At 32.1% G+C, this 72,089-nt stretch overlaps 4 protein-coding genes across 6 annotated transcripts in view; 2 read left to right on the top strand and 2 right to left on the bottom strand.

The window, feature by feature from the left end:
• The window catches only part of LOC139496127 (uncharacterized), a 15,324-nt gene extending 13,402 nt beyond the window's left edge, over positions 1 to 1,922 (top strand). For all 3 annotated transcript variants that reach the window (XM_071284591.1, XM_071284592.1, XM_071284593.1), the window contains exon 11: positions 696 to 1,922. In XM_071284591.1, coding sequence (XP_071140692.1) covers positions 696 to 1,639 — 944 coding nt within the window. In that variant the 3' untranslated portion in view covers positions 1,640 to 1,922. The remainder of the gene's footprint in view (positions 1 to 695) is intronic.
• A 4,508-nt stretch (positions 1,923 to 6,430) lies between these two features.
• On the top strand, positions 6,431 to 6,814 carry LOC139494520 (uncharacterized). The gene has a single exon (XM_071282680.1). It carries the CDS (start codon positions 6,431 to 6,433, stop codon positions 6,812 to 6,814), a length of 384 nt encoding a protein of 127 aa, XP_071138781.1.
• Positions 6,815 to 55,685: 48,871 nt separating this feature from the next.
• LOC139494519 (GTPase IMAP family member 9-like) lies at positions 55,686 to 56,462 on the bottom strand. The gene has a single exon (XM_071282679.1). The coding sequence runs from the start codon at positions 56,460 to 56,462 to the stop codon at positions 55,686 to 55,688; it is 777 nt and encodes a 258-aa protein (XP_071138780.1).
• A 5,976-nt stretch (positions 56,463 to 62,438) lies between these two features.
• Positions 62,439 to 69,973, bottom strand: LOC139494518 (GTPase IMAP family member 9-like). The gene is made up of 5 exons (XM_071282678.1): positions 69,961 to 69,973; positions 68,860 to 68,919; positions 65,166 to 65,225; positions 64,559 to 64,584; positions 62,439 to 63,257 (listed from the first exon to the last, which is right to left on the bottom strand). The coding sequence occupies exons 1-5, from the start codon at positions 69,971 to 69,973 to the stop codon at positions 62,439 to 62,441; spliced, it is 978 nt and encodes a 325-aa protein (XP_071138779.1).
• Between the last annotated feature and the right edge of the window lie 2,116 nt (positions 69,974 to 72,089).

Genomic DNA, 72,089 nt, shown 5'->3' with positions numbered 1-72,089 from the left:
GATAAACGATTAAACGATCGATAATTGAAAAAAAGATAGCACTGAACAATCGGAGGAAATCTATCACTGTTGTTTACACTTTTATGTGCTGTTGTAATTAAAGCACGTACAATTTTCGAAAAACGGAAATGGAAGGCCACTAATGGGTATTCAACACATGTAATGAGTAAAATCCCTACCGGAGGCGGGCTTCAGCTGGCCCCTAAACAAAAATGTGTTCTAGTTCAATGCGAATAGAAGTTTCACTAAACTACAATGCCAATATAACAATGACAAACTAGGGACAGTGGTACAGCAACATAACACAAGCACTAACTATACAATCCACTTATAACAAGGTTAAAACTGTGGAGGTGCACAAATAGAATGACGATTGGTAAAACAGATTTGCTAGTACCAGATACCCACTAAATTGAGACAATGTTGTAACATCACGACTGAAGAACACATTATCAATCGAAATGGGATAAACTCATCAAATGAATACAGAGCACAAACACAACTCACAAAAACATAACTGGCATGAATTACAGATCTGAGAGTACCCATAGTTACTGAAAGCTAGTTCAAAGCAAATGCAAGCTTTAAAACATGTGTATCTAAGACTAAATTATTATGTATTAGAAGTCAGTATAAATTAAAATTTATATCAAATCAATTCATTGTGCATCTGCTGTCAAAATTTATTTTTTCAGCTTCAAGGGAATTAGGACTCGAAATGCCAATCCAGATCCGTGTCAAGGATGAAGACATTGTTATAAGTACTGATATAGTGTTACAAACAAACGTAGGAAAGGTGTTGATCGCGTCGCAAAGGAACGCTCCTAAATGGGTGGAGACACATATATCGCCTTATACACTACAAAATGACAGTCAGAACGATAATAATTCTGCTGATTTAAATGGATATTCGAGTGTTGAACATCTACAAAGAACTGATGCTCCTAGTGTGACTAAGTCTAATGATTTTGGACCAATGAGGCAATCATACATTTCCAATCAGAATGCGGTTAAAACAACAGACCTGGAAAGGAAAGCATTCTTTGACGCCAATTTTGTTACACAAAATGATCCAGATATTGTCAAGTCCACTAAGCTACCCTTTTCTATGCCATCTAGATATGTATCCGAAAACTCTCTTTATCCGAATAGAACTAAATCCGAGGGACAAAACCATCCATTGGAGGAAAATCGTCCTTTGGGTCAAACCCAACCACGAAAAAATCAAAAGGATAACATTCCTAAACCTGGTACGGATTTATATGAAGACCGAACAAGCAGAGCAGAAAAAGTAAGGAATTATAAAGATTTTGACAATACTAGTGATTTACCTTATTCAGATTTAACCCCATCTTATCAAATGAATTTTGGAAAGCCGGATAATTCAAATCAAACGATACCTGATGAAAACAAGAGTAATGAACTGCCATATACTGACCTCGAGCCTTCACATAAGAAGAGCGGTCGAAAGGGTAATAATTTCGATGTGCTGAGAAAACAGAATAAAAAGAAAGGGAGTCACTTTGACGACGATTCAGAGTCAGAATACCGGCCTAAGCAATCTTCGTTGTTGCGTCAGCCATCTTTTCTTGTTACAGGCGGTGCTAAACAGTCTAATGCTAGTGACGTCTTGTTCTAATTTGTATAATGATTTATTCGTTGCAACGTTTACAATAATCAGTGCAATCATTTTATATTACTTTTCCGGCCTGTTTAAGTAACAGCCATATTTTACAATCATTATAATATTTCCCACCCCTGGTTTCAATAAAGTGAAAGACATGTAAGTTTCCCGTCGTCTAAATTTTGATAAATTGACATTGCTGCGTTGTTGGTGCATTATTTTACAAACATTGTCATATTTTATAGATTTTTATGTCGAACATATATTGATTGTTTACATTATATTCTTGAAATATTAAGCCGTTGTATGGCATTATAAGCCCAACATTGAACTTCGATTTAATCGTTCATTCTATAAGATTATAATGCAATAAACACGATAACACATAACCGTACAGTAATGAGTAAAGTCGTGAATTGCATGAGTAGATAGCTATATATATATATAGTGGTTAAAGAAATATTAATTTGGAAACCTAAAACATGCTGTGCATTGTTTAAATAAGTACTTACACTTTGAACTTTTCAATTGCAAATGATTTTCATTCAAGGAATATATTACTTTTGTCGTTTTCTATTTTCCCATGGCATCGTCAGTTTTTTTTCAACTTGTGAGTTTCGATAACACTTTTGTACCTTTTGACCTCTTTTTCTTAACTATATTTGGCTAAAGCTTTCAGATTTAAGAGATTTAAATGCTCGTCAGCTACGAATTGTATTTGATCGTTTTGACTGGACAGATTTGAGTTCCACTTGTAAGTCTTATAGGCAAAACGCGCGTTGATTATCATTGTATTTAAATCTGTCTATATAACAGTACAAAAGTCTATGCCATTTTTTTGTTGTCAACGGATATCATCTATAATGATGTGAACAAGATGCATAGATTCAGACACGATATCTAAATGTTAACTTAAGGACGTTTGATCAATAAACTTTGTTCAAAATCTTTTGAGTAATCAATTAAATAACGATTTTATTGATAACAAATATTGATTGATCGATTGTTGTGTAAAGCCACTATCAGCACTATTATGCTATTTCGTGACTGTCCGTTTGTTTTGATGGGTATGCCCAGAAATAACCAATAGACATAGGAAGGAAAAAACAGATATTAATCCTTTACTTAATTATGTGAAGCGCACCTACCATGTGCAGGACTCGAACTCTCAACCTCAGTTTTGACAAGGTCGTAATACATAAGTTCGACAACTTAGACTACTCGGCCACCGAGGACATAATAGCATATGAATACATTGTGAAATCAATATTTTGTTGACGTATTGCTTAATCGTAGTGTTATTTCGAATACAAATTACATCACGTTATTGAATAATAGTTTTTGTTTTAGACGTTTTAACCAATCACATCGCTTCAATGGTGTATGTATTTTATATTAAACTCACAATGCTGTAGATTCTGAAGCAATATAGTATATATTATGCATGTCTTTTGGTCAACTGTTGCATTTTGAAAAAAATCGGAACATAAACTAACAGAGTATTTTGAGTGAAATAAAAATAAAAAATCGGGTTTCAAAGCAACACACACACGTTTTTGGAAAATAATGTATTGTATTCATAACAATATCGATCACAGATATTGACAGCAACACTTATAAAGTTTAGGATTATCAATAAGAATAGTCGACTAAATGCTTTGGTCGTTATCGGTCTTGTCCTCGATCGTCTCGTTGTAGTGTGGTTATGGCATAGATTACCTTAGCTGTATTTGGCAAAACTTTTAGGAATTTTGGTTCTCAATGCTCTTCAACTTCGTAATTTATTTGGCCTTTTAAACTTTTTTAGATTCGAGCGTCACTGATGAGTCTTTTGTAGACGAAACGCGCGTCTGGCGTATATACTAAATTTAGTCCTGGTATCTATGATGAGTTTATTTACAACCACTGGGTCGATGCCACTGCTGGTGGAGATTTATTTCCCCGAGGGTATCACAAGCCCAGTAGTCAGCACTTTTTGTGCTGACATGAATTGTCATTGATATGGTTATATTTATAAATTTAATGTTTACAATTTTTGAATTTTTTGAAAAACTAAGGCTTTTCTACCTCTATTGGAGCCGGTTTGTATTTGTTTTGTATTGCAAGAGAATATTTGTGGAAAATCCGTTTACACTTTTGTTAAACAATGTAGCCTCAGAGGCATTGCCTCTTATAAATGTGTTTTTATGTGACTTTCGATTATTGACACTGTAATTTTTATTAGGATCATGTCGCATTTTTGTTTAGCACGGGGATATTTAAAAATGTGGAAACGTTTTTGTTGTTTTGCCGTTTCATAAAATCATAGTACTATATTGTGTGATAGAAGATAATTAAAAGAGACAAAAATCAAAGCTTTGAATTATGAGAACAATTATAGAATGAGTAGACCTTAGCAGTGCAATCGAATAATTATGATTTTAAACTACAGGCGTTTAGACCGAGTTAAACAATACAAACATATAACAAATACAGAGCAAAAACAGCAAAATATAATAATATCTAGTTAAAAGGTAAAAACACAAAAATACTGAACTCCGAGGAAAATTCAAAAAGGAAAATCAAAAATCAAAAGGCAAAATCAAAAGTCCAAGCACATCAAACGAATGGATAACAACTGTCATATTCCTGACTTGGTACAGGCATTTTCTAATGTAGAAAATGGTGGATTGAACCTGGTTTTATAGCTAGCTAAACCTCTCACTTGTATGACAGTCGCATCAAATTCCATTACATTGTCAACGATGCATGAACAAAACAAACATACTCAAAGAGTAAAAATGTCAAAAATAGGGGTACAACAGTCAATATTGTGTTATCATCTTAATATCACTACATAAACAACAAATGTAACAAAGTAGCACAAAAAGGCATACATCAAATTCAACATTATCATTTTGCTTTTCCTATACGGCTGAATTTATCTATGTAAAGTCTACCCATAAATGAAAGAAGGTTTTCATTACTGGTGTAAAATTGCGCGTTTGAAATTCGCACAGGTAGACATAAAAATAATTTTGTCGTATGACGGCATACATAACCATAGAAGGGTCAAACATAAACACCTAAAATTTTAATGAAAAGAAATAGAAAAACAAGTTATAATAAAAACGCGTAATGGACAGCTCTCTCACAAGCAAACAACCAATAACAGTTAACTATAAGAGTTTACACTACAAGCCCACGGACACATTTTACAGCTTAATTAGACAATTTACATTTGCTCGTACTAGAGTTGTGCTATACAAATTCGAAAACTGGTATTTGGTCACTACGATAAACATGTTTTGTGTCATAAATAGTTTAACGACGAAGTATCAATCTTTTATTTCCCCTCGTTTTGATAAAGTCTTCATTGAGGTTTAAAATTATTATTTGTCAGATAAATCTCCTATGAAATTTTGCCAGCAACATTAACCAGGATGTTTTCAAACCTTTGTATTAATAACATTAAACGGTTCACATTAAACATTATTGCTTATCAACTTGTGCACTTCAACAATAAAACTAAACGTCTTTTCTTTAATATTCGATTCCAAACAATTTGTAGCTTCAAATACATACACACATTGAACAGCGATTTATTTTTAATTCAGCGTCAAGTAAACTATAAAACAATACCGGAAGTATAATCTGTTTTAACCGGAAGCAGATACAACTGATTAACCAAATATAATTAAGACCTAGGGTCTTCTGATTTGAGGTCCTTGGCCAAAAAAAGAAAATAAGGTCAAGGTCGTATTCAAAATTTTGATTTTGGCTTATTTTCACTTGTTTTTATAAACAGTACAAGTTATCGACAACACATTTTTGAAAAATTGTCAATTGCGTCATGTAAACTATAAAACAATACCGAAAGTATAACTCAAGAAAGGAGACCAAAGTGACTGCAACAACTGGCGTGGTATAACTTTGCTGTCAGTACCAAGCAAGATACGACTGAGAGTACTTTTAAACAGAATAGATGATGCTATAGATGAAATTCTGAGGAAAGAGCAGGCAGGGTTTAGATCAGTTAGAGGATGTATCGACCATATTTTTACACTCAGAAATATAATAGAGTAAAGTATAGAGTGGCAAAACAAACTAGTCCTAAATTTCATTGACTTTCGTAGAGCCTTTGACAGTATTAAAAGAAGTTGCTTATGGGCCATCCTTAGGGCATATGGTGTACCTTTTAAAATAATCACCTTAATTCAAGCTTTTTACAACAATTATGAATGCTGTGTATTACATAACGGTCAACAGTCAGAATGGTTCCAAGTAACATCTGGTGTACGACAAGGGTGTGCAATTTCTCCTTTCTTATTCATTACAGCAATAGATTGGTGTATGAGAACAACATTGGTTAATGAAATCCCAGGCATCAGATGGACCATGAATTCTTTTCTTGAGGATTTAGATTTTGCAGATGATATCTGTCTACTTTCCAGCAACAGAAACAACCTGCAAAACAAAACCATTAGACTGAATGAAACAGCACAAAGTATAGGCCTGACTATTAATGAGAAGAAGACCAAGTTCATGAACATTAGCAGTAACACAATACATCCAGTGTACTTGGGACATAACATCATAGAAGAGGTTGAGGACTTTACATATCTTGGAAGCATGCTAAATAACACCAATGGAACAGCAAAAGATATAAGAGCCAGAATAAGCAAAGCAAGATATGCATTCTGCCAACTACAGCCCATATGGAAGAGAAGGTCAATCAGTCTGAAAACAAAGATTAGAATATACACCAGCAATGTGAAGTCAGTCCTTCTATATGGGGCAGAATGATGGAGAATTATCCAATCAGAAATGAACAAGCTTTCCTCATTCCATAACACCTGCTTGTGGAAGATCTGTAAGATATTCTGGCCCAATACTATTTCCAACAAAGACCTGTACCACAAAACCAATCAGTGTTGTATTGAGACAGATATTAAAAGGAAGAGATGGCGTTTGATTGGACACGTATTGAGGAAAGGAAATGAGGATATCACCAAGATTGCTTTGAGATGGACACCTGATGGTAGACGAAAAAGAGGGAGGCCAAAAGAGACCTGGTGCAGAATGATAGAATCAGAGATGAAAGACCTTGGGAAAACCTTGAAGGAGATCGAGAAGAAGGCAAAAGACAGGCAAATGTGGCGAGTACTGGTTGAGGCAATATGTGATGACAGGCACGAACAGCATGAGTGAGTGTGAGTGAGGAAGTATAATCTTTTTAATCGGAAGTAGAAAATTATCTCCCTCATTTATATCTTTTTGTATAGAAACCTTATTTTTTTGGAATCAGAGTACAATAAGCTGTCATTTAACGCCGAAATTAATATTTTAAAACCAAATTTAAATATTTTCATATCAAAATAGACCCTAATTGGTGGAAAGACCTTCAATTGTTCTTTGAACAATTGGTTTTTAATCTACATTATTTTTTTATTGAATCTTTGTGCTGATGGGAGAGAAATTCTGACAACAACAGTGCTTATTGATAATTTAAAAAAAACCTTAGGGTACACTTTGTCTAGGCTTAAAATATAGGGTAGTTGGGAATGGATGTTCATAATAATGAACATCAAGAATAAATGAAAAAATCAGCGTTTATCATGTTTATAGAAACTCATTCTCTTTTTATTATATATGAAAGAATGAGAAAACTGATAAATCATCATGACTTGTTAAAAAGCTTTCCATTTAATTATGTTAATTACTAGCTGGGAACAGTCATGACCGTATATTACCATGATCAATATATATATTTTATGTTCCTGTTACTATACACTTTTTATTAAATTGCTATATGTAACCCTTTCCTTGCCTATAATGACGCCTCAGTGTTGTAGTGCACGTTTTCATGTACAGTAAACATTGCATTAAAGTCATTGAAAAATCCTCTGCAATATGTTGTATACAAAAAAAAAATGCTCTTGAGAAAAGGATTATAATTCAGTCATTGACATTGTAAAAAAATACTTATACATGTATGTACTCATATTATGCAAATATTTAAAGTTATAGCCTTGGAGCAGATATTCACTATATATATGTATGTCTGTCTGGCCTGCAGAATTTTGAAAGCAAGTTAAGAATTTTACTTTATACATGTATTAACAGTCATGCGTATATCATACATGGTACTTTTCCATCTTTGAATATGATACAGCCGTAATACGGATGCTGCAGAAACGTTTTTACTCGTACGTTTTACGGATGTATTTTTACAGACGTTTTACGGACGGAACCGTTTCATCCGAATTACGAATACATTCGTAGTACGGATGTAATACGATCCGTAATACGGATGTTTTACGGAGGTTTATTACCACATCATTGAAACGTCTGTAGCTATTTTACCGGTGTAGTATTTTTACATCCCGGGTAAATACCACTTGCTCAAAGATGAACATTTATGTAATTAGTCTTAGATACATTTTTTAAAGTTGTTATTGGCTTTGAACTAGCTGTCTTGAACGGTGCATTCTATCAGATCTGTACGTGTTGTCTTTTCTGTTGTCAGGCTTGAAGAATGGATAAATATCATGCCAAGTCCAGTCTATAATTATGTTTAATGTTTTCTGTTTTGTATCGATCTGATGAGTTGAGCCCTTTCAACTGATTTTTTTATAGCTTGTTCTTATAATGTTCTGTTACACCACTGTCCAAAGTAAGATTTTTTTTGGGGGGGAGGGGGGGATTGAGCACTCATAAACATATTTTACCCCTTCACTTTCTTTATGTGATTGTTCCAAGTCAGGGGTCTGTTGTTGTTTGTTCATGTCTGTTATATTAGTTTTTCGAAAATTTTCTTTTTTTGTAATTAGGCAGTTTGTTTTCTCAATTGAACTGTTTAATATTTTCATGTCGGTCCCTTTTTAGCCGATTTAGCGAAAATGTGTGTTCTCGTTGGTGGAGGTAATACGGTTACTTCTGGTTGTTTCCAAATTCTTTATTCAGTCGGGTAGTTGTTTAGTTGTTACAATCATACCGCATCTCCTAATTTTTATACTGTAAACATATTATTAAAAGGCTTCTACACGACCATGCAGCACATTAACACTAGAATGAAGTAATTGATTCATTACTAAGTAATTCCTAGTTCATTCTTGATCTACTAAGATTTTAATGAAAACAGGGATGATTATAACCACACTTGAATATAAACACATCTGATAATTATAAACAAAGAATTGGACTGCTAATGCAATCAATAGCAGAGACACATATATCAGTGAGCGTTAAGCGTTATGCAAATACTATATGGTACACTCCATCTGTTTCGTGGAGTTTAAGACGATGTCAACTTTGACAATTTCCGTTTCTACTAATCTTTTAACGAAGAGACTTGGGCACCTGCCAAAATTATATGTTGAAAATGAAATCGGAAGTTATATAAAAAATTATGTAAATGGAACAAGTTTTTAAGGATACAATGATAGGAAAAAGATTTGGTCATACAGGTCCGGTGATGTTGAGCAGCTCGGATTTTCAATTGTTTAGATAAATTTTGATAAATAAGGCGGAGTTCAAATGCTCTAATGAGAAATTGAAAAGTAATTCGATTCCCGAGAAATCTGAGTAATTGATATGTGGCGACTTGGCATTGTTCAGTCAATTTTTTCTTAGTCAAAACGACTAAAACGATCTTTACAACAACTAAAGACTTAAATACCACTCGAAGTAAACATAAAATTTATCCCATGGGATTTTAAGCGATTCCAGTATATCAATCGCTGGACTAAACAATTCGTCCAGAGGTACCACAAAGTAAAATCGAAAACATACTGAACTCCAATGAAAATTCAAAACGGAGAGTCCATAATCAAATGGCAAAATCAAACGATAAAACCCATCAAACGAATTGACAACAACTGTCATATTCCTGGCTTAGGACAGGAATTTTAAAATGTAGAAAATTATGGATTGAACCTGGTTTAATAGCGTTAAACCTCTCACTTGTATGACAGACGCATCAATCCTTCTTGATAAATAGTCTTTATTATCTTCATAAATAATACACGATGGTCTTGTGGTAAACATTCTTGGTACCGACGTGGTGTATCATCTTACAAACCATTTCATGCAAGTTTCATTGTTATTCAAAGAAAATCATTATCTTAGATATCTGGAATGATCTTATGACATGACGCTCTCTTTTATTTACTTATCTTACCTACCTTCTTTTTATTAACCCGGTGCATATCTTTAAGTTGAGGTTTACTAAAAAGTCAATCGGGGATGACTTATCTAACACTTTCTTTTTTAATCAGGGGCGTCAAATAGGATCGCGAAAAACAACTAGCGAAATACCATGGTTTAAAATTTTACAGAATCAAAGAGCTTTTGGTTGATTCAGTCAATAATCAAACGGTATTTGAATAGAAAATCTGACCGAAACCCGGTTATGTTGGCTGCAATAGGAATTTATCACCACATAAGTCTGTATTTCATTTATTTATTGTGGTCGTTATTGATTGTAAATATTTAGCATTTGTCTACCGTGCAGAATAGAATAGGCTAAGATATTCACAAGGTTCAATATTATCCTATTTAACCAAACGCGTAACCTCATGCAAACGCTCTATCTTATTAAACTGCCCCCCCTAAAACTGTTACCATTTGCCTAAAGTTGATTCATTTTGTTTCTCGTCGTTAATATGCAGGACATATTTGCCATTTGATATCAAGGGAGGAATTGATTAATAACTTAGTGATGTATAATTCTTAATTTTCAGAACTGAAACAGTTGTCCATTTTTCATATATAAGATTATTATTCATTTTGATTTTTTAAGAGTGAATCTTTGCCTTTCATTCATCATGCTTCTCTTTGCAATCATGTGCAGTTAACATTCATAAAGTAATCCACATCAGGGATTACATTGTAGTAAAAGGTCTTTTAATATCAATATTGCGATGATGCTTATTGTTGAAGGCCGTACGAGGACCTGTGCGTTTTTTTTTTGTCAATTGTGGAGTGTTATCTTATTGGCAATCATACCACATCTTCATTCTTATATGATACCAGATAATCTGCTTAATACAAATTTAAGAATATCGTGTTTTAAATATTTATGTAATCAAGTAATTATACATGTATGGCTGCAAAAATTTCAATACCACTTTCGATGTTTTTCGTTCGATTAATTATGAAATCTAAAGTGCGCAATTAGTCATTTGACTTTGTTCTTGATACTTCAATTATTGTTAACGTTATGCTCAAAATGATGTATAGGTATCCAAGCAAATGTTAAGTAATAAAATAGCACACTTTTTTGATTTACTGATAATAGCAGCAGCTCCCCTAATTGCACCACTTAGTGACACACCTCCAGCAGCATAAAGATACTCATATAAAGCACCGCCCTCTTCCATTTTATTTCGCAGTGAATGCGGAGTAACTTTAAATCCACATTCAACAATCCATCTTGTCATTATGCTTGTATAATAAGTTTCGATTAAATCCGGATTCAAGTCATTGATGGTTTTTAAAATACATTCGACTGTTTTCTGTTCTTCTTCCAAAGCCTTATTGTTCAACCAAAAACATCTTTCTTTACCGATTTTTGTCACGATATTTAACTGAATCGGTCAATTCGTTTTTTAAAAATTCTTCGAACGTCAGGTCCTCTACCTCATCTTTTCTAACAAAAATAATAATGAAAAAATTATAGACCTGTTCTCCAAAGGTTTTTACAAACTCTTTCAATGCATAGTCTTCTTCCTGGGTTTGTCTTGAACTAGCAGACATCACAAACAAAAAACAATGTGGTCCAGGGAAAGACATGCATATCCCCCTTATAAGTTCCCTTTTCGCCTCTAACATTGACCTTGCGGTATCATGTAATCCTGGTGTATCGATAACAACGACTTTTTTATTCTCCCAATATCTTTCGTGACTCTGCGAATGCGTCGTAACTGATTTCTTTGAAGCCTTCGATTTAAAAGCAACTGTCCCTAGAATAGTATTCCCTGTTGCACTTTTTCCCACACCAGTTTTACCAATAAGAACAAGTCTCAGTTCTTCGTCAAACTGTGATATAAATTCCTAAAATAGAAGATATGTTTCTGTTATACTTTAAGTAAAGTGTTGACTTCAGTTCAAGAGTAAATAGATATAAGAAAAGGGGGCATGATAACCAATGAGACAACTCTCCATACAAATCACAATTTGTAAAAGTAAACCATCAAAAGTCAGAGTACTGTCTTCTACACAGAGTCTTGGCTCACAACGAACATCAATCATTAAAGGGCCCTCAAAATTACAAGAATAAAACCATTCAAACGGGAAACCCAACGGTCTAATCTTTATAAAAAACGAGTAACGATTCCTGACTTAGGACATATGCAAACAAATGCAGCAGGTTTAAACGTTGTAATAGGTACCATCTTTCATCCTTATCTGAAATAATAGTTTAATATTATAACATAGAAAAACACACTATAAACTATCAATCAAAATGGCTTAACTCAATCAAAAGCCATATTACCACAAATGAACATACACTGAACGAATACATATGATCTATGACACAATGTACAATACAAAATCAGGGACTAGATGGTCACCAATTTCAGAAACCATAACCTGTAACAAATGGCCGTCAAAGGGAATAATATACACAGGTAAATGTAAATAAATCACACCTTTCGAAGCTCATTTTAAATTCACATTTCAGTTGTATGTGTAAATAAACTGGAGGATCTTTGTTGTAACATCACTTAAAAGGACGATAAAAAGGCAAGGGTTACATATACATTTCCTAATCACAAACTGTAATCAATATTCTCATACCTTTAATTAATCAATATAAGTCATATAATATACAAAATACAACACTTTAAACTAAATAACAAAAGAAAACTAGTAAGCAAAACTGAGTTATTGTCAAAAATTATGACCGATGTGTCTATGATCATATCATTAATTTCATTATATGATCTCGACGTCAGATTGTCTATACGATTTTAGCAGTTTCAAGTCATAATGCACATACGTAGTAAACATGTTTTTCATTTAGTAATATTTGATAACAACTTAACAATGTTTTTGATAAATGTATTTATATTTATTTATTTTTTAAAACAAGTTGACAAAAGCGGACCCTATATTATTTTTCACTGTCTTCACATTAACATTACTCTCAAAAATGAATCAATGAACTAGTATGCAATGCAAATATGTATTAGGTATTTAAACACTAAATAGCAGTAGTAAAACAAAACAAAACAAAAATGGTTTTGATCTATTTGTGCTCGCTGTCTATTTGATCTGAAACTAACTTTTTCTTGAAACAATACTTTTTTTTCTCGAGTTATGCGAGTGTAAGAGCTGTATACTATCATCATAAAAATATACAGGTATTTACCTCCTCTGTCTGGTTGGTCTCTTCATCTACAGTAAATAACAGTAAATTAGCAAACATGAAATATTTCGAACAACATGCAGAACTTGTTTAACTTAAAAAAAAACAATGTCTTCCATCAAATAGTGTGTTTCCTTATATTATTTAATTGCTAAAAGTACAGCAAATTATAATTTCATTTCTTCAAATACTCCTGTTGGTGAGGAGAAACAAGCATCTAAGCACACATGCAATCAGATGTATTTTTTGTGTGTCGTTATTTTTTCATGTCAAAATAAAATCTTTTATGAGTGTTGCTGCATATCATGATATTTACCTGAAATCAGATATCTGATGAACATTTTCTTAAATTATAAAATCTTTTAATTGCTCAAATTTTGTAGACGTATAATGTAGAGAAACAAAACCAGAATTGCCACCGTAATTTAAAGGACCATTAAAAGTACATGATTTATCTATAACCTCATTGGTTGATATCTTTGGCGGAAGTACATCCTCATTCTTTCAATATCCAAGCTGTGGGAAGGACGTGCTCCACGTGTTGTCGGCAAAGTAGCTATATTCTTTAACTTTTACTTACATTTGCCTTGGTGGCAATATAGCCTTGGTGGCTTTAAGACCTTGGTGGTCATTTATATATGCCTTGGTGGCAATAGACCTAGGTGGTCATTTATTTATGCCTTGGTGGCAATAGACCTAGGTGGTCATTTATATATGCCTTGGTGGCAATAGACCTAGGTGGTCATTTTTATGATATTTTACATTTGCCTTGGTGGCAATATTGAATTGAAAATACTAGCCTTGGGGGCGTCAAGACCTTGGTGGTCATTTATATTTGTCTTGACGGATTTTTGATAGAACTAGATGGTAATGTTTGACCTTGGTGACAAAATGCTTTTGGATTTAGACCCGGGGGTAGTTATTATCAACCCATGTGGTCAGATATTTGTTATGCCGTGCGCAAAAAAATGACATGGATCTATAAATTATTAGACCTTTTCAATCTTTCTCCTTGGACAATTCTTTTTAATGATAAGTATAGAAAATATGGGGCAGATAAAATATGGATGATGAATAAGGATAGTATTGAACAAATTTCAATATATTTTAATAGATTTTTGGACGGACATCCTTCTAAATTGGGCTAAACTGAGGAATGCTTATTCATCATCCATATTTTATCTGACCCATATATTTAGTCCTCCAGTATCATATGATCCAATTAGTACATTTCTTTTGATTTTATCTGGTTTGTAATTCCATAGAAACTTAAAAAAAATATTTTCAATTTTCTTAAAATTTTCATAAGAGGGATTTGGCAATATTGTTAATGACTGAATGAGAATTGGCAATGCTTAAGACTTTATGACTGTTATTTTTCCTAGGTATGTAAGATCTTGGTAAATCCAAGTATTTAATAATGAGTTTATCTTTTCAATTTTCTCTTTGAAATTATAGGCAGTCTTGTCGACAGCAAATAGATCATAGTTTATGCCTAAGAGTTTAAATTTCCCTGTCTGATTCCAGTTTAATCTTTCTCCTTGGTGAAATATTTCTTTTGAATGCGCTTTTGACCCAATGCAAATGGCTTCAGTTTTTTCTAAGTTTGCTCGTAAACCAGGAACACTCAGAGAATTTTTCTAAAATATATAGAGATTGTTCTAACGATTTTTCATCATCATCCAAAGTTAAGGTTGAGTCATCTGCATACTGACTAAGCAAATATTCAGAGTTATCTATCTTAATACCATTAATATCTGGGTTATTTTTCATTGCTGCACTTATAAGTTCCAAAGCCAGTATAAACAGATAAGGGGATAAAGGATCCCCTTGACGAACCCCTCTTTCTATATTAAAGAAACTAGAGCAATGACCATTATTTATGATACAACTTTTGATATTAAAATATAAAGATTTTACCCAATTACAGAAATCAGGACCAAAACCTAAGACTTCAAGTGCTTTATTTATGAATGACCATTCAAGAGTATCAAATGCTTTTTCAAAGTCTAAAAGAAGTAGAAGTCCAGGTATATTTTCTTCTTCACTTCTTTCTATTAAGTCAAAAATAAGTCTTGTACATTCCCCGATGTATCTACCTTTAATAAATCCTAACTGTGTTTCACTAATAATATGTTTGAGCAAAGGTTTAATTCTATTTGCGATGGATGCGGAACATATTTTCATATCAACATTTAAAAGGGTGATAGGTCGCCAGTTTTTTAAATAAAACTTAGATTTCCCTTCTTTTGGGATGCATGTAACAATGCCTTGTCTTTGCGAAATTGATAAAGAGCCTTCTTCAAAGCTATAATTAAAGGAATTAAGTAAAAATAACTTAAGGTCATTCCAGAAAAATTTAAAAACTCAGCTGTATACCCATCTACCCCTGGTGATTTATTATTTTTCATGTTTTTTAAGGCATTCAGACATTCTTGAGTTGGTAATTTTCCCTCAGCTTCTAACATTTGTTCTTCCGATAAACAATTGAGAAAAGAGTTATTTTTATTGAAAAACATATTTTCATGTTCCATTTTACAAAATGCATTTTTAGATGAGTATAAATTTTGATAAAATTTTCTCTGTTCTTCCAATATTTTGAATTGATCAGAGATTTCCTCTCCATTTTCGTTAATAACTTTAGGAATAATTTTTTTCATTATAATGTCTTTTTTCTAAATTGCAAACGTAGTTTGTACATTTTTCCCCTTCTGCTTCCCATTTTGCTTTTGCTCTTGCAATTATTCCATTTTTTTTTCTCTTAATGTTTTTAGACTCTCCTCCATGTTTTGAATTTCAGTTTTTAGTTCCTGATCTGGGTGTAGGGCATATCTATTTTGTGAAATGTTTAATTGTTGTTCAAGTTCAGATTCTTCCCTTTGACTTTTGTTTTTAGATATGAAGTATAAGAGATAGTTTTCCCTCTTATTGTACATTTTAATAACTCCCAAAATATATGGGGGTTTACAGATAATTCTGTTTCTTCCCCAGTATTTGTATTTGATAGGTTATATTGATTAACAGTGTCTGATATACACTTTTTAATCTCAGCCACATAATAAGTATCATGTAGTAAGCTATTATTGAATTTCCAAGTACCCCTCCCCCTTTCTTGGTTATAAAATTTTAAACTGAGAGAAACAGGAGAATGGTCAGATCGATAGCTCATATCTATATCAGATTTATTTACTAATGATTCAAAATCAGTGGATATAAAAAAATAGTCTAAACGACTTTGTTTATGTTCTGGGCCTCCCCATGTATATCTTTTCTTGTCTGGGTTATTTGCTCTCCAAACATCTACCCAGTCTAAGGAGTTCTTTATTTCTATCAATTTAGTGTGTGCTTTGACATTATTTTTTGTTTTATAATTAAGTGTATCAATTTAATAATCTTGAACTACATTCCAGTCTCCTGCCATAATTATTGAAGAATTTTGAATATTTGAGATTACCTCCTGTACTTCTGAGAAAAAACCTGGATTATCATTATTTGGGCCATATATAAGTTAAAGCGAGATTACAGTGAAAGTTTTAAGGTTGGAATAGTTTCCCGTAAGATTTAAAAGTTGTATTTTAAAAGAAAAATTCGTAAGGGTTCCGCGGAACCCAGTGTCTCGCCTACTTTTGCTGTTAATCGCAGACTCAACAAAATGAGGAAAAACATCAATAAAAATTTCCCTCTCGATACTGTCTTTTGATTGAAAGAAGCTTCCAAGTTTGGTAAAAAATCCAGGATAGTTTATGAATGTAATAAATGTTTTATAAACTTTAACTGCAGACTGTATTTAATGTTAACTGGAAGAAAAACTAAGTCCATTGGTAAGTAAAATACGGAAAAAGTGATTTTTTTTTTTTACAAAATTTACTTCTGAATAATATCTTATGATCAGAAACAAGCTTCTGTCTAAGTTTGGTAGAAATCCAGGATAGTTTAAGAACATTATAAAATTTTTAAAAACTTTAACTCACACGGCGACATATAAAAAATCGAGGAGCAAGTGATGAGAACTTATTTTAATAAGATTGAGTTTAAGAAAGTTATTAAAATTTCAAAAACTTTAACCACAGGGTGAATGTAATGTTTCCTCGCAGAAAAACTTAGTCCATTTATAAGTAAAATACGGAAAAGTGGAAATTTATTTTTACAAAATATTCTTCTTGATACTATCTTATGATCATAAACAAGCTTCTGTCCAAGTTTGGTAGAAATTCAGTATAGTTTAAGAAAGTTATTAAAATTTCAAAAACTTTAACCACAGAGTGAATATTTGTGGACGCCGCCGACGACGACGACGACGACGCCAACGACGACGGAATGTAGGATCGCTTAGTCTCGCTTTTTCGACTAAAGTCGAAGGCTCGACAAAAATGTATCTTATAGCTATTAAGAATCACTTGCTGTATCTGTAAGATATTTTCAACATTTTTTTTTGTCTGAAGGGTTATCAGGTATTTTTTTTTCGAAAACCTAGTACACACTAACAAAACTAAGATTTCTTAGCTTTTTCATTTCAAAATTCCAAAATAGCTTGTTAGCTAAACCGTGAGGTCATTTTTAGGTAAGGTAAAGTACCCTCCTTTCGAAGTAGCCTGGTCCTACAGACAGAAAGATGTGTCATTTGTCGGACTAGTCTACTCTTAAAGTAGGGTAGTTTACATAACTTACAATGACTTTTCTGTTCAGCAAGCAAGATAACCAAAGTAATCCCTTTGTCTACACACTCATTGAAATTGGCTGTAATATTGCAAAAGTTCAAGCGATAGGGGCAAACTTACCGAGTAAAAAAAAATCAAAATGTCTATCTACCTTGCACATTTTAGAAAATTCAGATCAGATAACGAAACTGGGTCCAGCAACATTTATAAGCAATTTAAGATTTTGATCCTCACAGTTTCCATTCACCACAAATATTCTCGTTACAACGAATCATTTAAATACAAAAATACGAGTTGCAGCCTTTGGTTATCTATTTTAAAATAATTGTATACGGATAAAGATATGAAAGGCATCAGGGTCACCTGGGTGAGGAGTCCATGTCATCTGAAATAAATGCTAAGCACAGTGGCGGATCCAGAACTTTTCCTAAGGGCGGGCCCGCTGACTGCATATATCTAGATAGCGACAGATAACCATGACATTAAAAAACTCTCTTCTTTTCGATTTTTTTCGAACAAATTGACACATAAAATGAATTATATAGTATTGTGGAATTTTTAACTTGTGTTCAATTCATTGGTTACACCTTTTACTAGAATAACAATCCTGTCAAGTATGAGCTGGGTAAAATATTTCAGAAAAGAAGAAGGAAATGTGAAAGTTTCGGTGCGTCAGGTGCAACAGCATACGAACAGCTAACATGCCTCGTCAGGGTGGAAGCTAAAAAGTCCACGAAAATTTGATTTAAAACCTTTATTCGTTCCAACAAAGTTAATGATATTTTGTTGAGAATTTAACCGTCTACGACAACAAGATTTTTTTTTTTAGAATTTACAGCTCTTCTATAAATACATGCAAAGCAAACCTAGTTTAAATTGCTTGCTATGATTGTTTGGATGGTTGTAAACGACAGGTAAGTAGTATGTTTACTATATACTAGAATTTGTTTGGACAATAAACATTAACTTCAATTCCTGTCAGTTTGTATTTGTCCAATCAAATCCCAGTATGTATTGAAACTCCGCCTACCTATTGTTTGAAAATATCCTTGGAGCAAATATAGCAAGCAAGTCAATCACAGTTATTTTTTGCATGCTTTTAAAGAAGAGTTTTACTATATAATGCAAAGAAGCGTTTAAGTCTTTCGCCAAAAAATACTATCAATTTCTTTTTGTCCTATGTAAACTTCCGTACCAGTTCCTTCCATTCATGATCATTAAATTGAACTGTAAAATATTTCTTGGTACTTTCTTAATTCCTTTATAAATCTTATGTAAACATAATTATGACAATAACTTTTGTGAGCACAAGATTCACTGCACACTTTTAATCAAAGTTCTGCTTAATCAAACATTAAAATGTGAACTTAAGTTTTGAGACTTTTTTAATCGACACGATTGGGATTTTTGCATATGAGAACATGTTTTATCTATTAGTTGAAAATGCGGCTTTGAACTAACTTTCAGTACCTGTGAGCATTTGTTGTTCAATAATGTGTGTCTTTGTGTTATTATTTTTGTGATAAATTGTTGTGTTGCTACACCACTGTAACAATGAAGGAGGAAATGGGGAGGGGGGGTTGAGTAAGTGGGGAGGAGTATGCGGAGCGCTAACAAACATGTCTATGCAGCATGGGCTTTGATCATTGTTGAAGCATCAATGTAAGGGGCATTTAATATCTTAATAAAACTATTTTTATTTCAGATAGTATATATTGTTATCTGATATTGGACGAAAGAGGTTGCCCTGTTATGTAATTGTGTAATATAAGTAACGATCATTTGAAAACACATATTAAACAGCCAAATGGATGCACAAGAGCTAAAATAGGAGTCATAGATCCTATTGACAATAATTATCTGCCCAATTTTATTGATTTTGTAACATTTGTTTCAAATATGAGCAACTTCTTATCCAAAATCACCAGCACCGTATCAGGACCCACCAGCACAATGACAGGACCCACCAGCACAATGACAGGACCCACCAGCACAGTATCAGGACATGAATAATTTGAAAAAATGCTAAATTTTAATAAATTGCAATGTTTTTTTCACAAAATAGCGGTATAGAAAGCGGACTCTATGAGCATTTTTGTTTTATTTTTTCAGTTCGAGATTTTCTGAAAATGAGCATTTTTGTGTTACGCTTACTGAAACAGTTTAGAGGGTCAACTTTTTAATGCTTTACATATGAACCCATGAGAAACAAAATTGAAAAATCTCAACTGTTTTTTTTCAATTTTTTATGAGTGAAAACGTCAAAAATCATCATTTTCGTCTTTGTTTACATTTTTTCATTGATCACCAGCACCCGTCAGGACCGAATCACCAGCACAGAACATTCTCTCGCAGGACAACCATACCCACCGCGGTTATATCATATTTTTTATTACATCTATCAAAAATATCTACTTCTTCTGACAGTCCCCAGCAATTCAGAGCCCCTATAGTAACTGCCATAGTACTAGAATATTAACCTAAGTTGTATATATGCATTAAGACATGTATATGCAGTAAAATAAATCAATTGCTTTAATAAATAATAATTGTCAATAAAAGATATGAATACAAATGAAATCAATATATCAAATTCATAGGCATATTCAAGTTATGCCGCATGAAAACCAATAGTTTTTTTTATCCCTATTCCCTGACACTGACAAGTTCAACCTAAACACAACAAATCTTATGCATACAAAAATGTAATAGGTGAAAAAAATTATTTTTGAAATAAACAAACCCCCAAAGTTGAACCCCACAAAGGTGATTCCCTGTACTGCCATTCAATATTAAGGACAACAAAGTCATACTATGCTCTCCGGTTCTTTTCTTTTTAGCTTGAGAATTTTGAAAACTACAGTTGAAAAATAAGGGGAAAATGATTGAACAAACTAATAGAACACACCATCGGCATGGAATTGGAAGTAAATGCGTTCCCGGATTACCTTTATCCTTCATTGTAAAGAAGTTATTACTGAAATATTTCAAATGAGCCTACTGCCGGATTTGTCTATACATGTAAGTACATAATAATGTATAATGCATGGTTTGCAAAATAGAAATTGTTTGCAATAATTTATAAATTTTGCCAAATTGCGGTCAGATGCGGTCAACACAAAAAGTTGTTCTTACCGAGCGCCCATATTTATGAGTTTAGTACATGCCTATAACTATTGTAATAAGTCGTGATTTCATCTTAAACTATTTGGGGTTACAAAAAATTTCAGACGCATGGAGGTCGCCATCTTTGTTATTGTTTCTTGAACGCGGACCTCTATGAGAGCACTTGCATATTTCATTCGTACAAACAAATCATGTGATTAAAACATGATTTTTAAAAACGCGGACCTCGACGAGGACACCCCGGCAATACACAATTTAGAAATTTTATATTTAAAAATAATGCCAGACAAATAAGGTTAGAATAAATTCTTTTGAAATATTTAAGGATTACAATATAAGGACAAAGGTAATGACAATAAATGTAAATAACACAATTCAAACATCGATTAACTGAAAAAACAAACTTTTATTATGTACATTGTAAATTAATGTTGTTATCTATGAACGCTTGGTGACCAGCTTCAGGAACGGAGCATCACGTAGATAGATCAATTTAGTTTTCCTTCTAGATTCCTTCTAGATTCTGGTGACAAATCCCGTCGTTCTTTCAAAAGTTCACCTCGGCGAACGGAGAGACAGGCACGACACTATATCCTCAGCGAGGCGGCAATTTTATAGCTGCCTTAAGAATATCATCTCGGTCGGTCAGACTAGATAGCCTGAGCATGATACTGCGTCTGTCCTCATCATCAGACGGTAGACGGTGGACTGCAGTGAAGAGCATGTTGTCTGCGCGTTCTGTTGGGATGTTCAGAGTATTCTTCAGAAAGACTCTGGTGAATGTCTCTGTAACTTTTGGCAGTTCCCGATGGTTGGGATTTCCTTGAACACCTCTGATTACGACATTCCACTTACGCCCCCATATTTCCAACTTCAACCGTTCAGTTTGTTCCTTTTCTATCAAACTCTCTAGGTTTGGAATGTGTGTGTTGTGAATTGCATGTAGTTCAGAGTTCATGAATTCATTGTGATTTTCTATGTTATCTACCCTTCTTTCCGTCTCAGTATGTTTTGTCTTCAATATTTCAACTTCATTATTGATGTGCAAATGTAATTTTTCAAAACACTTTGCAATATCCTCAAAGTCTTTACATTTATACGACGGGGTTGTATCATTCTCTGATCAGAATATGGTGAGAACAAATTGCAATTTAAGTAATGTTTTGATTTCTAAAAATAGGAAAATAATGAATGGGAAAAATATGGATACAACACTAAATTATGTATGTCTGTGCTGAGAAAGACAGAATATGCCAATATGGCACGGTACTATTGGATATATATATAATTTCATTGACTTGTTGAAATATGTTACAAAAATCTGTTTGTCTTGGGAGATTAAATAATGGTTGCAATATTTTTGTTTTGTTTTATTTTAATAATAATAATAAATATAATGTTGAATGATTTTGTATACTAATACAAATGTATACTTAAATTTTATGTATGATGGTTAAATTTTTTAATTTAGATTTCTTTGTCTACAGTTCGGGGGACACTGATTCCCTAGTGGTTTTCCACGTGAATTGTAGGCAAAGGGATTTTTCCTTTTCAAAGTGTGACTAATGCTGTCTTAAGTACAAATAAACAATTTGTTATTGGTTAATATATTTTCAGCAGACGTGTGAAGAATCAAGTGGAAATGCAATTGTCAATATTCCTGATTAGGAAGTATAAGAGTGTGTTTGATTCAACAACAGTAAAGAAAGAGACAAGCCAGCATAGTTTACACTTGGAGGTGAAGTCCCTTTGCTTACAAGCTTTCTACGTGCTAAAGACGTTATCAAAATAATGACAATGTTCATTTTGATAGGAGTTCATTGCCTTAACTCAACCTTTAAGTCTGTATGTGGTCAAATTCATGAGAGTTTATTGAATTATGAACTATTTATAAAGAATAGTGTACATGTATCTTAAAATGTTTAGTAGTGTTTTAAAGTAATTAAGGAATAATATTTAATAAAAGTGTTGAAGATATTTTTGTTTTGAGTATTGGGAATACTATTTCTTAAGGGAAAGCCTTGCTAGTGGTGTAATTTGAGATTGGCCTGCAAATATGTTGTATGGACTATAGAGTTTTCTATGCCCATAACTTAACATGAACGGGATGCAAGATTATGTCAATCAATGAGAATATGTCTATAACCTCATTGGTTGATATCTTTGGCGGAAGTACATGTGATACATCCTCATTCTTTCAATATCCAAGTGGTGGTTAGTTTAAGGGCTATGTTTGGTCATGCAATACATATTGCCTGTTTGGGTTGATGAGGTTCTTGATAAGTTCTCTCCTCTCCCACCCATAAGTACCAAAATGTGGATATGTTTTTTATATTTATATTTTAATATTCGTATTACATGTATGCATTTTGGGTTGATGAGCACGAGACAACATTAGAAAAACATAAGCATTACAATGGGATAATGTTGACAAAACAAACCTTCGCTTTATCGATTTTCAAGGGAAAGGTCAATTAAGGCAAGTGTATTGGTATGTTTGTGTTTGCTTTTTCATTACAATGGTAAAAATAAGATTATATATCTTGGATGACAATAATGTTGATTATAATGCTTCATTTTATGAGCTCCAGAGTAGTTATATAACTGAGAAACAACTGCGCACTATATCCGGTGAGCTCTTCTGCATTGTGCATAGAAGTCCACATTTTGGTTTCTGAAACGTTTAGATATTATCTTGTATTCGGTTCTTTCCTCTAGAGTTTTCTATGCCCATAACTTAAAATGAACTGGATGCAAGATTATACCAATCACCGAGGATATGTGTAAATCATCATATTTTAAAAATGGGATCTTGCTATTGCCGAAAGGTACATTTTCCTGATTTTAACACTCTAACAAAATTTCAACAAGTTGAACATAATTATATACTGATGTCAATAATCATTTTAGAATTCAGATTTTAATACACTTACTATTCACAACGTTACCTCTCAAATCAACAGAAGGTTCATATACATCATTGTCAACTGTCTGAGAAATGACATCTCCTGCAATGAATAACACGACATCAAAAATAAGATTAGCTTATAGAGATCGTCCTTTGATGTGTTTTTTTATTGTTGCTATGCGAATAAATCCCTTGAGTACGACTTCAACTTATTTTTTTATTGTCACAACGGAAACACACCGTTAAAATGTAACACACACAGAAACGAATAATTTATAATTTCATTTCTTCGAATACTCCTGTTGGTGAGGAGAAACTAGCATCTAAGCACACATGCAATCAGACGTATTTTTTGTGTGTCGTTATTTTTTCATGTCAAAATCAAATCTTTTATGAGTGTTGCTGCATATCATGATATTTACCTGAAATCAGATATCTGATGAACATTTTCTTAAATTATAAAATCTTTTAATTGCTCAAATTTTGTAGACGTATAATGTAGAGAATCAAAACCAGAATTGCCACCGTAATATAAAGGACCATTAAAAGTACATGATTTATATAAATCATCATATTTTAAAAATGGGATCTTGCTATTGCCAAAAGGTACATTTTCCTGATTTTAACACTCTAACAAAATTTCAACAACATAATTATATACTGATGTCAATAATCATTTTAGAATTCAGATCTTAATACATTTACTATTCACAACGTTACCTCTCAAATCAACAGAAGGTTTATATACATCATTGTCAACTGTCTGAGAAATGACATCTCCTGCAATGAATAACACGACATCAAAAATAAGATTAGCTTATAGAGATCGTCCTTTGATGTGTTTTTTTATTGATGTATACTTTTATTTTAAATATATTATTATTATTCTAATGAAGGACTTATGTTATGAAAATGTCAAGTATGTGTTTGAGTGTCATGAGCTTGATAATTCTTTAACCCATAATCTGGAATATGCACAAACTATAAAGAGCTAGATCAGTAGCGCACGACACGCCCGAAGTTGTTGAAGCTCATCTTAATCTGTTAACTGAATGTATATGATCAACTTGAAATACTGTACAGTGGGAAATTTAGTGATAAAATATTACCTCCCCAGTGATCACTGCAAACTAGATCTGCTTGTTGTTTGTCCAATTTTAGCAAGAACTACATCATCATTATAGATTCAAGGAAAACGTTATGGTAAATAGTAGATTTCAGTACAAATATAAATATTTTGAAATAAAAACAAAACTTTATCTCAATGTTATCTGATGTCTCTTTAACCAAACTAGCTAAGGACATTTTTACCACATGGTAGATTGTGGTTTGTCATTATGTCGTTTAATCTTTTAATTACCAAACGTGACTTATTCCCGATTGTGACTGTTTTGCTGAATGTGAATTCGCATTACTATAAGACGTGTTTCTGTACTTGTTTATCCCTAATTCATGTATTTAGTTTACATGTTTAATGTTATATTTGTAATTCTCATCGGATTTTGTCAAATGTGTTGACGTCTTTTTATTATATTTAGGTGTTACGGATAGAAAAATTAATCACCGCCTTTATTAATTATATTAAATTTTGTACGATTATTTACGTTTGAAGATGGATTCATAACAAACTGGACATATATATATATATTACAGTTAATTGCTATTAATAAGTATTGCAATATGCATTTTGTTTAAATTAATTATCAGTATTTAGTTCTGATATAATCTTAAATCAATCCTAATTCTATCTCACTTTGATAGTTTTTCATATGTGACGTCATGCTGTTTCTAAATTTCATAAATTCAAATGTGGCATAACGTTTGTACCTTTTCGCCATCGTATGTGACGTCACATTTTTGTAATTACGTTGACGCCTGGACTGATTCGGGTGTATCTATTCTGTGTTAAACTTTAATAGCATTATGTATTCGGGTTTAGTATTCTGTAATTAGTTAATACTTCAGTTTCATTATGTATATCTCTTTCATATTCATTTGTTAAAATTTACTGTTTGCAATAGCATGAATTGTTCTATATAATAAGGATGTTCTTATCCCGGGCATAAATACAATGCCGTATTTGGCAAAACCTTTTCAACTTTTGATCTTCAGTGCTGTACAACTTTGTACCTTTTTCACTTTCGATCTTTTATATCTGGGCGTTATGTATTCGGGTTTAGTTTTCTGTAATTAGTTAATACTTCAGTTTCTTTATGTATATCTCTTTCATATTCATTTGATAAAATTTACTGTTTGCAATAGCATGAATTGTTCTATATAAAAGGAATGTTCTTATCCCGGGCATAATAACAATGCCGTATTTGACGAAACCTTTTCAACTTTTTATCTCCAGTGCTGTACAACTTTGTACTTTTTTCTCTTTCGATCTTTTATATCTGGGCGTCACTTGTAAGTCCTGTGTGGACAAGGCGCGTTTTTGGCGTATTGAATTTTAAACCTGATGCTTTTTGTTATCTATTAATCATGTTTTTCTTTGTCTAATATGTTCTCCTATTTATTTGTATTGTAGTCCTGTAATATTATGTTGTCATTTCAATGTTATATTTAACTTTGCCATTAAAGTGCGAGGTTTGGCATGCCACAAAACCAGGTTCAACCCACCACTTTTATTCCCCTTTAAAAATGTCCTGTACCAAGTCAGGAAGATGGCCATTGCTATATTATTGTTCGTTTCTGTGTGTGTTGCATTTTAACGTTTAGTCGTTTGTGTTTTCTCTTATTTTTGAGATATTGAGATCAGACGTGGCACGGTACTTGTCTATCCCTAATTCATGTATTTGGTTTTCATGTTATATTTGTTATTCTCGTGGTGTTTTGTCTGATGCTTGGTCCGTTTCTGTGTGTGTTACGTTTCGGGGTTATGTCGTTGTTCTCTTATATTTAATGCGTTTCCCTCGGTTTTAGTTTGTTACCCCGATTTTGTTTTTTGTCCCTGGATTTATGAGTTTTGAACAGCGGTATACTACTGTTGCCTTTATTTATCATTTGCTTTCCTAAGGAGCAAACAACGAGTTCAGCAAGCTATAGCTTCTTGTAGTAACGTTGGATTAAAATGTTGCTATGCGAATAAATCCCTTGAGTACGACTTCAACTTATTTTTTTATTGTCTGTATACCTTTCTATAACATGCTTATTATTCGTATATATATACAGCAAGATCAGAGAAAGACAGGGAAAAAGTTCCAAAGTAGTTTATTTATTTATCATTGATCATACAGTATTTATAACAGCGCATTATATAATATCAAAGATTACCATAAGCGCTTTACAACATATTCGTTCACATATATGTTAACAATAAAATATGAAAGCCCATGTTATGAGATTCTTTCACCAACATATTTGAAATAAATGGCAAATAAAACTATACTGTTAAAGGAGTAGGTCCAGTAAGACCCCTTTTTGGGCGCAAACTATAGCAGTTTTACAACACTGTTAAAATGTAAATTTTTAGTTATTTATTGGAAAGAAGAATGCTTCTGCTACATAAATATGGGCTGTTTTTGACAATACAATTCACATATACCTAGAACTCGCATCATTAAGTCATGCTACATTACGGAAATCTTCACAATGTTAACATTTTAGTAAAAAAGTGGCCGCATTTGTGTTCATTCTTTATATTTAAATATAAGTTGTCTTTGATGATAGTACATAACATATGTAAAGGTTGAGGATGAACACTGATGCGGCCACTTTCATTTTTGACCAAAAAATAAAGGCAACAGTAGTATACCGCTGTTCAAAACTCGTAAATCCATGGACAAAAAACAAAATCGGGGTAACAAACAACAACTGAGGGAAACGCGTTAAATATAAGAGGAGAACAACGACACAACATAAAAATTTAACACACACAGAAACGGACTAAGCATTAGACAAAATTCGATGAGAATAACAAATATAACATCAAAACCAAATACACGAATTGGGGATAGAAAAGTAACGTGACACGTCTTATAGTAATGTAAATTCACACTCAGACACAAGAGGAAACAAACGACACAACGGAAACACACCGTTAAAATGTAACACACACAGAAACGAATAATTTATAATTTCATTTCTTCGAATACTCCTGTTGGTGAGGAGAAACTAGCATCTAAGCACACATACAATCAGACGTATTTTTTGTGTGTCGTTATTTTTTCATGTCAAAATCAAATCTTTTATGAGTGTTGCTGCATATCATGATATTTACCTGAAATCAGATATCTGATGAACATTTTCTTAAATTATAAAATCTTTTAATTGCTCAAATTTTGTAGACGTATAATGTAGAGAATCAAAACCAGAATTGCCACCGTAATATAAAGGACCATTAAAAGTACATGATTTATCTAAATCATCATATCTTAAAAATGGGATCTTGCTATTGCCGAAAGGTACATTTTCCTGATTTTAACACTCTAACAAAATTTCAACAACATAATTATATACTGATGTCAATAATCATTTTAGAATTCAGATCTTAATACATTTACTATTCACAACATTACCTCTCAAATCAACAGAAGGTTCATATACATCATTGTCAACTGTCTGAGAAATGACATCTCCTGCAATGAATAACACGACATGAAAAATAAGATTAGCTTATAGAGATCGTCCTTTGATGTGTTTTTTTTTATTGATGTATACTTTTATTTTAAATATATTATTATTATTCTAATGAAGGACTTATGTTATGAAAATGTCAAGTATGTGTTTGAGTGTCATGAGCTTGATAATTCTTTAACCCATAATCTGGAATATGCACAAATTATAAAGAGCTAGATCAGTAGCGCACGCCACGCCCGAAGTTGTTGAAGCTAATGTTATGTAAAGGTTGAGGATGAACACTGATGCGGCAACTTTCATTTTTGACAAAAAATAAAGGCAACAGTAGTATACTGCTGTTCAAAACTCGTAAATCCATGGACAAAAAACAAAATCGGGGTAACAAACAACAACTGAGGGAAACGCATTAAATATAAGAGGAGAACAACGACACAACATACAAATTTAACACACACAGAAACGGACTAAGCATTAGACAAAATTCGATGAGAATAACAAATATAACATCAAAACCAAATACACGAATTGGGGATAGAAAAGTACCGTGACACGTCTTATAGTAATGTAAATTCACACTCAAACACAAGAGAAAACAAACGACACAACGGAAACACACCGTTAAAATGTAACACACACAGAAACGAATAATTTATAATTTCATTTCTTCGAATACTCCTGTTGGTGAGGAGAAAATAGCATCTAAGAACACATACAATCAGACGTATTTTTTGTGTGTCGTTATTTTTTCATGTCAAAATCAAATCTTTTATGAGTGTTGCTGCATATCATGATATTTACCTGAAATCAGATATCTGATGAACATTTTCTTAAATTATAAAATCTTTTAATTGCTCAAATTTTGTAGACGTATAATGTAGAGAATCAAAACCAGAATTGCCACCGTAATATAAAGGACCATTAAAAGTACATGATTTATCTAAATCATCATATCTTAAAAATGGGATCTTGCTATTGCCGAAAGGTACATTTTCCTGATTTTAACACTCTAACAAAATTTCAACAACATAATTATATACTGATGTCAATAATCATTTTAGAATTCAGATCTTAATACATTTACTATTCACAACGTTACCTCTCAAATCAACAGAAGGTTCATATACATCATTGTCAACTGTCTGAGAAATGACATCTCCTGCAATGAATAACACGACATCAAAAATAAGATTAGCTTATAGAGATCGTCCTTTGATGTGTTTTTTTTATTGATGTATACTTTTATTTTAAATATATTATTATTATTCTAATGAAGGACTTATGTTATGAAAATGTCAAGTATGTGTTTGAGTGTCATGAGCTTGATAATTCTTTAACCCATAATCTGGAATATGCACAAATTATAAAGAGCTAGATCAGTAGCGCACGACACGCCCGAAGTTGTTGAAGCTCATCTTAATCTGTTAACTGAATGTATATGATCAACTTGAAATACTGTATAGTGGGAAATTTAGTGATAAAATATTACCTCCCCCGTGATCACTGCAAACTAGATCTGCTTGTTGTTTGTCCAATTTTAGCAAGAACTACATCATCATTATAGATTCAAGGAAAACGTTATGTTAAATAGTAGATTTCAGTACAAATATAAATATTTTGAAATAAAAACAAAACTTTATCTCAATGTTATCATTTGCTTTCTTAAGGAGCAAACAACGAGTTCAGCAAGCTATAGCTTCTTGTAGTAACGTTGGATTAAAATGTTGCTATGCGAATAAATCCCTTGAGTACGACTTCAACTTATGTTTTTCATTGTCTGTATACCTCTCTCTTTAACATGCTTATTATTCGTATATATATACAGCAAGATCAGAGAAAGGCAGGGGAAAAGTTCCAAAGTAATTTATTTATTTATCATTTATCATACAGTATTTATAACAGCGCATTATATAATATCAAAGATTACCATAAGCGCTTTACAACATATTCATTCACATATATGTTAACAATAAAATATGAAAGCCCATGTTATGAGATTCTTTAACAAACATATTTGAAATAAATGGCAAATAAAACTATACTGTTAAAGGAGTAGGTCCAGTAAGACCCCGTTTTGGCCCCAAAATATAGCAGTTTTACAACACTGTTAAAATGTAAATTTTTAGTTATTTATTGGAAAGAAGAATGCTTCTGCTACATAAATATGGGCTGTTTTTGACAAAACAATTCACATATACCTAGAACTCGCATCATTAAGTCATGCTACATTACGGAAATCTTCACAATGTTAACATTTTAGTTAAATTTTAGACGATTTCCGTCTATAATGAAAGTGGCCGCATTTGTGTTCATTCTTTATATTTAAATATAAGTTGTCTTTGATGATAGTACATAACATATGTAAAGGTTGAAGATGAACACTGATGCGGCCACTTTCATTTTTGACAAAAAATAAAGGCAACAGTAGTATACCGCTGTTCAAAACTCGTAAATCCATGGACAAAAAACAAAATCGGGGTAACAAACAAAAACTGAGGGAAACGCATTAAATATAAGAGGAGAACAACGACACAACATAAAAATTTAACACACACTGAAACGGACTAAGCATTAGACAAAATTCGATGAGAATAACAAATGTAACAACAAAACCAAATACACGAATTTGGGATAGAAAAGTACCGTGCAAGTCTTATAGTAATGTAAATTCACACTCAAACACAAGAGAAAACAAACGACACAACGGAAACACACCGTTAAAATGTAACACACACAGAAACGAATAATTTATAATTTCATTTCTTCGAATACTCCTGTTGGTGAGGAGAAACTAGCATCTAAGCACACATACAATCACATGTATTTTTTGTGTGTCGTTATTTTTTCATGTCAAAATCAAATCTTCTATGAGTGTTGCTGCATATCATGATATTTACCTGAAATCAGATATCTGATGAACCTTTTCTTAAATTATAAAATCTTTTAATTGCTCAAATTTTGTAGACGTATAATGTAGAGAATCAAAACCAGAATTGCCACCGTAATATAAAGGACCATTAAAAGTACATGATTTATCTAAATCATCATATCTTAAAAATGGGATCTTGCTATTGCCGAAAGGTACATTTTCTTGATTTTAACACTCTAACAAAATTTCAACAACATAATTTTATACTGATGTCAATAATCATTTTAGAATTCAGATTTTAATACATTTACTATTCACAACGTTACCTCTCAAATCAACAGAAGGTTCATATACATCATTGTCAACTGTCTGAGAAATGACATCTCCTGCAATGAATAACACGACATAAAAAATAAGATCAGCTTATAGAGATCGTCCTTTGATGTGTTTTTTTATTGATGTATACTTTTATTTTAAATATATTATTATTATTCTAATGAAGGACTTATGTTATGAAAATGTCAAGTATGTGTTTGAGTGTCATGAGCTTGATAATTCTTTAACCCATAATCTGGAATATGCACAAATTATAAAGAGCTAGATCAGTAGCGCACGACACGCCCGAAGTTGTTGAAGCTCATCTTAATCAGTTAACTGAATGTATATGATCAACTTGAAATACTGTATAGTGGGAAATTTAGTGATCAAATATTACCTCCCCCGTGATCACTGCAAACTAGATCTGCTTGTTGTTTGTCCAATTTTAGCAAGAACTACATCATCATTATAGATTCAAGGAAAACGTTATGTTAAATAGTAGATTTCAGTACAAATATAAATATTTTGAAATAAAAACAAAACTTTATCTCAATGTTATCATTTGCTTTCTTAAGGAGCAAACAACGAGTTCAGCAAGCTATAGCTTCTTGTAGTAACGTTGGATTAAAATGTTGCTATGCGAATAAATCCCTTGAGTACGACTTCAACTTATTTTTATATTGTCTGTATACCTCTCTATAACATGCGTATTATTCGTATATATATATATACAGCAAGATCAGAGAAAGGCAGGGGAAAAGTTCCAAAGTAATTTATTTATTTATCATTTATCATACAGTATTTATAACAGCGCATTATATAATATCAAAGATTACCATAATCGCTTTACAACATCTTTATTCACATATATGTTAACAATAAAATATGAAAGCCCATGTTATGAGATTCTTGAACAAACATATTTGAAATAAATGGCAAAAAAAACTATACTGTTAAAGGAGTAGGTCCAGTAAGACCCCATTTTGGCCCCAAAATATAGCAGTTTTACAACACTGTTAAAATGTAAATTTTTAGTTATTTATTGGAAAGAAGAATGCTTCTGCTGCATAAATATGGGCTGTTTTTTACAATACAATTCACATATGCCTAGTACTTGCATCATTAAGTCATGCTACATTACGGAAATCTTCACAATGTAAACATTTTAGTTAAATTTTAGACGATTTCCGTCTATAATGAAAGTGGCCGCATTTGTGTTCATTCTTTATATTTAAATATAAGTTGTCTTTGATGATAGTTCATAACATATGTAAAGGTTGAGGATGAACACTGATGCGGCCACTTTCATTTTGACAAAAAATAAAGGCAACAGTAGTGTACCGCTGTTCAAAGCTCGTAAATTCATGGACAAAAAACAAAATCGGGGTAACAAACAAAAACTGAGGGAAACGCATTAAATATAAGAGGAGAACAACGACACAACATACAAATTTAACACACAGAAACGGACTAAGCATTAGACAAAATTCGATGAGAATAACAAATATAACATCAAAACCAAATACACGAATTTGGGATAGAAAAGTACCGTGACACGTCTTATAGTAATGTAAATTCACACTCAAACACAAGAGAAAACAAACGACACAACGGAAACAAACCGTTAAAATGTAACACACACACAGAAACGAACTGTAATATAACAATGGCCATATTTCTGACTTGGTACAGGACATTTTTAAAGAAAAAAATGGTTGGTTAAACCTGGTTTTGTGGCATGCCAAACCTCGCACTTTAATAGCAATGTTAAATATGACATTAAAATGACAACATATTATTACAGGACTACAATACAAATTAAACATCTGAAAAGTGACATTTTTTGGCATATTTGATAGGTATTTGATATTTGAACTTGAATCGGAGCGTTTTTAATGACTTACTCCGTTAAATTCTTTCATAAACTAATTGAATCAAATGAAATAGACACTTAGGTCTTTAAAAAGTGTCCAAAATCTTTCGTCGGAACCTGAAATTTGAGGCCAAAATCGGCCCATACCGAACTTACTACTTTACTGATCAACAATAACACTTATATAAATGGGCATGTTAAAATAAAGGAGACATTGAACCCGTACAAATAATAATAAGTTAGAAATATTTGCTAAAAACTTCAAAAACCATATTTGCTTAAAAATTAGAAAAAAGAACTATGAAAATTCATGTCTGAATAAATGAGTGTTCATGTGTTTCTTAAAAGCCTTTATAGAATGGATGTTCCGTATATCACTTGACAAATCATTCCATAGAACGGCTAGTGCTTTGTCGAATCTCCTTTCCCCATATGTTGTAGTTCTCGCACGTGGTGTTCTTAAAATCAAGGCATTTTCAGATCCGAGTGTTCGCATTGGTTAATTTGTATTAACCAATTTGTATTAACCAATTCTTGTAGGTAGCACGGTGCCTCCTCATTCAAAGCCTTGAACTCATACACGATGTGTTTATATTGGCATCGATACGATACGGGAGCCAATAGAGAGAAAGTAATCAACTGTTATATAGCAAAGATTGATAGTTTTGAAATTTAGTTACTAAGCTAAATCAACATGATCAAACAGATATTATATCGATGTAAACATTAAATCAAAATAGATCCAGAAGACCGCAATTACGTTATAATCTCGAGACGAACCTTTCTTAAAATTTTCTACAAAAAGTAGAAATATACCTTCTTTATAAAAGTAGTTATCTTGAATTGTTAACCATCACGTACATATTTTTAAATGATAATAAATGTATTCTCAAAAAGACAAAAGTTCTCTATTGACTGCACATGTGACAAGAGCAGACCGGTGTGCTCGATAAATGTTGTGTGAAAATTTGAATACTTTGGGAAATTGTAACATGCTAAGGACTTTTTGGAACACTTAGAACACTGATGACCCGAAAGATGTTCCTATTGTGTATGTACATAATGTTTCCATTTTACAATATGCAACAAATATTAGCAGTTTTTAAATGTCAGTCTTACAAGCTTCTAGCGCAAAATCATTATAATCATCATTCTTCAATTAAGAAATCTTACGAGATAACCTTTATGACATGTTTGCAACGATACCTCTAAATCCAAGCGAAGGTTCATAGCCATCGTTGTTACCTTTCTCAGGAATTTAATCTCCTGAACTTAAATAGAAATAATTTGAAAACTATGACAGCCTCATTAGGATCGTATAAAAGAGGGTATTGTTGTGTTATTATAAGTATACATCAATAGAGGATCCTTCAAAGGACCCATCGTATTATTCGTCAAGCGTAGTTTTGGCTAATTAGAACTTTCTTAAAACTTGAGAATAGGTGTGTAGGTACGACGGCTCTTACGAAAGACTCGTTTTAAATTTATGTAATCTTTATCGAAGCATTCATGTTCAATTTGATAGTTTGTGTTTTTTTTTCAGAAGAAACCATTAATATCTTAGAATTGAAAATAGTGCCAAGGAACCATTCTTTTGCCGTATAATTGCGTTATCGTCTTGAACATTCATGAAGTATTTCCATTGAACGTTAAGCTACCTAAAATTACATATTTTGAGTTGATCTATAATTTGAGCTCAGCAGCGGGTTTTAGATTGCCGAACCCGAGTGCCTCTGCTCAACATGAACATTCATAGCTTCCTATTCTAAATCTTCGCCTTGATCTATACAGTCCACCAACGATTAAGCACCATCTGTTTTTATTGCAACGACATTTTTGTTTAATTGAAATAATCAGTTTTTACTAGAAATAGAGAAAACATTCGTATAACAGTTTTGGTAACATACATGTATACCATAAACAAGCCATAACTTAAGTATGGTCACTTATGCAGGTTCTATGCAATATTATTTTGCATAGGACATGTAGAAATAGTTTAAATTACACAAATCAGAAGTTTTACCTTGATTTAAAAAGATTGGAACAATTAATTACTCAAAATCATTAAGTTTCTCTAAATTATCGTAGGTATTTTTGGAAAATTTAATATCAATATTTGAGTCAATAGGATGTGTAACCACCTCTATTCCGTTACGTTTCCATAACACGATTTCGCTTATTCTGTACAAGCCTTCTGAACTTAAGATGAGTGAGCTGTTTTTGGCTATTTTTCAGGTTTTTATGTATTGGGATGCGCGTGTGACTGTCGTGTTATTGTCGTGTCACTGTCGTCCGACTGTTGTGCAACTGTGATGCAAGTGGCGACTCTCAGCAAAATGTTCTTGAAACATGCAAGGCTCCATCTGCATGAATCCAACGAAATCACCGGCAGATTCCCGCGCCAACTATTGCATCAGTGTACTATACTGCCACAACATCAGCAGCCGTTCGATCCATGACTTAACCCACCATCGTCGGGCGTTCCTATACTGTTCACGGGCTCGAATCAACCCTTACAGGACAATATTTTGCTCTTGGTGGCGTACGGCAAGGCGTCTATTCAACAGGGCCAAACATAATCGTTTTGGCGGTAAAGACATCCTTTTTAAACGGTAGACGGTATGTTTTTTCAAACATTCATTGTTTCAAAATGACAAAACACATCAAAAACGAATGAACAAGAACTGTTATATTCCTGACTTGGTACAGGCATTTTCTAGTGTAGAAAATGGTGGACTAAACCTGGTTTTATAGCGCTAATCGTTATATGTATAATGATGCGTGTGATATGGGTACATCATCGTGTTACAATTTTAAAAGGAACAATTTAACAGAACACAAAAACATCTGTCTACAAACACATTCATTGATTTGCGTGTCTGACGACACTGAATTTCAAATGGTTGCTCATTTTAACATTTTCTGTAAATTATCAATTCACAAATATTTGGTGCACTATTAGTATTTCATTGAAACAAATGAAAGATAGGTAAAAGAATTATCCCAAAGCAGTTACATTGCACGTATATAGCTTGATCAAATATATTACTAGTTAAAAACAGACCATGAACATCATATGTGGAATATAAACGAGAAAGTCACATTTTTAGTCTAAAAATTTGATTCTTATCAATATTAAAATCATATTATAGAGTACGAAAAATTAAAATACGTACGTTTAAGTTTGACATTTAGAGTATACATTTCACGTCAAAATGTTAAGCTGCCGACGACGATGCAACAGTTTTGCGGACCTTTTCATTTATGGCATTTTTAAGGAATCTATTTTAAAATTTTGCATAAGTTAACTCTTTTTTATTAAGACCAAGCTGAAAATCCAGTGCAGTTATCTTATAAATAATCCAAATAAAAAGACAATAACATACAGGAAACAAAACTGTTTCGGAAACTTCAGTGAGGAATTTTTATAAACTTACAAATACATGTACTTATTTTTTCCTGGATAAACTTGGATGAAAAACAGATATGTAAAATAAAACATACTTCCTTAAAGCAATAGATTTATTGGTATGCGCCTAACAGGCGTTAACAGAAGAATGATAAATTATCTTCATGTAATGTACAATTCAATATCCCTTGATCAATTTTCGTTTACAGGTAATTTAAACCAGGTCTAAATGTTAGCAAATGTAACGGGAAAACAGTTGTCATTACACGAACATTAATTTGTACAGATATACTTTGCTCGCTCTGCCTACGAACAGTTCTATCATGATATGGTTCTGAATATTACAGAAAAGGAATTGTCAGAACAGAACAGTCCGTTTATATCATTAGCACGTTTAAATTATCAATTGTATTTTTCACATAAGGTTTACTATAGTTTAATAAGGAATACATGCACTTCCGGTGTGAGATCAGCCTCAGTTAAATTTCGCTGCCAAACTGTGAACCGGGGTTATTAAGTTAAGTTAATGTTAACCCGGTTTCGACCCGGTTCAGATTTTATAGTGTGAACATGGTATTATACCTGGTGAAACTGCACGGAACATAAGATCGTGACCTAAAAATGATTACCTCGACAAACAGATGAAGCTATATGAACACAAGCTCATACTTAGGAGGGACAAAATAATCCAGTAGTAAATAAAGCACTACGAAAAGTACATATGGTTATAAAACAAAAAACAAACAGAAACCTACCCCTACTCATAGCAACGAAAATAGCAACGAAATTTCGATCTTTATTTAAACAAGTATGAAGACGAAAAGAACACATTTAAATTTGATTGAAGATGACGCTACTGCCTAACATCGATTTCCAAGACCACATTTAATTGATCATCATAAACACAAGACCGTGAGGGAGTTCTTGACCTCGACAAATTTAGAAGGTCATCAGAAATGGCAATTACACTTAAAGTATTAATATTGCAGATTCGTCAGGTGTAGCGACTCAAAAATGTAACTGCATTTTCTACGATACAATGAAATTAGTTATAATGTTATTCATTATTTTTTAGTACATAAAGATAAATTAGGCTATGACAACTGAAGATGATGTACGATATTGGTATATATGACCTAAATGATATTCAAAACACCAGGTGTAATATCATGAAAAAGAAGAAAATCCTAGTGGACAATTTAAAAACGACAGATCATTAATTAGGAAAAATCCTTTCCTATATATAGATGTGTGAAATTTTATAATGTATTTCAGAACAATCTACCGACGAAAGGTCAAATCAGGTTTGGTTATATATACTTCAAGCGAAATCGTGCATTAACAAAATAATAATAGAATAAACCTGTAAATGGAGGTAAACATATTTATTCATATAACTTATTCACAATGAGACTTTGAAAGCAGTTATAGATGAACAACGAATCACCTGTAGACAATGGTATTTTTTCAAGTTGTGCTTGGATGAGTTCATGGATACTATTTATAAAGTAATTGACATGAATTGAATAAATCTCATCACAATAATAATGAAGCCTTTATATATATGCATAGACGTAAATCCTCGTTCGTACATAATATATCAAGTATAATTATATAACTCACTCAGTCTCCTATAACATGTGTGTAAACGATGCAAAGAAAATTCAATGCAAAAACACTTAATTTAAAAGACAATTTAAATACACTATTCGACTTTAAGTTGTTATTTCGGAATACACATAAGATCCAACGACAACAATTAAACCTATACATTGTGCTATCGTAGGTTTATAACGATGATAATCCAGCTGTTTGCCTTTGCTCAGTTGCGTATATGACTCGCAGTCGTAGTATGATCTACTCACTGGCATCTTTTGTAAATAAGAAAATAGTTTCATCATATTGTTTTCGTTTCCATGAAAACTGAGGGCTATATATCTGTTTTTGCATCCGTCAATCAAATTATTTACATAATCTTTCAAGTACTCCTGTAACGTGCAGTTATTCAAAACGTCCGATATTTTACTGTGTGTGAATACAATTATGATTGATCTATACATTTTATCACCGAAAACTTTTTAATCATTTCTTTAATCGTGATTCGGTCTTCATCCGTTTGTTCTCGTAGAGGTAATACGTATATCAATGCAAATGGTCCTGTTGAAACACAATTTATGCTTTTCTTGAAATTGTATTTCACCTCACCTCACCCGTCGTTAAACATGTATTAAACATGCCCGGGGTGTCAAAAACAACAATTTTCATTCCATCCTTAATCGATATCGATTCGCCACGACAAAACTCTGTGGTGATGGACCTCTTGCTTGCTTGAGATGTGAAATATGTTTTATTTAGTATGGCATTAGAGTAAAAGTTATGCCGGTCCCAGTTTGTCCAATGACGACAAACTCCGGTTCTTTGTTGGAAAAGTTCTAAAATAAATGATTTTTTTTTCATATAATGATGATAAACAGCGTTTTTCATATAGCAGTGGTTTTCATTTTTAATTGCAAAATGCCAGATATGATATCATTGTATTGGTCAAATTTTCATCAGTATAACTTCTACCAATTTTTGAGGCCGTTTTTTTTTCAATATGAATCAATCTTATCCAATCATCATTCTTAAAGATCTCGTCTAATGAACTAAAATCAAATTCAAGAATTTTTTATCTTTGAACGTTGTGACAAAATTACATTTATGAGCAGATATAACTTATCAAAACTAGGGCCATAAGAGCTTCTTCCGTGCCACTTCATTTTTGCATGGCAATTATAAATGATTGTCAAACAGGAAGCTAAACATATTGATATTGATTTTTTTTTTATTGTCTTTATATTCTTTTAGTAAGTACAAAAGTCCCTCGAAAAATTATGGAATGATAAATATGAAAGATAAGCAATGAAAAGCAAGTGAAGTAAAAAATATTAAAAAAATATATAACGTTTTCCATAATTTCTTGTTTTTTTCTTTCAGCCATTTGAATAATCGTCAATTGTTAAACCAAGGTTAAGAGGAGAAATGCATATTGTTATATACAGCAAGTATGAAATAATCCAAAATATGTTAGTTTTTTTTTAAATTAACATTATTGTTTTTTAATTCAAGTTGAATTGAAACTAATAAACCGAGAATGTCTATCTGATTTTTTAGTCGTTCTATTTTTATGATATAAGTATTAAATAGCATTGATGAAATTTAACACAAAATCATTTTACTGTTTTTCCAGATATGAATATTAATCTTGCCAACAAATGAATAAATAGTTTCAGAATTTAGTGTTTATACAATGGAAATTAACATGTTTGCTTTAATTTAAAGACAATGATTCCACGTGCATTTGCTTTATGTTCCATAATATGTATAGTAATAACCTGTAATGTATTTTCATCTCCTTGGTTATCTTCAATGTATAAAATCTTTCAAACTCAATGAATACAAACGTGGTAGTATCAGTCAAAAGACGTTTTTTCGTCGCATCGAAATTTACATACGAATAAATACATATTTTCATTGACAGTGCATTGCTTATTACGAAATTAAAACGATAGGAAACTATAAAGTACTTAAACTATACAAACGCAGTTTTTTATTATCAAAATGCATATGATGTCATAAGATAAAAACAAAATCTATATACAGTGGTAAGATCTTAAATTTATGATTGTTTTACAATGCTTTATAGATCTTGTTCATCGTTTCTAGTCAGGCCTCAATGACAAAATTACCTTATCAATCTGCTTCATATCTTGATCTCTTCTACGATATTGAAACAAAGTGGACATTTTTAACAAAAATCTATGCGTAACGATTTCAACTGTTTACCAGAAAAGAGGTCAAATATTCTCTGACTCATTGTGTTGCGTCAAAATATCACTATACGGTAAGCTTTTTAGATATTTGACAACTTTTCCACAGCCGTTTCCATTAGGACAACCTGTAGTTGTGCAGGACAAACTCCGCTTTGTATTCTTCGTCACAAATGTATCAAAACAACGTTAGATATGCAAATTTGCTTATGCAAAATTTTGATTTACCCCTAGCGGGAGTCAACAACTTGCATCTGAGACATTGTGGCAAGACCGCCTGTACTGTGTTTAGCGCCCTAGACTAGACCACGCGAACAGAACAACTAGTAAATCGAATAATGCTTTTCCTCGTTGACGTTATATAAGGTTGCAACACATTACATGATGTATAGTAGCAATAAGATGGTTTACCTTGCAGATCAGCTAGGATGTTTTCGTCTATCGTAAAGGATGTTAATTTACATTCAATGCAGTCTTACAGGATAATAATTCGACAATACATGTCAAATATAAAACAAGTTTACGACAAATTTTCCCGATTGGATTGTTTATGGTTATACAGGGTTACCACCATAATGCAAATATAACTGTACTCCACCTCTGATTTATCCCAACAATGTTCCTCTATATATAGAAGACCTTGAAAATTCTTCTTAAAAAGTAAACATTTTTTCCAGATATTTTAATATTTTATGTTTTACTCTGATATTTGATGTAATGACTTCAATCTATAAACTGATGATGAGGACCGGTTGAAAACAAATTTTCCGACAAAAGAGATTATTTAGGCTGTCCAATTGGGAAATGTCCATGTTTTGTAGCAACATTCGAGCAACCCTTGTACACGAAGTAATTATCTCCCAGTTGATACCATATTCCAGAGCTTATATTTCTTTTCATGATTTCTTTGATAGAGGGTTGCTACTCAACAGGAAGCTATTAAACCAGGAGTTCAGAGTAAAGTTGAAGTCACGATTCGTAAATTGTATTGATGCCATCGGTATGAAAAGGTTGGCCGTCTTATTGCATAGTTGATAGTGGATATGTTCAAATTGTTGCTACTACATTTGGTCTAACTTTCCTCGAATAGGAACTATTAAACTTAACTAATCATCGAATTTATAATAATATGAGCAATACGACGGGTGCCACATGTGGAGCATAATCAGCTTACCTATCTGGAGCACCTGAAATCACCCCCTAGTTTTAATGGGACATGTGTTGCTTAATTCTTACTTTTGTGTCACGTGTACTGGTTTAAATCGACAATCGCTTAATAACTATTTTCTGAATCTTATCTGAAATTTTGATATGCCTTATCTTATATATACATCAGGTATTAAAAAAGTCAATAAAATTGATGAAACACAACGTTACCTTAATTATCATGAAAGAAATGACTGATATGAGATGACTACACCTATATGCATAAGTTAATCCTTATAATTACATGTTTCGTTTTTATAACCAGAAAACATATATAACAAAGTGCTATCGGTATATATATATATATCCATCTAAGACAACTTAAGTCTTTGTCCTAAATTCGATACAATTTTAACACTTTGTGAATTTCCTCAAGATTATATATAATTGCCTTTTAAATGTGTTGAATTATCTCAAACTTACCGAAAAAGTCAAATAAAACAGATTGAAGGCAACCGTTCAGTTATCACAAAGACTGATTCATGTGACAAATTAGGGAATTATAACAATATCACTGACACTTTACCTGCAAGTTTTTGATAGATTTACCTAGTAATGCTGACATCGGCAGGGATATATTGTAAGAACGTTTGAAGATTAATCATTTCTTAGGTTTTTTTCACCTTATTACTACATTACAAATAGCCAGTTTTGCATCTTCCCGATAAGCAATGACAAAGTAACATTAAACTTACCAGTTTGTCTGGAAATTACCGGGCTAGAATCTCCTCCAGTTGCCATATCAGTTAAACGTAATTATCCTGAAGATATGAAAAATATTAAACATCTGTAATAATTAGGAGGCAGACAGAAAGGCAAAATCTATTTGTCGCTATATTTCTGATCATGTTGATCTGTGTCCCGTCTTTAACGCAAGGAATAGAAAAAACGACTCAGAAACGTGACATGTTTTTTATGAAATTGTGCATGACATATATATAGATTCGTATAATTTTGAAGCCTGGTATCTATAATGAGTTTATTATGAAGAACATAGATTTTTTTCAGCCACTACAAATACCTAGGTTTCCATCTTCCTTTTTCGTCTTTTAATTTTATTAAGTCTAGACCGATGGAATATTAACAGAACGTATTGAAGACCATTCAGCATTTTATCTTATTCGTTCAAAAATGGGCAAGTCAACATGAATGAGAGATCTAGCTCAAATCAGCACTTTCTTTGCTCACATATTACCCATTTTATTTCAATAATGTTCCCGACTTGATAAAAACATGTTCTTATGAAGAAACCCCTGGTTTTATAGCTAGCAAAACCCCTCACCTGTATAATAGTCGCATTAGTTCATTTGACAACAATATATAAACAAAGCAAAAATACATGATAGGTAAAAATGTCATAAAATGGGGTACAGCAATCATTATTGGGTTATAGTCCTAATCATTAGGAACACAAGTTTAGATAAATAAAAGTTGAAATAAATCGGGTATTTGAAAAAAACAAACTTTTAAGGAAGCCATAATTAAGAGATTCATTGGTAATTTTTGTCAAGCAGAGCAATAATAATGCGTATGTTTTGGTTTTTTTTTTAATGCTAAAGTACATCACCACCATATAAGATTGACGAAAAGAATTCGGGATGATCTGTAAATGTTAAAATGTTTCCTCAAATAATATCGTGGATATGCATATATGCAAGATATAGACTTGGTTTCACATTCTCATTTACATGTGTGTAGTGACATTGCAAATGCTCATTCGCTGGAGTGTGGTATTTGATTAAATTGGTCATGTATATTGTTAGAATGGCCAAAGTTTTGGAACAACGTTTTATAAATGGCATTACTTTTATCAAAAGTTTACTAATAACTTTGCCTATTCATTTATGATAAGAAAATATAAGAATTAAGATGATACAATTTTGAATACAAAATCGTCAAAAGATGATACGGCAATGATTTTGAAGACGTTTTTATTCAATTTTTAGTGTAAAACACTATTTTAAAAAAACACGTCAATTTAAAAATAGGAAGCCTGTAAAACATTTTCAATGTATGAGTTTAGCAAATATGGATCACCTAAAGGCTTTCAAAAATGCGCAAAAACCTATATCGCATCGTAACCTATAAACGAGCACGAATTGCAAAATGATAAAAATCAAACAGTTCAAATAAATGAACCCAACGACTTGTTTAACGTCTTGTTTAAAGATAATGTTTGTGAAGTTAGCAGTCCTTTCGTTATTCGATATTCAATATTCGGCTGCTAGGAGTCGGTTCAATATTCAATGTTAAGTTGAAAAATCATTCTGGCTGTCGTAAATTCTCCTTGTCCTTGAATATAAATCCTTTTTTTAATTTTCATAGTGGCATATTTCTCTTTATGTAATATTGATTTTTTTCAATAAAACGACTTTAAAAATGTACCATTATATATGATATTTCTTAAAACAAAAGAAAAACTCTAGAAACATTTAGATTATAAATAGAGATATTTATTGAAAGCCCAAAAAAATAAATATATAGTGAGTCGATATCTAGAGAGGGCTAAGATTGTCACTTTTCAGCTAAAAATTGTCAAATTTTAGGGCAAAAGGCACAGGACAATGGTGAGAGCCCCCTGATCTCTCCGTCTTTCTAATATTATGCAGACAACTAGTTTATAAGTAGATATTAACGTCACTAAAAGGAATTTGGGTACACTTCCTATATATTTTGAATATCCGACTGTCAATTTGGGTCCTCCATAAATAAAGAAGCAGGAAGTGTACCCAAATTCCTTTTAGTCACGTTTGTATCTACTTATTAACTAGTGGTCTTAACTAAAACGATTTGCTACGAATCTTTGCATATAATGGTTTACTTTTATAAATTGCCACTTAGTGACAGGCGATTTTACATGTATTCTTATTTCTTCTGCTGAAGAAGCTTCAAAAGTATAAAATGTCTCACATTTTCAAATGCTACGAATTCAACGGCATCAAAAAGATATCCCATTTGAATAGGTGTATTATTTTTGAACATTAAAAAAAAGCAAGGCAATATCACACAGTCTGACTTTGATGATATCTAGACAGCTGACGATTGCCATTCTAACTTATATTTTTATTCAATCAGCATCAGGTCATTATATACGTTCCGATCAGACGCGTGCGTGTATTGGCTTTCTATATCGGCGTATGCATATGGTCATGACCATACACGTATGGTTCAAATAATGTCTAATACATATTAACATGAGTTTTGTATAATAATTCTAAAGACTATACGCTACCATGCATTGTGTCATCAAGTTGAGAAACATGTTAGGTATATACATAGTTGACTAGTTGATTAACACATTATGAGATCTTCACCGTTGCGTTGTTTGAATTGTATAGTTACTTGAACTACTGATAAGGTTTAGTTTCAAAATTAATTCATAATACAGCAGCTAGTTGTGTATAAGAAAGAGTATCATGGATTGGAAAACTTTGAGAATGTTGTTCTAGCAATGACCACTATTTTTAAATAAGATAAATCTTTTATCTGAAGCTCTCATCTGAATATTGCCTTATCAAGAAAGTTAAAATAACAAATTGAAAGTCAAGGATATATAAATAATATGTGTGAAGAAATAGTTTGGAGATAACAATGTTATATATTTACAAATTCTAATAGATTTTTATAACTTTTCAAAATCGGTTGTAGGATAATAATGTAAACAATAATTTGTAAATTAAACTGAGTATTGTTTTGGTAACACCAGTATCAATTTTAAACAAACATGGCTGGTGAACATATCAACTTGTATTGATACTTTTATAAGATGTTCTGGTGATATTTAAAACAACTATGATATAATATTTGGAAATGTAGCAACTTTATCATATACTTGTTCTATCTAATTTTATTAAATAACCTTATTTTAGTTTCGGATGTTTTTTTATTTTCGTCCACAAAATTAAGACTATACAACTATCGCAGTGGTAGTATGTAAACCAAAATTCCTTTGTAGTACTGCACATATTGTTTGCTGTATGCGGATATACTGTGGAACATGTGGAAATAACTAACTGAAACAAATAAATAAATATGCCGGTCCGGATACACAAATAATGATTGTATTATATGATGATATTGAATTGCAGAGTATTGGGCTAGCAAAATGAAACGGGCTTCGATAATTACAAGCGACGAAAAACAAAATCGACGGAGTGATAAAATGATGAAAATATGGGTTAATGAAAAGGAACCAGGGGTTGAGAAAATGTGAATTAGATAGTTAACATTCGAAACTTGAATTCGGACTCAGAAGACATTCGAGTCAAAATGGAATGAAGATTGTGCAAATTTTAATAAGTAATTACTGGATGTTCTGACCTTTATTTGTTACATGAGTGTTCAGTAATGATTAAAAAATAGATTGTACCGGTTTCATTTGATATATATATATATATATATATATATATACAATGACATGATATGTTTGTTTGACAATAGTGTTAACGGTTAAAATTAATCTGGCAAGCCAAATATACACACTTTAGATCGTTTTACACAAATAAGTAGCCAATGGAACTGGATGCTTTGTGCGTTTTAGTTACAATTTACCAACCTTTATAAAACATGCAGTACATTAGTTTCCTGACTCAGTTCTTCACTGATAATATAATGATCAGATTTGAATTTTAATTTTTAGACATTACAGATATAGGGGGAGAGTTGAGGTCTCACAAAACATGTTTACCCCCGCCGCATTTTGCGCCTGTTCCAAGTCAGTAGCCTCTGGCCTTTGTTAGACTTGTGTGTTTGTTTAATTTTAGTTCATTCATATGTTTTGGAGATTAGTGTGACGTCCATTTTCACTGATCTAGTGCACAATTGTATTTAGGAATCAGCCTCTGGGTGCGGGATTTCTTCGCTGTTTTGAAGACCCAATGGTAGCCTTCAACTGTTGTCTGCTCTTTGGTCGGTTTGTTGTTTCTTTGACATATTCCCTATTTCCATTCTCAATTTTATTTCATTAGTCGGTCGATACGACCACAAAACACTTAATGGGTATTTAAACTATGATTTTATCCTCAGAGTCATCCTTCCATTACTTTTTAGATTATTTTCGAAATGGTTTAGGCGAATATCAACCATACAAAGATATAAATATATCATTGAACAACAGCGCACTACTAGAGTCTTTACCTTCGTATTTCACCACTATTTACAAAACATGCAAAAAGATGAAAGAAAATGTTATATGACCTGGGATATTCTTTCCGATTCATTGTTGACAGGTCATGATATTTTTGTTCTTTTTGTAAATTGTTAACCTCTCGGCCCGAACGTTGTTGATGTTTTTTGTTATATCAAATTTATATGTGTAATACAACTACTGTTTGTATCCTATAAATCTTTGTTAAATTGAACTGTTCCAAAAACTGTGCAGAATTTATCTTTGTTTCAAATAACGAAATACCAATAACCATCACTGGCATTTAATCAATTACGTGTTTCTTCTTTTTTCTCTCCTGTGTACAAGGTTAGTAATCATGTAGCTCAAGTTTCCAAAATAATCTATGGAAACACCAACATCAAACAGAATAATTCTTTAATAGACCAAGATATATGATTTTTATTAATGTAATGAAACCATGAAATGTAGTTCCTACAACTGTCAAATTCAACGGACTATTTTGTTTCGACCCTTTTTCTGTTGCATCCTTTTGTGACGCGCTATCATTTTGTTGTATTACACCGATATGGATAATAGCGTTGTTCGAACCAAAAGAAATTAGTTGAAACTCCTTATTTATGTGTATTAAGATTTTGATGACATGTTTATGTTAAGGTTTATCTATACCTTTAATCGGTCAATGGATTGATGCACATGTGGTACCCTTTCTACATCTTCCGATATTGTTTTCAGGAATCTGATCACACTAAAATTTCTTTCTTTTAATTCAGACACAAATAGCATTATTTCTTTTTTGGTTTATGAATTTTCACTAACATGTATATATGTCCCTTTAAGTCAGAACCTCAAGCCGTCTCATTGTTAGGGTAAAACATCATTTAATCAGTTTAATTGAGGTCTGGAGCTGTCATGTCAGTACCTGCTAGTAGTCCCTTATTAGTTTATGTATCGTTGTCATTTTGCTTAGTGTTAGTTGAGATCTGACTCAAAATGCTTAACCCCAACGTAGTTTTGCGCCTGTCCCCAGTTAAAAGTTAGACGCTTCTGGCCTTTATTGGTCTTATAAGCTTTTTAATTTTAGTTAATTTGTTTATTCATGATGTAAGTATGACGTCCCTTTTCATGGAAATGGTACATATTTTTGATTGAGGGCCACCTGAAATTTGCATCCGGGTGTGGGGTTTTCTATCTGTGATGAAGACCTATTGGTGTCGTTCTGATATGTTGTTACTCTTTGGTCGGGTTGTTCAATCGTTGGCATAAAAGTTAGCATTTTCTTATGAAAAACATATACCTGAGAGGACAATAAAAGGACATAAACGAAAATAAGTGGCAGCAGACAGTAATCGCGGAAAGTCAGTCAGAATGATACAGTAAATAAAGGGTCAAATACAGCTGAACAAAAGAGTAAACGTTTGGGCATACCAAAAGTATGTCAACAAATCATAGAGATAAGAGACCCAGATATCGATGAAAACTCGGGACGCAGTACGTTTTGTGTTTTGTCTAACATCAAGGTACTGTGGAGGGTGAACAGTGATGTCGAACAACTAAAAGGAAATGTCAAATATATGTAAACCCAAAGAACAAAAGTAACATCCTTAATAGACAGTATATAAAACAGTATTTATGTAGAGATTCAAAACCAATAGAGACCGTCTGGACATCTAAATCTGCTATTTACATCACCGAAGAAGAAATCATATTCAAACAGCTACCATGGATTAAGATCTAGAAGAAGCTTTGCAATCAAATTATTAACTGGCGTTTTCAATGACATTTGGAATCCAATAAAAATTAATCAGCTGATATTATTCAAAGGCATTTTATAAAGGTCCACTTGTATAGAATTATACATGGAATGACGGGATAAAAACTCCAGTTCATCAGATTTTCTCTTTGACAGATTATCAGTAGTTTGTAGTCACGGACTTTTTATATTAACGGGACTCGTCTCTATTGATTTTAACTGATTACTAAGCCGTCTGTTTAAAGCTACCAGCAAACAATAAACTTAGTTTCGTATCTCTGAAAAACGATGCTGAGTAGCTATTTGCGTATTTCACAGTTCATTGTAATTATATAATTATTCTTAATTGTTAATATAAAATCTGACTAATAGCCATTTACGATGACAAAAAATATAATATTTTGAAAGAATGATGAATTTATTAAACTTAGACGTATCGTTTTAAAGAACATTCCACTTGTGTAAAATGGAAATACATATCAAACAAGATGGCGGCTTCTAAAAATTCATCGAACAAATACCTCAAAGTTCAAAGATCAATATTCTAAAAAGTCACATGACATCAGCTACGGCCGAGGTCATTCTTATAATTTGAATAGACATCGTTATAAGTGCCCAGGCCCGTAAGTATAGAAAATCCCTGCTGTTGCCGGCGTCACTGATTAAAAATAGCCGCAAATTAATATCCATGCGCCATTTTGCAAATTTTAATGCCTTCATTACAAACATTTTCGGCGATGAAATTATTCTAAAAATAGTCACTTACATCTTCATCAACAGCACAGACGATAAAGTCTATGCTTAACTTTTTAATTAGCACTTTTGCAAATATGGAACACCAATTGTTTTGGGTAAATCAACGATCATTTAAGGTAATCTTCCTTCTATTTTTTGTTTTTCATAAGAAAAAGTATGAAAAAATTTCCAATTAGTTATAAAGAATCTACTAGACCTGCCAGATCAGAGCAATGGCACTTTTTCAAAAATTCACAGGGGGGAACCCAAATCCAGGGTGCTCGCATAAGGCGGCCTAACTGCCTAAAAAACCCAAATGTTGCAAAACACTTGCCCTACCGACAAGACAAATATGTTGTTGACCCTGCATATAAAGCCCCAAACAAAATCCTTTTTGTGCGTAATTCACATTACATTAACTGCTGTATAAACATGATCAAAGAATTATGTATGAAAAATTTACTTAGAAACTCAACAAATTCTCCCAAGAATACGCATAGGTCTGTTCTATGTTTCATTAGAATTTTAACCAAAGGTGAAAATCTGGTTCTGCCATCCTGTCAGTCTAATATGATTTAAAAAAAAGTCGATAAGAAGAGGGGCACAGTTGGATACAAGGTTAATGCCGTTTCTTTTCAAATACGTCCTCTAAACGTAAAATATATGTGGCAATCAAGAAATCAAGCATCTTGATAATGTCAGTTTCAGATAATATTTATTTCGTATGTATTGTTTTATTTCAATGCTGTATAAAGTTTGACATTCATCGTTTCTCTTCAGGTTTCAATCGCATTTATCTCCTTCATATCTTGATTTCCACACAATTCGATCAACTGGGCTATGTGAAATATTGCTTTCGTTTGTCGAGAAGCACATGTCCTAGCCGGCAATATTTAGGGTTGCAACACAGTATATGATATATCATGTGGCAGGTATGGTTTATCTTGCAGATCAGCTGTATTTAAGGCTGTCGTAAAGGATGATTACTTATCATGTCGTCACGTCCCATTGTTATTACATTATATACGTCAAAATATTTGACAACTTTACGACAGAATTTATCCTAAGGCAAAAACAATAATAATGAAATAAATATATGTAAAAAAAGGAAAACACGGCATATCAAACTCCCTTAATCGTTCGACTGCTTTTTATAGAAATATTAATGACCAGTGGTTATAGCTTCTAAGAAAATTTAAAGCCTGGTATCTATGATGACTTTGTTGTACATAATGTATAAAAACAATCCTTTGAGTCACCGATAAAAGTGGAAAATACAAAAGACTAACCACTTCATATAATCAAAATACAAATTGAAGGAATCAGTAATGCTTTATTTAAAAAAAAAAAAAACGACAACGTAGATGTTAGTATCTTCTCTTGGGGAAAAATTGGTCGAACTTATTTGAAAAACAAACATTCACACATCAATACCCATTGAAGTTTAACAATGTTTAAATAAAGGATACATTCGATAGTTAAGTTTTCCCCATATCTTGATTTACATCTAGAAATTGATAATGTGGGTCGATTTAGAACAAAACTGAACGACAATAGAGATGATTTTCGTTTCTATGTAGCAACATTCCAGCCTATCATAGTTTATACGATGATATGTAAATTGCATTTCATGTCGTTATTTCCTTGGCAATTGATTGCTGCTTACAAGGAAGTTTTTAAACCTAGAGTTTTAAGTAGTCATCATAAGATCATCTCTTCGAACAAAGTGAAAACAGATACAGGAATCTATCTTGTAAAGAGTTACTTTGAGGGGAAGGGTTCGGTTCTATTCAGCCCAGTACAACTAACCTATTTGCAGACTAGCTGATTCCTACTACTGTTTTCTGTTTATTGAGTTAATTTTTCATTTTTTTTTATACTAGATGTACTGACAAACTAGTCCTACAAGTACTTACTATGTATATGATTAGTTGTAGGTTTATTGATTTAAGAAGTAAAAGTTATCTTGGATACCTTTATTATATGAATCCAGTCAGACTCCCTCAAAAATGAATAACGCCCGGGAATTATGTTAAGTTATCGAGAAAAATTAACATATGAAAACATAGAATTGTTCTTAAAATTGCACTGAAAATATTTCAAAATAAAACATTCATCATCACTTAAAGAACTATTTCCAATGTGCAGGCATTTATATTCTCTGAGAATTATGAATTTTGTGAAATCAATGATTTTAACCAAGCAACATAGACATAAAGCATAATATTGGAATTAATGTGCCAGATTATTCACTGCGCGGAGATATCTCTATCTAATAACTGAAATCCGAATAGAATACTGTTATTTCTATTTCAGATATCAATGCACATTAACGGTTCAAAACTGATTTAAATCATTAGAAATCCAGACAATATTCACACACTACTCAAATCAGAAATGAACCTAATTACTACACAAAAACAAGCACGCAAACATATGGTTGCAATACTTGGAGGATAGATATTTTTCTAAAATTCCCTCATACTGCATTACAACTTACCCGCAATCCGTTAGTTTTGCATTGATTTTAATCTCGTTACCTGTTCCTTCAAGTTTTATTCTCTCAATACAGATTAATCCTAAACTTTGGACTACTGCTATAAAACATTTCATATTAAATTTATGCATTAAAAGCTACCTAAAAACACTTAATGTCCACTTATATATCATTCAACGCAGGATAATTATCCAATATTTGTTGCGAATGGAAATGAATATGGATATAATTTTTTAGACACAAATTTTGTATACCATAAGCATGATTAATTTGTAAATGGATAGTACATGCAGATAACATTTTTACCAAATTAATCAGATTTAGTCCGGCGGCTACAAGCATATTTCAGAGGAATTGTGCACATCCTGCTACAAGCATGAAATTTGGCAAAGACATTCCTCAACTATTACTCTTTTATTTCAGATAGGGAGGCATTGGAAAAAAATGTCTCACTTCCGGTAAAATTCAAAATAGGGGACGTCATACTTGAATCAGCCTAATATCGAAGGCTAGTTTTTGAAAAGGTGTTATTATCATTCTACTAGCATAATATTAGGTACAAACCTTTGTTATGTACTACTTTTTGATACATTTTATAGATTAGATGTCTTCAAAAACCCTACTTCTTGTTAAAATCCATCATGGCGGACATTGTACTTATATAAGCTTATTTTTAGGGAGGGTAATTGAAATGTGTTTTAACGTATTGCTACTATCATTACATTGTGCAGGAACCTTTCTTTGGTGCTTCTGATGGATACAATGTATAAGACATATGTCTTAAAAACTCTTACTTCCGGTAATATCCAAAATGGCGGACATAGAAATGTCAATTTGATATTCAAATATTCAACTTTTTTTAAAATGTAACGAAAATGATTTTTTTTTGTGCTGGTCTTTTTGAGGCCTCATCATTTTGTCAGAAGCTTGTACAGTGTGGATGTAAGAAAGGTTGCCGCGGTCATTTTGTAATGTGGAAAATCGTGAATACCGTGCACTGCGATGTGTGCATGTAGTGGTGATCGTTATTTTGGGACGAAAATTGTAGTAATTTCAAATATGTTTTAGTACTATAGTGATTTCATTTTGTTTTAATCAATCTATCCAAAACTCTACATCGAAGAAATAGATTGAGGACTCATCTTTGAAATTTACGTCATATTTTTACCGGAAGTGTCAAGTTTATATTTTAACATTTACGACATGATAGAATAAGTGGTTTTGGGGATAACTTAAAGCCAAAAGTTTAATGATCAGCACAAAAAAAAAATCATTTTCTTCACATTCTAAAAAGAGTTGAAAATTTGAATAATAAATTGACATTTCTATGTCCGCCATTTTTGGATATTACCGGAAGTAAGGGTTTTTAAGACATATGTCTTATACATTGTATCCACCAGAATCACAAAAGAAAGGTTTCTGCACAATGTAATAATAGAAGCAATACGTTAAAACACATTTCAATTACCCTCCCTAAAAAATAAGCTTATTTAAGTACAATTTTCGCCATGTTGGATTTTCACCGGAAGTAGGGTTTCTGAAAACATCTAATCTATTTAATTTATTTAAAAGTAGTAAAAAACAAAGGTTTGTACCAAATATTATGATAGTAACATGATAATAACACATGTTTACACACTGGCCTTCGATATTGGTCTGATTTAAGTATGACGTCCACCATTTTGAATTTTACCGGAAGTGAGACAATTTTTGCAAATGCCTCCCTATCTGAAATAAAAGAGTAATAGTTGAGGAAGGTCTATGCCAAATTTCATGCTTGTAGCAGGATGTGCACAATTTTCCACAAAGCCGCCGTACTAATTTAGTCATTTGCCATTTAGTGTCTTAACGTTTGGACGATTTCTATGACCTTTTCTTTCTAAGTTATGAAATGTTTGCTAAACGCACTAATGACACAGATGCTTAAAGAGATGATCTAATAACTTGTAGGAGTCATAAGAGCGCGTCTATCAACAGTCCCCAGAACTATTAAACCGCATTTAAAAGAGTTTTAAATAAGTGCGAAAAAAAAAGTTCTAAATTACTTTTAAGTACTTTATAAACGTTGGATCATTTGGATCAAATATTTCATATCTAATCAAATGTTTGCACTAAAGAGAGGAATATCCTTATGTTTTTAATAATAAACAGATTTATTATTTCGGATCTCCATATTTTTTATGTCGACTAAAGACATGAGAAAACACTGCTATACCCATACGCATTCATTACCTTTGAAATTAACTATACAATTGTCAAAACGTGATCAAAGGGGGAAATCAGCACCTTATAATAAGTAAATACAAATAATGTTTAAGTTTATTTGTGGAAAAGCCCGGAAATGGCGAACCTCCTTTCAGTCATAACATCTGAACTTTTGACAAGATTTCTACTTCAAATCATTGTATACAAGATTCATATAGAACAGCAAATTTTTAGTTTGAAGATACGCATTCGTTTTCGTATAAGTGAAGCGAATTCGGACTTTATGTCTGGTAAATCTGAAAATGAGATTTACACAATTGGTCGTTGGATATCATCGTCTTTCCAAGCCTGCATTACAATACATACTTTTTTTATTTTTGTGTCGATGAATACTGATATCCTTATTATTAGTTGATCTCTAATAAACTCACGACAACTAGCGCAATTGCATGCATATGGTACTGATCTTTGTCGATATAATCTTGGGTACTTTATTGTTTAGATAGATAGGTCGTTAAGTAAAATTATCTTATATGCTGCTAAATGTCATATGAAAGTTGTTGAATTGGACAATCGTTATAAACATTATATCTTTAAAATCCTTACATATCTATATAATTATTTAAATAAACTTTCAATTTTAATCACAAAGTTTGTTGATAAACTATCATGTATTTGCTCACAAAGATAAACAAACTGTTAGTAGTATTTGAACTTGAATAAGTTGGTCAAATGATAAACAGTAGAATTTTCTATAATTTTCTATAATGTGTCCCAAAAGCAGTTCACAACATTATAAAAACATTTACTAATATTTATCATCTTTTAACTTCAATCTAGATATCTTAATTAGTCATCAACGCCCTTCGATTCCCAGTCTCTGTCATACAGTAAACTACACAATTGGCTTTAATCGCTAAGTGCACGAAAACAACCTTAATAGAGAAAGGGAATTGCGAAATATATATGAATACAGGAGGTACGCTGACGACAAACATCACCAGTATCAAGATCAATTTACAAATAGATAATGTATTTGCTTCCCAATTAATTTAACTATTATACTTTTTTTCGAGTACTAACCACCTGTTGAAAAACAACATAAACGAATGCTGTATTTCCTTCCACCAACATTTTTTAGCAACATACTATCATGATTTTTCTAGTTTGAAATTTTTTTTTTTATAAGTTCTAAATAGAAAATATTCCTCCCCAAGTCATGGTCTGCAATTTCAAAGATATTGACTGCACACACGTACCCAACAAATCATAAAGGTTCTTCTAACATCAAAACAAATTTGGACTTGCACAAACTATACATTAAACTGATGATGAAGAAAATAAGAACATTATGTTTAATCGTTCGTCTCGTGATCTGATTGCATTTCTTGTACATATCGTAGTTCCATGTGTATTGGAAGTCAGTTGTAATACCAAACACCATGGTGATTAAAGTAAACGTAATGACTGTTGAACTTCTTTGCAATAAGTTTTTCACTAACTTGTAAACCATCTTTCTCCATATGATTCCATGCTAATAATTGCCTATCAACGTTAATTGTTCGAATTTAATACTGGTTCTTTCTTACTTAGAAGATAACAACTATATTTTTTTTTCAACTTCAAAACGTCAAATATTCTAAAAGTCACTAGAGTTCCTTCTTTTGAAAAAGTCTAAGAAATATTGCAAGTTAAGCACATGTGTACTCTCGTACAACAATATCATTACGAAAGATGTGAACAAAAACATTTTGGGATCATATAAGATAGAATGTGTTGGTTTAGAAGCACATCTATTAAGACTTTTTTCCGATTTTGGAAACATTTCCTTTTTATAACAAGGAGATTCTTGTTGAACAATATCCTGCTGAAATTTCAAAATTTGTACAACCAAAAGTTCGTTATTTTTAGCATTTCCACAATACGTTAGAACTCTACCGTTACATTTTAATACTAAATCTCTATAGAAATCCGGCAATGTCTCTACAAAATCTTGAACTGTTTTTGTCTTTATCGGTTTGTCGGTAACAAACAGTACAATACAGTACTTGCAAAAGAAATTTCCAAAAATTTGTTCTACCTCTTGCAATGTCTGCTCTTCTTCCTTCGAATGCCTTGAAATATGGAAAATAAAAAGGAATGCATGTGGTCCGAGGGTCAGTAAATCCATGCAATTAGCTATTTCTTTCTTGAGTGTTTCTCGGTTTAACTTGGTGTTAAACAGTCCAGGAGTGTCTACAACAACGATCTTAGTATCATTTCTTATAATTTCCCCACTCTTACATTCCATCGTTACAGATAATGCAGAAACACAACTTTCGAAAAATCCTCTATTCAAAATAACATTACCAATAGAGCTTATACCTGATCCAGTTTTCCCTACTAGTACAAGACGTACATCATTTGAATGTTCCATTGTATTGTCCTACAAATAGAATTATAATAAACAATTTTTCATTCATAAAACAAATATAATGTTTACACAACCACACATAGATTAAAATACCTAGTGGATAACAACGTATACTGCTATTGTTTCTCTCTTCTGAAGAACAGTTTCTTCGATTTTCAGTTTCGAAATTAGATCAGAATGAATTTATTGCAATCATACTTTCTTACTTACATTTTTTTAAAGTAAAAATACATGTCTACATAAAGTGTTTCTGATAATTATAAAAAAGATGTGGTATGATTGCCAATAAGACAACTCTTCACAAGAGACCAAATGGCACAAAAAATTAACATCTATAGGTCACCGAACGGCTTTTCACAATATTCATTATGTACATCAGGGGTTTAAATGCTAGGAGCCAAATGAACAAACAAGTCAAGTTTAAATAAAGCATGTTCAACCCTTTGTCTAATAAACTACAAATGGGATTTTCTGAATGAAATGATTATTAATATAATTTGAAAATCTCTTTTTAAATTAAATCATGTGCTTAACATAGTCCATTCCATAGTGAATGTATGGGAAAACTATAAAGAATAAACATATTCAAAATATAGGAAAAAATAAATAGATTAGGTATGATATCACGGGAATCTTCAAACTGTTTCCGTCTGTTTATGGACGGTTTGAAGTGATTGGAGTGATTTCAAAATGTTGATAAATTGAACTTTTAAATTTACTAGGGCTTTTGAAAATGTACAGCTGTTTTTACAATTCACGTATAGGTAGCCGGTTTGTATTTGTTTTGTACTGCAAGGGAATATTTGTGGAAATCCATTTGCACTTTTGTTAAACAATGTAGCCTCAGAGGCATTGCCTCTCATAAATTTGTTTTTATGTGACTTTCGATTATGTACACTGTAATTTTTATTAGGATTATGTCGCATTTTTTGTTTAGCATGGGGATATTTAAAAATGTACTATATTGTTTGATAAAAGATAATTAAAAAAGACAAAAAACTAAAGCTTTGGATTATGAGAACAATTATAGACTGATTATACCTTAGCAGTGCAATCGAATAATTCTGATTGCAAACTGCAGGAGTTAAGACCGAGTAAAACAATACAAACATATAACAAATACAGAGCAAAAACAGCAAAATATAATAATATCTAGTTAAACCATAGAAAAGTAAAACATAATCACCTAAAAATTTAATTAAAAGATTATAATAAAAACGCGTAATGGACAGCTCTCTCAAAAGCATACAACCAATAACAGTTAACTATAAGAGTATACACTACAAGCCCACATAAACATTTTACAGCACAATTAGACAATGTACATTTGCTCGTACTAGAGTTATGCCATTTAATTCGAAAACTCGTATTTGGTCACTACGATAAACATGTTTTCTGTCATAAATAGTTTTACGACAAAGTATCAATCTTTTATTTCCCCTCGTTTTGATAAAGTCTTCATTGAGGTTTAAAATTATTATTTGTCAGATAAATCTCCTATGAAATTTTGCCAGCAACATTAACCAGGATGTTTTCAAACCTTTGTATTAATAACATTAAACGGTTCACATTAAACATTATTGCTCATCAACTTGTGCACTTCAACAATAAAACTAAAAGTCTTTTCTCTAATATTCGATTCAAAACAATTTGTAGCTTCAAATACATACACACATTGAACAGCAATTTTTTTTTAATTCAGCGTCAAGTAAACTATAAAACAATACCGGAAATATAATCTGTTTAACCGGAAGCAGATACAACTGATTAACCAAATATAATTAAGACCTAGGGTCTTCTGATTTGAGGTCCTTAGCCAAAAAAAAAGGAAATTAGGTCAAGGTCATATTCAAAATTTTGATTTTGGCTTATTTTCACTTGTTTTTATAAACAGTACAAGTTATCGACAACACATTTTTGAAAAATTGTTGTATTGAGACAGATATTAAAAGGAAGAGATGGCGTTTGATTGGACACGTATTGAGGAAAGGAAATGAAGATATCACCAAGATTGCTTTGAGATGGACACCTGATGGTAGACGAAGAAGAGGGAGGCCAAAAGAGACCTGGTGCAGAATGATAGAATCAGAGATGAAAGACCTTGGGAAAACCTTGAAGGAGATCGAGAAGAAGGCAAAAGACAGGCAAATGTGGCGAGTACTGGTTGAGGCAATATGTGCTGACAGGCACGAACAGGATGAGTGAGTGTGAGTGAGGAAGTATAATCTTTTTAATCGGAAGTAGAAAATTATCTCCCTCATTTATATCTTTTTGTATAGAAACCTTATTTTTTTTGGAATCAGAGTACAATAAGCTGTCATTTGACGCTGAAATTAATATTTTAAAACCAAATTTAAATATTTTCATATCAAAATAGACCCTAATTGGTGAAAAGACCTTCAGAGAACTATTGGTTTTTAATCTACACTATTTTTTTGAGTCTTTGGGCTGATGGGAGAGAAATTTTAACAACAACAGTGCTTATTTATAATTTAAAAAAAAAACCTTAGGGTACACTTTGTCTAGGCTTAAAATATAGGGTAGTTGGGAATGGATGTATATAATAATGAACATCAAGAATAAATGAAAAAATCAGCGTTTATCATTTTTATAGAAACTCATTCTCTTTTTATTATATATGAAAGAATGAGAAAACTGATAAATCATCATGACTTGTTAAAAAGCTTTCCATTTAATTATGTTAATTACTAGCTGGGAACAGTCACGACAGTATATTACCATGATCAATATATATATTTTATGTTCCTGTTAATATACACTTTTTATTAAATTGCTATATGTAACCCTTTCCTTGCCTATAATGACGACTCTGTGTTGTAGTGCATCAATTGAACGTTTTCATGTACAGTAAACATTGCATTAAAGTCATTGAAAAATCCTATGCAATATGTTGTAAACAAAAAAAAAATGCTCTTGAGAAAAGGATTATAATTCAGTCATTGACATTGTAAAAAAAATACTTATACATGTATGTACTCATATTATGCAAATATTTAAAGTTATAGCCTTGGAGCAGATATTCACTATATATATGTATGTCTGGCCTGCAGAATTTTGAAAGCAAGTTAAGAATTTTACTTTATACATGTATTAACAGTCATGCGTATATCATACATGGTACTTTTACATCTTTGAATATGATACAGCCGTAATACGGATGCTGCAGAAACGTTTTTACTCGTACGTTTTACGGATGTATTTTTACAGACGTTTTACGGACGGAACCGTTTCATCCGAATTACGAATACATCCGTAATACGGATGTAATACGATCCGTAATACGGATGTTTTACGGATGTTTATTACCACAGCCATGAAACGTCTGTAGCTATTTTACCTGTGTAGTATTTTTACATCCCGGGTAAATACCACTTGCTCAAAGATGAACATTTATGTAATTAGTCATAGATACATTTTTTAAAGTTGTTATTGGCTTTGAACTAGCTGTCTTGAACGGTGCATTCAATCAGATCTGAACGTGTTGTCTTTTCTGTTGTCAGGCTTGAAGAATGCATAAATATCCTGCCAAGTCCAGTCTATAATTATGTTTAATGTTTTCTGCTTTGTATCGATCTGATGAGTTTAGCCCTTTCAACTGATTTTTTTATAGCTTGGTCTTATAATGTGCTGTTACACCACTGTCCAAAGTAAGATTTTTTTTTTTTGGGGGGGGGGGATTGAGCACTAATAAACATGTTTAACCCCTTCACTTTCTTTATGTGATTGTTCCAAGTCAGGGGTCTGTTGTTGTTTGTTCATGTCTGTCATATCAGTTTTTCGTAAATTTTCTTTTTTTGTAATTAGGCTGTTTGTTTTCTCAATTGAACTGTTTAATATTTTCCTGTAGGTCCCTTTTTAGCCGATTTAGCGAAAATGTGTGTTCTCGTTGGTGGAGGTAGTACGGTTACTTCTGGTTGTCTCAAAATTATTTATTCAGTCGGGTAGTTGTCTAGTTGTTACAATCTTACCCATCTCCTAATTTTTATACTGTAAACACATTATTAAAAGGCTTCTACACGACCATGCATCACATTAACACTAGAATGAAGTAATTGATTCATAACTAAGTAATTCCGAGTTCGTTCTTGATCTACTAAGATTTTAATGAAAACAGGGATGAATATAACCACACTTGAATATAAACACATCTGCTAATTATAAACAAAGAATTAGACTGTTAATGCAATCAATAGCGGAGACATATCAGTGAGCGTTAATCGTTATGCATATACTATATGGTACACTCCATCTGGTTCGAGGCGTTTTATACGATGTCAACTTTGACAATTTCCGTTTCTACTAATCTTTTCACAAAGAGACTTGGGCACCAGCCAAAATTATATGTTGAAAATGAAATCGGAATTTATATAAAAAATATAATGTTAAAGGAACAAGTTTTTAAGGATGCAATGATAGGAAGAAGATTTGGTCATACAGGTCTGATGATGTTGAACAGCTCAGATTTTCAATTGTTCAGATATATATTGATAAATAAGGCGGAGTTCAAATGCTCTAACGAGAAATTGAAAAGTAATTCGATTCCGGAGAAAGCTGAGTAATTGAAATGTGGCGACTCGGCATTGTTTATTAAACTTTTTCTTAGTCAAAACGAATAAAACGATTTTCCCAACAACTAGAGATTTGAATACCACTCGAAGAAAACATCAAATTTATCACATGGAATTTTAAGCGATTCCAGTATATCAATCGCTGGACTAGAACAATTCGTCCAGAGGTACCACTAAATAAAATCTCAAACATACTGAACTAAAAAAAAAATCAAAACGGAGAGTCCAAAATCAAACGATTAAACACATCAAACGAACGGAAAACAACTGTCATATTCCTGGCTTAGGACAGGCATTTTCAAATGTAGAAAATTGTAAATTGAACCTGGTTTAATAGCGTTAAACCTCTCACTTGTATGACAGACGCACCAATTCTTCTTGATTAATAGTCATTCATAAATAATAATACACGATGGTCTTGCGTTATACAGTCTTGGTACCGACTTGGTGTATCATCTTGCAAACCATTTCGTGCAATTTTCATCGTTATTCAAAGCAAAATCATTATCTAAGAAACCTGGGATGATCTTATCACATGACGCTCTCTTTTGTTTACTTATTTTACCTCCTAATTATTAACCCGGTGCAAGTCTTTAAGTTGAGATTTATTAAAAAGTTAATCGGGGATGACTTATCTAACACGTTCTTTTTAAATCAGGGGCGTCAAATAGGATCGCGAAAAACAGCTAGCGAAATACCATGGTTTAAAATTTTTCAGAATCAAAGGGCTTTTGGTTGATCCAGTCAATAATCAAACGGTATTTGAATAGAAAATATGTTTCTCGTCGTTAATATGCATGACATATTTGCCACTTGATATCAAGGGAGGAATTGATTAATAATTTAGTGATGTATAATCCTTAATTTCCAGAACTGAAACAGTTTTCCATTTTTCATATATTAGATTATTATTCATTTTGATTATTCACTTTAAGAGTGAATATTAGCCTTTTATTCATTATTGTTCTCTTTGCAATCATGAGTATTTAACATTCATAACGTAGTCCACAACAGGGATTGCATTGTAGTAAAAGGTCTTTTAATATCAATACTGCGAGGTTACTTATTGTTGGCCGTACGAGGACCTGTGCGTGTTTTATGTCACTTGTGTACTGTTATCTTATTGGCAATCATACCACATCTTCATTTTTATATGATACCAGATAACCTGTTCAATACAAATTTAAGAATATCGTGTTTTAAATATTTATGTAATCAAATAATTATACATGTATGGCTGCAATAATTTCAATACCACTTTCGATGTTTTTCGTTCGATTAAACATGCAATGTAAAGTGCGCAATTAGTCATTTGACTTTGTTCTTGATCCTTCAATTATTATTAACGTTATGCTCAAAATGATGTATTGGTATCCAAGCGAATGTGAAGTCATAAAATAGCACACTTTTGTGATTTAATAATAATAGCAGCAGCTCCCCCAATTGCACAACTTAGTGACACACCTCCAGCAGCATAAAGATACTCATATAAAGCACCGCCCTCTTCAATTTTTTTCCGCAGTGACTGCGGAGTAACTTTAAATCCACATTCAACAATCCATCTTGTCAGTGGACGTAAAACTCTCTTAAGCATTATGTTTGTATAATAAGTTTCTGTTAAATCCTGATTCATGTCATTGATGGTTTTTAAAATACATTCGACTGTTTTCTGTTCTTCTTCCAAAGCCTTATTGTTCAACCAAAAACATCTTTCTTTACCGATTTTTTTCACGAAATTTAACTGTGAATCGGTCAATCCTATTTTTAAAAATTCTTCGAACGTCAGGTCCTCTAGCTCATCTTTTCTAACAAAAATAATAATGATAAAATTATAGACCTGTTCTCCAAAGGTTTTTACAAAGTCTTTGAATGCATCGTCTTCTACTTGTGTTTGTCTTGAAATAGCAGATATCACAAACAAAAAACAATGTGGTCCAGGGAAGGACATGTTAATGCACTTCATAAGTTCCCTTTTCACGTCTAATGCTGACCTTGTGGTATCATATATTCCTGGTGTATCGATAACAACGATTTTTTTATTCTCCCAATATCTTTCGTGACTCTGCGAATGCGTCGTAACTGACGTCCTTGCAGCCTTCGCTTTAAAAGCAACTTTCCCTAGAATAGTATTCCCTGTTGCACTTTTTCCAACACCAGATTTACCAATAAGAACAAGTCTCAGTTCTTCGTCAAACTGTGATATAAATTCCTAAAATAAAAGATATGTTTCTCTTTAAGTAAAGTGTTGACTTCAGTTCAAGAGTAAATAGATATAAGAAAAGGGGCATGATAACCAATGAGACAACTCTCCATACAAATCACAATTTGTAAGAGTAAACCATCAAAAGTCAAAGTACTGTCTTCTACACAGAGTCTTGGCTCACAACGATAAGCAATCATTAAACGGCCCTCAAAATTACAAGAATAAAACCATTCAAACGGGAAACCCAACGGTCTAATCTTTATAAAAAACGAGTAATCAGATTCCTGACATAGGACATATGCAAACAAATGCAGAGGGTTTAAACGTTGTAATAGGTACCATCTTTCATCCTTATCTGAAATTATAGCTTAACATTATAACATAGAAAAACACACTATAAACTATCAATCAAAATGGCTTAACTCAATCAAAAGACCACAAATGAACATACACTGAACGAATACATATGATCTATGACACAATGTACAATACAAAATCAGAGACTAGATGGTCACCAATTTCAGAAACCATAACCTTTAACAAATTGCCGTCAAAGGGAATAATATATACTGGTAAATGTAAATAAATCACACCTTTCGAAGCTCATTTTAAATTCACATTTCAGTTGTATGTGTAAATAAACTTTAGGATCTTTGTTGTGACATCACTTAAAAGGGCGATAAAAAAGCAAGGGTTACATATACATTTCCTAATCACAAACTGTAATCAATATCCTCATACCTTTAATTAATCAATATAAGTCATATAATATACAAAATACAACACTATAAACTAAATAACAAAAGAAAACTAGTAAGCAAAAATGAGGTATTGTCAAAAATTATGACCGATGTGTCTATGATCATATCATTAATTTCATTATATGATCTCGACGTCAGATTGTCTATACGATTTTAGCAGTTTCAAGTCATAATGCACATACGTAGTAAACATGTTTTTCATTAACTTATTTAGTAATATTTGATAACAACTTAACAATGTTTTTGATAAATGTATTTATATTTATTTATTTTTTAAAACAAGTTGACAAAAGCGGACCCTATATTATATTTCACTGTCTTCACATTAACATTACTCTCAAAAATGAATCAATGAACTGGTATGCAATGCAAATATGTATTAGGTATTTAAACACTTAATAGCAGTAGTAAAACATAACAAAACTGGTTTTGATTTATTTGTGCTCGCTGTCTATTTGAGCTGAAACTAACTTTTTCTTTTTCTTTTTCGAGTTATCCAAGTGTAAGAGCTATATACTATCATCATAAAAATATACAGGTATTTACCTCTTCTGTCTGGTTGGTCTCTTCATCTACAGTAAATAACAGTAAATTAGCAAACATGAAATATTTCGAACAACATGCAGAACTTGTTTAACTTAAAAAGAAACCAATGTCTTCCATCAAATAGTGTGTTTCCTTATATTATTTAATTGCTAAAAGTACAGCAATTTATAATTTCAGTTCTTCGAATAATCCTGTTGGTGAGGAGAAACTAGCATCTAAGAACACAATCAGACGTATTTTGTGTGTGTCGTTATGTTTTCATGTCGAAATCAAATCGTCTATGAGTGTTGCTGCATATCATGATATGTACCTGAAATCAGATATCTGATGAACATTTTCTTAAATTATAAATCTTTTAATTGCTCAAACTTTGTAGACGTATAATGTAGAGAATCAAAACCAGAATTGCCACCGTAATATAAAGGACCATTAAAAGTACATGATTTATTTAAATCATTATATTTTAAAAATGGGATCATGATATTGCCGAAAGGTACATTTTCCTGATTTTAACACTCTAACAAAATTTCAACAACATAATTATATACTGATGTCAATAATCATTTTAGAATTCAGATTTTAATACATTTACTATTCACAACGTTACCTCTCAAATCAACAGAAGGTTCATATACATCATTGTCAACTGTCTGAGAAATGACATCTCCTGCAATGAATAACACGACATCCAAAAATAAGATCACCTTATACAGATCGTCCTTTGATGTGTTTTTTTATTGATGAGTACTTTTATTTTAAATATATTATTATTATTCTAATGAAGGACTAATGTTATAAAAGTGTCAAGTATGTATTTGAGTGTCATGAGCTTGATAATTCTTTAACCAATAATCTGGAATATGCACAAATTATGAAGAGCTAGATCATTAGTGCACGACACGCCCGAAGTTGTTGAAGCTCATCTTAATCTGTTAATTGAATGTATATGATCAAATTGAAATACTGTACCGTGTGGAATTTAGTGATACAATATTACCTCCCCCCGTGATCACTGAAAACTAGATCTGCTTGTTGTTTGTCCAATTTTAGCAAGAACTACATCATCATTATAGATTCAAGGAAAACGTTATGGTAAATAGTAAATTTCAGTACAAATATAAATATTTTGAAATAAAAACAAAACTTCATCTCAATGTTATCATTTGCTTTCTTAAGGAGCAAACAACGAGTTCAGCAAGCTATAGCTTCTTGTAGTAACGTTGGATTAAAATGTTGCTATGCGAATAAATCCCTGGAGTACAACTTCAACTTATTTTTTTATTGTCTGTATACCTCTCTTTAACATGCTTATTATTTGTATATATATATATATATATATATATATATATATACAGCAAAATCAGAGAAAGGCAGGGAAAAAGTTCCAAAGCAATTTATTTATTTGTCATTTAAAATGTATTATACAGTATTCATAACAGCGCATTACATAATATCAAAGATTACCATAAGCGCTTCACAACATATTCATTGACATATATGTTAACAATAACATATGAAAGCCCATGTTATGATATTCTTTAACAAACATATTTGAAATAAATGGCAAATAAAACTATACTGTTAAATGAGTAGGTCCAGTAAGACCCCTTTTTGGCCCCAAAATATAGCAGTTTTACAACACTGTAAAAATGTAAATTTTTAGTTATTTATTGGAAAGATGAATGCTTCTGCTACAAAAATATGGGCTGTGTTTGACAATACAATTCACATATACCTAGTACTCGCATCATTAAGTCATGCTACATTACGGAAATCTTCACAATGTTAACATTTTAGTTAAGTTTTAGACGATTTCCGTCTATAATGAAAGTGGCCGCATTTGTGTTCATTCTTTATATTTAAATATAAGTTGTCTTTGATGATAGTACATAACATATGTAAAGGTTGAGGATGAACACTGATGCGGCCACTTTCATTTTTGACAAAAAATAAAGGCAACAGTAGTATACCGCTGTTCAATACTCGTAAATCCATGGACAAAAAACAAAATCGGGGTAACAAACAAAAACTGAGGGAAACGCATTAAATATAAGAGGAGAGCAACGAGACAACATAAAAATTTAAAACACACAGAAACGGACAAAGCATTAGATAAAATTCGATGAGAATAACAAATATAACATAAAAACCAAATACACGAATTTGGGATAGAAAAGTACCGTGACACGTCTTATAGTAATGTAAATTCACACTCAAACACAAGAGAAAACAAACGACACAACGGAAACACATCGTTAAAATGTAATACACACAGGAACGAACTGTAATATAACAATGGCCATATTTCTGACTTGGTACAGGACATTTATAAAGAAAAAAATGGTTGGTTAAATCTGGTTTTGTGGCATGCCAAACCTCACACTTTAATGGCAATGTTAAATATGACATTAAAATGACAACATAATATTACAGGACTGCAATACAAATTAAACATCTGAAAAGTGACATTTGTGGGCATATTTGATAGACATTTGATATTTGTACTTGAATCGGAGCGTTTTTAATGACTTAATCCGTTAAATTCTTTCATAAACTAATAGAATCAAAAATAGACACTTAGGTCTTTAAAAAGTGTCCAAAATCTTTCGTCAGAACCTGAAATTTGAGGCCAAAATCGGCCCATACCGAACTTACAACTTTACTGATTAACAATAAAACTTATATAAATGGGCGTGTTTAAATAAAGGAGACATTGAACCCGTACAAATAATAATAAGTTAGAAATATTTGCTAAAAACTTCAAAAACCATATTTGCTTAAAAGTAAAAAAATTCCAGTGATATAAAATAAATTAAGAACTATGAAAATGCATGTCTGAATAAATGAGTTTTCATGTGTTTCTTAACAGCGTTTACAGAATGGATGTTCCGTATATCACTTGACAAATCATTCCATAGAACGGCTAGTGCTTTGTCGAATCTCCTTTCCCCATATGTTGTAGTTCTCACACGTGGTGTTCTTAAAATCAAGGCATTTTCAGATCCGAGTGTTCGCATTGGTTAATTTGTATTAACCAATTCTTGTAGGTATCACGGTGCCTCCTCATGCAAAGCCTTGAACTCATACACGAGGTGTTTATATTGTCATCGATACGATACGGCAGCCAATAGAGAGAAAGTAATCAACTGTTATATAGCAAAGATTGATAGTTACTAAGCTAAATCAAACAGTTAAGCACCACCTGTTTTTATTGCAACGACATTTTTTTTATTGAAATAATCAGTTTTTACTAGAAATAGAGAAAACATTCGTTTAACAGTTTTGGTAACAGATACCATAAACAAGCCATAACTTAAGTATGGTCACTGATGCAGGTTCTATGCAATAATATTTTGCATAGGACATGTAGACATAGTTTAGAATACACAAATCATTTTACTTTGATTTAAAAAGATTGGAACAATTAATTACCCAAAATCATTAAGTTTCTCTAAATTATCTTAGGTATTTTTGGAAAATTTAATATCAATATTTGAGTCAATAGGATGTGTAACCACCTCTATTCCGTTACGTTTTCATAACACGATTTCGCCTATACTGTACAAGCCTTCTGAACTTAAGATGAGTGAGCTGTTTTTGGCTATTTTTCAGGTTTTCATGTATTGGGATTCGCGTGTGACTGTCGTGTTATTGTCGTGTCTCTGTCGTCCGACTGTTGTGCAACTGTGATGCCAGTGGCGACTCTCAGCAAAATGTTCTTGAAACATGCAAGGCTCCATCGGCATGAATCCAACGAAATCACCGGCAGATTCCCGTGCCAACTATTACCTCAGTGTACTATACTTCCATCAAATAGTGTGTTTCCTTATATTATTTAATTGCTAAAAGTACAGTAATTTATAATTTCAGTTCTTCGAATACTCCTGTTGGTGAGGAGATACTAGCATTTAAGCACACAATCAGACGTATTTTTTGTGTGTCGTTATTTTTTCATGTCAAAATCAAATCTTCTATGAGTGTTTCTGCATATCATGATATTTACCTGAAATCAGATATCTGATGAACATTTTCTTAAATTATAAAATCTTTTAATTGCTCAAACTTTGTAGACGTATAATGTAGAGAATCAAAACCAGAATTGCCACCGTAATATAAAGGACCATTAAAAGTACATGATTTATCTAAATCATCATATTTTAAAAATGGGATCATGATTTTGCCGAAAGGTACATTTTCCTGATTTTAATACTCTAACAAAATTTCAACAACATAATTATATACTGATGTCAATAATCATTTTAGAATTCAGACTTTAATATATTTACTATTCACAACGTTACCTCTCAAATCAACAGAAGGTTCATATACATCATTTTCAACTGTCTGAGAAATGACATCTCCTGCAATGAATAACACGACATCAAAAATAAGATCAGCTTATACAGATTGTCCTTTGATGTGTTTTTTTTTTTATTGATGAATACTTTTATTTTAAATATATTATTATTATTCTAATTAAGGACTTATGTTATGAAAATGTCAAGTATGTATTTGAGTGTCATGAGCTTGATAATTCTTTAACAAAAAATCTGGAATATGCACAAATTATGAAGAGCTAGATCAGTAGCGCACGACACGCCCGAAGTTGTTGAAGCTCATCTTAATCTGTTAACTGAATGTATATGATCAACTTGAAATACTGTACAGTGGGACATTTAGTGATAAAATATTACCTCCCCCGTGATCACTGCAAACTAGATCTGCTTGTTGTTTGTCCAATTTTAGCACGAACTACATCATCATTATAGATTCAAGGAAAACGTTATAGTAAATAGTAGATTTCAGTACTAATATAAATATTTTGAAATAAAAACAAAACTTCATCTCAATGTTATCATTTGCTTTCTTAAGGAGCAAACAACGAGTTCAACAAGCTATAGCTTCTTGTAGAAATGTTGGATTAAAATGTTGCTATGCGAATAAATCCCTTGAGTACGACTTCAACTTATTTTTTTATTGTCTGTATACCTCTCTATAACATGCTTATTATTCGTATATATATACAGCAAGATCAAAGAAAGGCAGGGAAAAAGTTCCAAAGTAATTTATTTATTGATCATTTATCATACAGTATTTATAACAGCGCATTACATAATATCAAAGATTACCATATAAGCGCTTTACAACATATTCATTGACGTATATGTTAACAATAACATATGAAAGCCCATGTTATGAGATTCTTTAACAAACATATTTAAAATAAATGGCAAATAAAACTATACTGTTAAAGGAGTAGGTCCAGTAAGACCCCTTTTTGGCCCCAAAATATAGCAGTTTTACAACACTGTAAAAATGTAAATTTTTAGTTATTTATTGGAAAGAAGAATGCTTCTGCTACATAAATATGGGCTGCTTTTGACAATACAATTCACACATACCTAGTACTCGCATCATTAAGTCATGCTACATTACGGAAATCTTCACAATGTTAACATTTTAGTTAAATTTTAGACGATTTCCGTCTATAATGAAAGTGGCCGCATTTGTGTTCATTCTTTATATTTAAATATAAGTTGTCTTTGATGATAGTACATGACATATGTAAAGGTTGAGGATGAACACTGATGCGGCCACTTTGATTTTTGACAAAAAATAAAGGCAACAGTAGTATACCGCTGTTCAAAACTCATAAATCCATGGACAAAAAACAAAATCGGGGTAACAAACAACAACTGAGGGAAACGCATTAAATATAAGAGAAGAACAACGAGACAACATAAAAATTTAACACACACAGAAACTGACTAAGAATTAGACAAAATTCGATGAGAATAACAAATATAACATCAAAACCAAATACACGAATTTGGGATAGAAAAGTACCTTGACACGTCTTATAGTAATGTAAATTCACACTCAAACACAAGAGAAAACAAACGACACAACGGAAACACACCGTTAAAATGTAACACACACAGAAACGAACTGTAATATAACAATGGCCATATTTCTGACTTTGTACAGGACATTTTTAAAGAAAAAAATGGTTGGTTAAACCTGGTTTTGTGGCATGCCAAACCTCGCACTTTAATGGTTATGTTAAATATGACATAAAAATGACAACATAATATTACAGGACTACAATACAAATTAAACATCTGAAAAGTGACATTTTTTGGCATATTTGATAAACATTTGATATTTGAACTTGAATCGGAGCGTTTTTAATGACTAATTCGTTAAATTCTTTCATAAACTAATTGAATCAAAAATAGACACTTGGGTCTTTAAAAAGTGTCCAAAATATTTCGTCAGAACCTGACATTTGAGGCCAAAATCGGCCCATACCGAACTTACAACTTTACTGATTAACAATAAAACTTATATAAATGGGCATGTTAAAATAAAGGAGACATTGAACCCGTACAAATAATAATAAGTTAGAAATATTTGCTATAAACTTCAAAAACCATATTTGCTTAAAAATTAAAAAATTGAAGTGATATAAAATAAATTAAGAACTATGAAAATGCATGTCTGAATAAATGAGTTTTCATGTGTTTCTTAACAGCGTTTACAGAATGGATGTCCGTATATCACTTGGCAAATCATTCCATAGAACGGCTAGTGCTTTGTCGAATCTCCTTTCCCCATATGTTGTAGTTCTCACACGTGGTGTTTTTAAAATCAAGGCATTTTCAGATCCGAGTGTTCGCATTCGTTAATTTGACTGTATTAACCAATTCTTGTAGGTATCACGTTGCCTCCTCATGCAAAGCCTTGAACTCATACACGAGGTGTTTATATTGTCATCGATACGATACGGCAGCCAATAGAGAGAAAGTAATCAACTGTTATATAGCAAAGATTGATAGTTACTAAGCTAAATCAAACAGATATCATATCGATGTAAACATTAAATCAAAATAAATCCAGAAGACCGCAATTACGTTATAATCTCGAGACGAACCTTTCTTAAAATTTTCTACAAAAAGGACAAATATACCTTCTTTATAAAAGTAGTTATCTTGAATTTTTAACCATCACGTACAGATTTATAAATGATAATACATGTATTCTCAAAAAGAAAATCCTAGTGGACAATTTTAAAACGACAGATCATTAATTAGGAAAAATCCTTTCCTATAGAAGGATGTGTGAAATTTTATAATGTATTTCAGAACAATCTACCGACGAAAGGTCAGGTCAAATCAGGTTTGAGTTTATATACTTCAAGCGAAATCGTGCATTAACAAAATAATAATAGAATTAACCTGTAAATGGAGGTAAATATATTTATTCATATAACTTATTCACAACGAGACTTTGAAAGCAGTTACAGATGAACAACGAATCACCTGTAGACAATGATATTTTTTCAAGTTGTGCTTGGATGAGTTCATGGATACTATTTATAAACTAATTGACATGAATTGAATAAATCTCATCACAATAATTATGAAGCCTTTATATATATGCATTGACGTTAATCCTCGTTCGTACATAATCTATCAAGTATTTACTTTATATAACTCACTCAGTCTCCTATAAAATGTGTGAAAACGAT

This window comes from Mytilus edulis, chromosome 11 (assembly GCF_963676685.1).
Source record: "Mytilus edulis chromosome 11, xbMytEdul2.2, whole genome shotgun sequence".
Lineage (NCBI taxonomy): Eukaryota > Metazoa > Mollusca > Bivalvia > Mytilida > Mytilidae > Mytilus > Mytilus edulis.
This window is presented reverse-complemented; position numbering and strand designations above follow the sequence as displayed.

What these genes read in the sequence shown, in the direction of transcription:
- LOC139494520 (XM_071282680.1), top strand. Translation starts at nt 6,431, where the DNA reads ATGAACAAGCTTTCCTCATTCCATAACACCTGCTTGTGGAAGATCTGT.
- LOC139494519 (XM_071282679.1), bottom strand. Translation starts at nt 56,462, where the DNA reads ATGGAACATTCAAATGATGTACGTCTTGTACTAGTAGGGAAAACTGGA.
- LOC139494518 (XM_071282678.1), bottom strand. An exon ending in ACCTTCTGTTGATTTGAGAG is followed by an intron (nt 65,226 to 68,859) that starts GTAACGTTGTGA and finishes TATTCATTGCAG; the next exon opens with GAGATGTCATTTCTCAGACA. An exon ending in ACCTTCTGTTGATTTGAGAG is followed by an intron (nt 64,585 to 65,165) that starts GTAACGTTGTGA and finishes TATTTACTGTAG; the next exon opens with ATGAAGAGACCAACCAGACA.